Genomic DNA, 71521 nt, shown 5'->3' with positions numbered 1-71521 from the left:
TGGAAGGTCAATTCAAGAACGATTGAGGAAATAAAACGTGTATGTACATTGCCTGAAATGCATAAATCATATTAAGAAATTAGGGTAAATTTCTATACCAAACTTTGGCAACTTTTTGTATTCTGACTGTAATCACTGAACACGCTAAAATTTTAACTTGTTGCAATCAATTCTGAAGTTGTTTTTTTGGGTGGAAAATCAATTATGTAGTTTGACTAGGATCAAATCAATCTTTTTTGAGAAGAGATAATAACACAAACAGTCCCTGAAGTCTGGCTTAATGTGTAATTTGGTCCATCAACTTTTAATTTGTTATATGTAGTCTCTGAACTTTAACCTAATGTTCAATGTGGTCCCTAAACTTTTAATTTATTCAACGTGATCCCTGGACTTTTGGTACATGTTCATTTTAGTCCATGAACTACATGAAAATGTTCAATGTAGCTTTCAATTAATTCAAGTTTAGGGACTACATTGAATATTTTAATATAGTTCATGGACTAAATTGAATATGTACCAAAAGTTCAGGGATCACATTGAGCAAATTAAAAGTTCAGGGATCACATTGAACATTATGTTAAAGTTAGAGACTATATTGAACAAATTAAAAGTTTAGGAACCAAATTGCATATTTGGTCAAAGTTCATGGACTGTTTGTGTCATTTTTCCTTTTCGAGAAATGCTAACACGGCGATCAAGTAATAATGACTTAGCGTCCAGAAAATTTGGCTGCCTATTCGTCATGTCAGCAGTTCGCCGGAAAATTGCCAGGATTCTAGTCAAAGTGCATTTGATTGTGTAAAAACTTCAAACTTTAGCAATATTAAGTGATTGAAATCATAATTTGTCGGCCAAATAGAATAACTCGTAACACTTGAGAGCGACTACGATTGCAATTTAGCCAAAACAACTAGGAATCTAGGGGCAAAGTTAGCATTTTCACCATACCCACGCTAATGAATTTCAAGAAATCCTTTTCCACAATCCAAATTGGTCGAAAAATCAGCTAGCAGCACAGACTTCCTACAATAAGCATTAAACATTAATGGCCAACTACAATACATCGTGGATGTCCCCAGGATTCCAGCGAAGTTCCCCTTGTGAGAAACCCTAGTAAATCATCCGACCTTACTTTAATCCTCCTGTCCCACCGGATCTGCTCTTCCTAATTTGCCTACCACTCTCCTTACAAACTATATAGTAACAAAATCAAATCCAAGATTACCATATTAACACTAATCCCTCTCCTCTCTGTCTCTCTCAAATCACTTGCCCAAAATTGCTCCCTATGGACTGTACAATCGGACATACCCAACTCTCTCACTAAGAGAGAGATGTGAAGGAAACAATGCCAATGCCACAAGCTGCTATCTTTCAAAACCCGAGGTGGGTTCAAAGCAAAAGACAAGCACAGCCAAGTTGAGACGAAAGGGGCAAAGCCACAAGTTCTCTCTCTCTCTCTCTCTCTGGGTAATATCTAAATCTTTCTTCTCCTACCAAACCATGCCTACGCTCACTCCTCCGCACCTCGCCGTCTCTCCGCCCCTCCGCCTCCTCCTCCTCCTCCTCTACATAGCACCGACCACCAATGCCGCTGCTGCCGCGGAGATGGCCGCCCCTCGTCGGTGGTTCAAAGAAGCCCCCAAGTTCTACAACTCCCCCGATTGCCCCTCCATCGCTTCCCTCGACATCTGCTACGCCGGCGCGGTCCACGTCGCCATGACCCTCGACGCCGCCTACCTCCGTGGCTCCATGGCCGCGATCCTCTCCACCCTCCAGCACTCCTCGTGCCCCGAGAACATCTGCTTCCACTTTGCCATCGCCACCTCGGTTGCCACGGCTGACCACAACCGCCTCCGCCGCGCAGTCGCCACGTCCTTCCCATACCTCTGCTTCGGTGTCTACACCTTCGACGACGCGGCCGTTGCCGGCCTAATCTCCACCTCCATCCGCTCTGCCCTCGACCGCCCGCTCAACTACGCCCGCAACTACCTCGCGGACCTCCTCCCACCGTGCGTGCGCAAGGTGGTCTACTTGGACTCCGACCTAGTCCTCGTCGATGACGTGGCGAAGCTCGCCGCCACCCCGCTCGACGGGGACACCGTCCTCGCCGCGCCGGAATACTGCAACGCCAACTTCACCTCCTACTTCACTCCCACCTTCTGGGCAAACCCTAGCCTGTCCCTCACGTTCGAAGGAAGGAGAGCCTGCTACTTCAATACCGGGGTCATGGTGATTGACCTAAAGAAATGGCGCGAAGGCGACTACACGACCAAGATTGTGGAGTGGATGGAGCTCCAGAAGAGGATGAGAATATACGAGCTGGGGTCGTTGCCGCCGTTCTTGCTGGTCTTCGCCGGTCGCATTGCGCCAGTCGATCACCGGTGGAACCAACATGGGCTCGGGGGTGACAACTTTCGAGGGCTGTGCCGGGACTTGCACCCCGGCCCGGTGAGCCTCCTCCATTGGAGCGGGAAGGGCAAGCCGTGGGTCCGCCTCGACGCGAGCCGGCCGTGCCCGTTGGACGCGCTGTGGGCTCCGTACGATCTGCTGGAGGCGCGGTTCGCGATCGAGTCTTAACAAAGGAAGGAACGGTACGTACAGAGGGAGTTCTCTTCTTTTCTTTATTCACTCCAATGGACGTAAATTAGTTTTTCTTCTAATCTCTCCTCTTCTTTGTCCGAATCTTGATTCTTTTTCTCTTTTACTTTGGAGATTTTCCTCGTTTTGGCTCACAATTTCGAGAAGCGAAGATCTGAAAGAGCGAGGGAGATCTTTCGCTTCTCTTAATTTGATGAGGATGAGTTTGTATTGTACATCCTAAAACTTGATGATGACCAATACGACATGCGACATGGCAGTAGGTTAAAACTCATGTAGATCGTCAGTTTTTTTTGTTTTGATAGCTGCCCATGATCTCAATTCCATTAGGTGTGTATCAAGTGCCCGATCCGATATGATATTCCACATATAATACAAGTGCATCTTTCAAGAGATTTATTTCCTCCTTTGGCTATTCCATAAGTTGGTAACCCCGAAATCTTCCCACGTTCGAAGGGTTGGATTTGGATTCGTTCAAGACTTTACTTTATGTTGGTCAAACGCACTGCCGTTTCTAGAATCATAAATTGCCATGTTCGGCAACTTAGCTATCATCTTTACGGTGAGATCTCGCCGTAATTTATGGCTCCCTGTCGAACACGTGTGCAGGTCCGGAGTTTCCTCAATTACGGCGAAAGATTTCCTCATATAGTATCAATTGCTTTTTTTGAAACAAAAGGTGCCCACACCGAATTTTTATTGATTAATGTGCAATAAAAGTTAATTACATGTCAAGGTCATTGAGTATGCATCAAAACTTGGGCAACCATAATATCTAACAATGCTAAAAGCATTTTGGCTAAAAGTAATGGCACTTGTTACACACAGTACAATGATATGACCGACAAGTTTCTTTCAAGATTCTTATTGGAAGTTTCATGATGTAAGCAAAATTACTTATTCGCAGTTTCCATCGAGGGAAAACTTAGCCGCGCTTTGTTATGCCCTTGAAACTTGAAATGCTGAGCTTTGGAAGAGAATGGCAAGACGAAAAAGGATAGACTAGGTCTAGGTCTTATTGATTTGTTAGACCAATTAGAATCTTTTAGTCCCATTTTCAGGTAGCGAAACTTCAGGACGTTTTGTCCTGTCAAATTGGCAGTTAATACACAGAAGTCAAGACGCACGTTACCTACCTAACTAGCAACATTCACTGTCAATAATAAGTGTCTCGTTTAAGGATGTCGGGGCCACAAAGCAGATTACGTTCTAGGGTGATTGATTCTCGGTTGATATTGTCTCGGCACGATTGACCAATTTCCTCCGCTTAATTGACGGGATGTGACTTTAATGTGAAATTTTAAAAGAGCAAGAAAGAAAAAGCCAAAAAGGGAAAAAAAAAAGTGAAAGAAATGTAACCAAAGTCTCGATGGTCTTCATGCATCAAAAATTGGAAAATTAGAAAATGGTCCTCTTGTTGATTTCCTACGGTCAAGGAAAGCGGCATGGCGAGATTAAAGGCTCGACAATATGATTATGAGTTCAAAATAAAGTACTTATTCTACATTTGGCACCCTCTTGCCAAAGCATAAAGAAGAAAAGATCGTATATCGATTTACACGTGGATCAATCATGCGTTTTCACATATGGTTGACAACAATTCACGAACATCGGCGAAATTATGGTAATGAAAACTACATCTGTCAAACTAGTGGGTCGGGTCGAACATAGTCCGACCCAAATAGACTCATTTAACCCGTTTTGATCCATTTTCATGTAATGCAAATCTAATGACCCATATCTGACTCGACATATACCTCACTCATACCCGACTTGACCCCTATTGTTAAAACACTTCCATATTTAACTCAATCTAGGAAAACTCATATTCAAACTGAGATGAAAGTGCGGAGTGAGTGAGTGTGAGATTGACTGAGGGCGAGAGAGATAAGTTGGGTTTAATAAGTTGTAAACCAATTTATAGCTCATTTACGACCCATTTATAGCCCATTTAACATCCATATTATGTTTTTACCCATTTATGACCCATTTATTGAATATAACTAACTCATTTATGACCCGTTTATTAATATATGGGTTAAAAAATGATTTATGACCAATTTTGACAGGTCTAATGAAAACCATTCTCCTTTTAAAGATCGTTGCAATACTTGTACAATGTAAGAAAATAATGAGTCTTTTGATGTTAGATTAACTTGATTAGTCAAATGAGTGTAGCATAGAGCCATTTATAGAGCTCACATACTTAATACACTCAACCACGGGAAAATTGTCCAAAAAGACTTAGACTTATTGCACTTTTACCAATTCAGTTTGAAATATTTTAATTGTGCCAATTAAGTTCTAAACATTTTCACATTTTGCCAATTGAATCGATTCGACTGATTTTGACTGGAAATTGCTGACATGGATGCTAGCCTTCCTATGTGGTATGACCGGTGCTAAGGTGGACAATTTTTAATAATATTTAAATAATTTTTTCTCTTTTTTTCTTTTCGTTTTCTTGCTTACTTTTTTCATCTTTTCGTCTTTTCTTTTTTCCTTTTCTCTTCTCTTCTTTTTTCTTTTTTTCCTCTGCTAGCCATCGATGAGGCCCGGCGATGGCCATTAGAGGGAAAAAAAATAAAAAAAAATAAAATGAAAGAAAAGAAGAGAAAAGGAAAAAAAAAGTAAAGATGGAAAAGAGAAGAAAGAAAAAGAAAAAAAAAAATAAAAAAATTCGAAAATTTTTATTAAAATATTATTAAAAATTATCTGCGTCGGTGAATTTCGGCTAAAATTAGTCAGATAGACTCAATTAGAAAAATGTGAAAAGATTTAGGACTCAATTGGTATAATTAAAAGGTTTAGGGACTGAATTAGCAAAAGCGCATTAAGTTTAAGAATTTTTGAACAATTTTTCCCGCTCAACCGCATACATACTAAGATAGCGAAGGTTGATCCAGGGCTGACGATATGATGATTGGTGCCATGTCATTGTATTTCTTTTAATGAAAACGGGTCGCCCGTGTGTTAAGATGTATAAGTTTGTAGTTAGTCATTTTCTTACGGAGAAGTTGTCACTATGGGTGATAGTGCCATTTCTCGATACGACTTTCTATTTATCAAAAGATCGAGAATTGCAGTTGATTGGATTCTTTTCGTAGGTTTAATTCGCGGATCATCATCGTACCTTCTCACGGAAGTTGTCGGTTTTTCCTTTTTTCTCGTTGGATGCTGCCTTAAGCCGAGATTAGCTGGGTTGATTAGTGCCCATATTCACAACATAAGAAACATTTCTTTGCTTCCCAAGAACTGTCGGATCTGCCTCCATGTAGACGAAACACCGAAAAGAACACTCAAACGACCATCATTAAGTCAAGTTTTTAACTTAATTAACACTAAATTATGAGCTCCTTTTCATATTGTATGTAATTAGGAATAAATCTCACGGGAAGATTCTAGGAAAAATACCAAAAAAGTCATAATATCTATTCAGTAATAAATTTTTTAATTGGGTCAATTTAGTCATAAACCTTTTAATATTGGTACCAATTCAGTTCATCCGGCCACAGACAAGGGTGACCCTCGCCAAGGCAAAGCCATCCCTCGACGGCCATGGCCAATGGCTAGTGGCCGGCGACAAGCAAAAAGTACAGGGAAAGAAAAAAAGAAAGAAAGGAAAAGAATGAAAAAAATCAAAAAAATTATTAAAAATGATAAAAAAAAAATGTCCACGTCAGCGTCGGTTGTGCCATGTAAGACGGGCGTCCACGTCAGTAATTTTCGGCTTGAATTGGTCAGATTGGCTAAATTATTACCAATGTAGAAATGTTTAGAACTAAATTAGTCCAATTAAAATGTTTAAAATTGAATAAGTACCAATGTGATAGGTTTATGGCTCTCTTTTTTAATACTTTTCCCGATTTTTCTCTTTTTCTTATATCTTTCGGCACATCAGGGTCAGAGATCTGCAGGGATCTGAAGCTTCTAGCGCCTTGGAAATGATAATCAATCTCCGTTAAGTTAGAGCTCACGCATCATAAGTCAATCTCGGAGAAATCGAAGGCTTTTAAAGATTTGGGGGGGGGGGTCGCGGCCGCCGCCGGCCGCTGTCGCAGCTGTCGCCGCGGAAAAATTATTTTTTTTTTTCTTTTTCATATTGATCGCGAACACCGGAAAATTATGTTTCGGGAAAACATTTTCTGACTTCCGAAAATATTTTCCACCAAATGAACGGGCTAAGTCAACCTCTCTCTTTCTCTCTCTCTCTCTAATTACTGTCAGCAAGGTATCTCGTGCATCTTCATGTCGTAGCTATATAGATGGCGGGTCAACCATGTTAGGAACATTAGGTGTCCCTTTGGAGATATCATTAGGGTCAACTTATGGAGAAGATTTCACTAGCACCCCTAATCTTAGCAATAACTCCAACACGAATCAATAGTGATAGCCGACACGACTTATGTATATAATTGGTTTGCATACCCTTGCAATAAGATATAAAATCAATCATACTATTATCAATATGTATGTCGTACGATCAATTTTTCTCAAAATAATTCGTTTCGAAATTTTTTGCGTATATTTCGAAACTAAAATCCTCTATCGTAACTAGAGAAAGCGCAACCGTGTATCCAAATCCAAGAGTTAGATTAGGTTAATAATAATAAAAAAACCTACAGGACTTTATGTACTTGCTTTCACGTTAAATCAAATGGTGCCCCGAAAATCAGTTGATAACTTATCACATGGTTTGTATACTTCTATTAATCACGGTGATGTTACCACTATCACTGCATTAAGGCCTCTTGGTATCCTCATATATGTCGACGTTCGAATGCTAAATGAGTCAAGCTATTTGTGAATAGCTCGGGCCCTACTTAATGATTGATTACTCGAGAACAACTCGCCTGATATCTAGCCGAGTCTGACTGTCTTATTAGCTTTATTAAGTCAAGCTTGAGCTCACCATTTGCAGGTTGATAAGCTCGCGTGCCTCATTGAGCTTCTATTATTTTTTCAAAAATGTATATTATTTGAGTCAAGGTCAAGTATCTTGATTTTCTATTGAATTCAATTTTGAGAAGAATTTTGAATATTGATTGAGCTTGAATCGAGTTTCGTGTACCGAGTATGTGAGTTGTGTCGAGCTTGACACTACATAGGGTCAGCTCGACTCGACGCAATCACACCCCTTCCTACCACCATCTTTCTTCTACCTCGCCGTGAATCATTGTCATCGCCTTCATCTCCTTCATTCATGTCGGAAACCAGCGGATTTAGTCTCCTCCTTAGATCTCAACGCTGCCCAAGTGCCCAGTAAAAGCTCGAGCTAGACCATGCAACAGTTTGCGAGAGAGAGAGAGAGCCGTGAATCATTGTCATCGCCTTCATCTCCTTCATTCATGTCGGAAACCAGCGGATTTAGTCTCCTCCTTAGATCTCAACGCTGCCCAAGTGCCCAGTAAAAGCTCGAGCTAGACCATGCAACAGTTTGCGAGAGAGAGAGAGAGAGAGAGAGAGAGAGAGAGAGAGAGAGAGAGTAATCCCTTGTCGTCGATTGTGGTGATGTCGGCAATGGTGATGGTGGCTCTGATGTTGATATAATATTTAAATACTAGACTACGCATTCATTTAATAGCTTCAGCTTTTAGAACATTCGACAGTAATCCCACAAAAGTTCCACATGGTATTAAAGCATCGTAACCATCAATATATACAAAAACAGTGACATCGCCATCGATGGGGAGAGAGAGTGTCTATTTGTGTGTGTCTGTACAGAGAAGAGATAGGATAATGAGGGAGTTGGAGATGTGTGTGGGACTTTCTATCCTGGGGAAATCAAAACGCATTAGACATCTTTATCAATTCATCCCGCGTGGACAGTAGTTTCGAACTTCCTCTTTATCAATTCATTCCAAGTCCAGTCTTGTTGAAGGCCTCCACCGATGGGCTTGCCAGGCTCTGTTAAACCAAAGCTTAACTGAGTCCAAATAGCGAAAGGACAGGACAAAAGATAGAAAAAGTAAAGATAGTTGATCCAAATTACAATAATTGTGATCCGTGTATTTCGAGTAAATTGATTCAATCTGTTCTATGAGATCACAAATCACCACTACAAAAAAACTGGAATTTTGCCATGAAAATTTGCGACGACTTTCAAAAACTAAAATTTGGAATTTGCGCAAAAATTTTTCGTCGCAAATTTCTGACGAAACACTTTTCGTAGCAAATTTCCGACGATTTTTGCGAAGAAAAATTTTTCATCGCAAATTTCCGACGAAATTAGCGACGAAAAACTTTTCGTCGCAAATTTTCGACGTAAAAATTTTTTGTCGCAAATTTCCGACGATTTTTGAGAGGAAAAATTTTTCATCGCTAATTTCCGACGATTTTTGCGAGGAAAAATTTTTCGTCGGTAGTTTCCGAAGATTTTTGCGACGAAAAATTTTTCGTCGCTAATTTTCGACGAATTTTGGCACAAAAATTTATCCGTGGCAAATTTGCGACGAACTTTACGACGAAAAATTATTCGTGGCAAATTTGCGACGGTAAATAATTTTAGTGATATCCATCCCCACCCCTAATTTCTCTCTCTTGACTGATTCCTCATATCCCATCACTGTTCTCTCTCCGTCTCTCTCTTTCATTTCTCTCGATTTATCTATCTGTGCACGCGCAAATCAAACTCGGTAAAGCTTTTCCGCCGGTAAGTGTCGTGGCTAATTTCGTGACTAATTGGCGACGAAAACGGTTCGTCGCAAAATTATTCATCGCTGGATTTGTATTTGTTGGTGTTATTGAAATTTTTTTTTTCCCTTCCTTACTGGTTTAGCCGGTCGTCGGAGACATCGCCAGCCATGGGGTGAGGTCCAGTGGCCTAGCCATGGCCGTCGGTCGATCTCGCCGACGCCCAAGTGGGCTAGCCTCGCATGGGCCTCGCTATGGCTGGCGAGCTCGAGATTTGGGTGAGCTCGAGCTCGCCGGCCATGGCGAGCTTGGCCCTCGCCAGTGCCGGCGAGGGCTAGCCTCGCATGGGCTGACGGCGAGGGCCGAGCTCGCCATGGCCGGCGAACTCGAGCTTGCCGGCCATGGCGAGCTCGGCCCTCGCCGGCACTGGCGACGGCCAAGCTCGCCATGGCCGGCGAGCTCGAGCTCACCCGAACTCACCCGGATGCGGGTGAGCTCGAGCTCACCGCCATGGCGAGCTCTCGCCTCGCGCCAAGTGTTCGGCAAGCTCAAGTCGCAATTCCGGCGAGGCCACGGCGGCGTCGGCCTTGGCCGGCGGCGAGGCTAGCCTCGCCGCACCGGAGAGGGCCGAGCTCGCCATGGTCGGCGAGCTCGAGCTCGCCGGTACAAGTTTTGGGCTAGCTCGAGCTCGCCGGCGGCTTGGCTAACCCTCGCCGGCACTGGCGAGGGCCAAGCTCGCCGGCCACGGCGAGCTCGAGCTCGCCCAGAACTCGCCCAGATCTGGGCGAGCTCGAGCTCGTTGGCCATGGCGAGCTCGGCCCTCGCCAGTGCCGATGAGGGCCAGCCTCGCCGCCGGTGAGCTGGAGCTCGCCCAGAACTTGCCCAGGCGAGCTTGCCGATCGCCAGACCGGCGACCGACCAAGCAGAAATGAAAAAAAAAGGTAAAGAAAGAGAAAAAAAAAGATAATTAAAAAATGAATTTTAAGTAATTTGTTTTTATTTTAGGTACGTGTCCATTCTGAAAGTTTCGCAATCCAAGTGAACGTTGCAATTCTCATCAAATAGACTACTTTCTACTATAAAGGTTTCAGTCAAATACTTAGTAAGTCTTCTAGACATGATAATTTTTTCATTTTTTTCAAGTTGAAAGTACTTGTTTCATAAAAAACAAAATTGTAATTTTTAGAAATTTATGGTTTTAATTAACAATATTAAACAATAGATATGATATTTGTAATATTGTACGAGAATTTTTTTATTTTTATACAGACACAATACAAAGAGACAAGGGTTGGATGTATAATAAGAACTTACCTGGACGTCGAGGATTGACCGATGAGTTTCGAATCGGGTTGGAACTATTTTTGGACTTTGCTAGTAGTAAATATGACTTCATGGATGGAAATAAGTTAAGGTGTCCATGTAGAAAGTGCAGTAATAGAAAATTTCAAGACATTGACAAAGTTAGAGAATATCTTTGTAGATTTGGGTTTACTCCGAACTATTATAATTGGACTTGCCATGGTGAACCATTTATATCTGATGACTAATATCGAAGAAGCGACCAATTTTTAGTTAGAGAAGAATATACCTATTATGACCAAATGAACCCATACCAGAGGATGGTGTTTGATGAAGCCGGTCATAATTTTGTTTCAGAATCGAATCATGCAAGTACTAGTTTTACTCCTACACTTGAACAAGTAGGAACTAGTCATGCATCACAATTGAAAGAGATATGAGTTACAGGTTTTGATGAGAATGTGTGTGATGGAACTTTTCAATCTAATCAGTTTTGTGAAGTGTTGAAAACAGCAGATGAACCTTTATGGGCAGGTTGTGACAACCACACGAAGGTATCAGTGATAGCAAGACTATTAAATATCAAGGCAAAGCATAATGTGTCTGTGGATTGCTTCAACTCTTTTGTTGAAGTAATGCGGGAAACAATTTCTCGTGATAACATCATGCCAAGTGACTTTTACGACATGAAAAAGCTAGTGGATAACTTAGATCTTCCAATTGTAAGGATTGATGTATGTAGTAGGAGTTGTATGTTATATTGGAGAAACGATGAAAATGCATAATCATGCAAATTCTGTAGCCAACCTAGGTACAAGATTAACAGTAGACAAGGTCGTAATCAGAAGCGTAGACCATACAAGCAAATATTTTATTTGCCTTTAATCCCCAGGTTGCAAAGGCTTTATGCGTTTCAAGACACTGCTGAACACATGACTTGGCATGCAAATCATGAAACAGAAGAGGATCTAATGTGTCATCCTTCAGATACAGAGGCATGAAAATATTTTGATAGAACATACCCCGAGTTTGCCATAGAGCCTCGAAACATCAGGTTAGGACTGTGTGCTGATGGATTTGCCCCATTTGAGAAATCAGGAAAAATTTATTTATGTTGGCCAGTTATCTTAACTCCGTACAAGAGGTTGTGGAGTCCGAATCAGTGTTAACTTTTAAAGTGCACGATCTAGTCCATTCTCTTGCAATGATTGTGGCACAAAATGATTCCTCTATTGTTGGCTTAGATACCTTAGAGATTTCGGAAGGAGCTTGGTACATTTCGTTCTCTAGCTCTTCGTTAGAGGGAATTTCAAATTTTGCTGGAGTCCCACCTTTCATGAGAAAGCCAACTTCAAAGAGGCTCCGTGCAATTAGATTTCAATTCGATGTTGATGATGGAGTTATTACTAGGGAGTTTACTAGAACATGCATCTTCAAATGTAACCAGTTGAGGTACCTAGATTTGCGGCATGGTAGTATTGAGGAGCTGCCAAGTTCGATATGCAACTTGAAGCAATTGAGATCGTTACTTCTCTCTAAAAACAAGCAATTGAAGAAGCTTCCAGATACCATTTGTGAGTTGCAGATTTTGCTACACTTATTACTCAATCGTTGCTCAAAGCTAGGTGATTTACCCAAAAATATGAAGGGGCTTGTCAATCTTAGACATATATACGTAACAACAAAGCAGAAAAGTTTGCAAGAATGTGGAATACAATACCTAGAAAATCTAGAATTTTTGGGACTCGTTGGATGCCAAAATCTCCAAGTTTTATTTGAAGGCACTTGCCAACTGACTCACCTTCGGAAGTTGGAAATTAAAGATTGTGGGAGACCAATATCTTTGCCTTTTGTGGAATTAATCGCCTTAGAGCACTTGAGTATTGATAATTGCAAGCTCATGTTGACCGACGAGAACAAGTCCAACTTTCCTTCAAATCTTCGTGTGTTGGCAATATCAAGGTCCGAATAAGTGATGGAGGTGCTCCAATGTCTCGATAAGTCTGCTTGCACTTTGGAGTCCTTTTCTGTCTATGACTACCCAAGCTACACTGTTGTACCCAAATGGCTACCCAATCATAAACGTCTTAGATTAATTTGCTTGATTCGATGTCCCAACTTATCATCTATGCCGCAAGGAATCAAGTCCCTCACCACCCTCAAAGAATTACGCATCGAATATTGTGGTGAACTGAGCAAGAGATGCCGACCAACAACTGGCGAGGATTGGCCCAAAATTGCTCACATTCCTCGAATCCGACATGATCTTATACGTGTACAATGGACAGATGATTAGGTAAGCACCTATCTATTTCTTCTTCGTTCTTAGATGTAATATAGCGATTCACTTAATTCTTCAATCGAATTGAAATTTAATTAAAGTATTGCATTAATAAAGGGAAAAAGGGATATGAAAAAAAATTTACTAAGGTACAATCAATATCAAGTCATTAGATTGCGAATTTGATATTAAATAATTATATTTATGAAGTCGATAATCCAATCTAAATTTAACCAAAAAATTAGAACTTGCATTTAATACTGGAGTTATATTTAAAACTATACGCTCAATTCGTAATACTATCTAAAAATTTTAATTCAGAGAATAAAACAAAAAAAAATTTATATCATGAATGATTGCTACTCCAAATAATGTATTCTTGAAGGCTCTTGGGTAATATTTGTTGGCAAGACACTTGGCTTAATACAAAGTGTTGGAGGGTCGGATGGAGCCAATGCAAAATGCCCGCGATCAACATCTATAAAGACATCAGCCAAAAAAAAAAATCGTTAATGAAGATAAATCATCCAATGAAAAATTATTTATTTTAGCTTTATACGCATGAAAACTTAACGCACAGATAAATCTATTCATTTTCAATTTAACTTTCCCACTTAAATTTTTTTTTCTCAATCTTATTATTAAAATATGGAAATATTCAATTAATTTGTCCAGTCAAAATAGTTTCGCATATCTATGTTCACGATTTTTAAGGTGACGTGGTTCGACTTCTTATAACTATTTTCTAATTATGTTTGTAATATATATTGTTTTATTTCACAAAGCTTTTTCTTATTTTTTTACTTTACACAATCAGATCTAATTCCATAACTCTCACAATACAACACGTAAAAGTGTGACAACAGCGTTCTTTCAAAACACACTGGCATAACAGCACAAACAATGCACATGAACGAAGCGATGGCCATAAAAATGCTTTCCTAACTACAAGCACAATGTAATTTTTCGAGTTAAATCTTTATAAAAGAAAAGGAGATAAACATATAATATTGCAGATAGCTCAATCTGTCGGGTTCATTACCTTATACTTAGAGCAGTTGGACGGCTTTCAATGCACAATGTTTTTTTTTTGGATAGCTGTTTAAATAACAAAAAGCGTAAAGTTCAAATCCCTTAAATGCACGGCCACTTTTAGAACCATTTTATATATCAATTTACCCTCGCTGGTTATTTTTTTCAAGATGTAACATGTAATGGAAAAAAAAGGAAGTTTATGTAGCTAAGAATATTTCTACAAAATAGGATCTCCTTTTCTCGCAAAACTGAGCATTTGTAATTATTTGTTATGAAAAATGGCCCGAGTGAGGCACGGGTTTGCCTGGTAGTGACTTAGGATAGTAATCTATAGGTCCACATCTCAACAATTTTAGGGTCTGTTTGTTTCTGATTAAGCAAAAGCAAAAAGTATATTTTTGCTTACTCTCTAAAATTTAAAATGTTATTCAAATGTCATAAAATTATGAAACAAATATATACGAATATGCTTGCCTTATATGTTGTGAAAGTTTTTAAATGTTTTGCATTAACAAAATGTCAAAGTCGGGGTGGGGGATATTTGGGTCGTTTGTAGGTGGGCCCGTTAGGGCCATCACCTAGCTCCAAAGGAGCTCGTCTATTGTACCAAAAAAAGATGGACAAATTTGCATGACGCCGCCATAAATGCAATAATACTATGTTATAGATACTCTAAGCTCATTTCTCCTTTTTTTTTTTCTTTTGACCGCAGATGAACTCCCACAATCTATTTGCCGAGCCATGTGGATCTCCGCAAAGATTTGGACATACACTCAGCTAATCCTTTGTCAATCTCTTTCATTTTGAGGGTTGAAAAACAATGGTTAGTGATATTACATGCCTTTCTTTCTTTCCTTGAATGAGTGCAGCTCTTTATTATTTGTTTGTGTTTGTATTGCAAAATTTCTCGAAAACGCCTAATTCGTATTGTATGAGACCAATCGTCACACTATTTCTATTTAAATTTTCTTCTATTGAAATTTGTTTTTCATCCACAGGCAATGAATGACGTCACCCCGCATCATCAAATCTCACTTTTGGTGAATGTGTGTCATTTACTCGATCTTTTTGTAAGTATTCCGCTAGACTACATAGAGTGTTTCCCAGGAATAATTCATTTAAAAAATCGTGTCTTTTTCGTTTTGAATTTGTTTTTCTTCACTTCTACATAGGAAGATTAGATTTTTCTTTTCCTTTTGCTCCTAAGACTGAATCTTAGAACATGAATTCGCAGAGGCTAATTGCATGAACAATAAATGTTTTTATTATCTGCTCGAAGCCTTCATCAGATTTAGTCTCCCCCAAGTACTTTTGTTTGGACTCATGATTGTGTATGCTATGGTTCCTCATAAGTTCAGCAACTCCTCGGTTGATTTCATGACTAAACTAGAGTTCACAGATTTGCCCAAATTGGACATCCTGAAGATGAGAATGAGGTTGAGGGGCTCGGTCCGTAGATTTAGCCAAATCGGTATCCTTCAAAGGTGAAACCAGTTTTCACACTGAAAGTGAGAAAACAAAAAGATAACGATTAATCCATATGTCCTAGATGAACCAATGGTTTAGTCACACCATATTAAAATCTTAATGTTCGGTTCATTGCATGTAAAATAGAACGATCCTTTCAGTTGGAATACTTTTTAGTATAGCCAAATGATCTTCTACCAAAGATGAGAGACGATTGGCATTCATCATCGGGAAAATGACACAAATAGTCCCTGAACTTTGATCCAATATGCAATATAGTGCCTGAACTTTTAATTTGTTCAATGCAGTCTCTAAACATTAACCCAATGTACAATGTGGTCCCTGAACTTTTAATTTATTTAATATAGTCCCTAGACTTTTGGTACATGTTCAATTTAGTCCATGAACTATATGAAAATGTTCAATGTAGTCTTTCCATTAATTCAAGTTCAAGGACTACATTAAATATTTTTATATAGTTCAAGGACTAAATTGAACATGTACCAAAAGTTGAGGAACCACATTGAACAACTTAAAAGTTCAGGGACCTAATTAAATATTATGCTAAAATTCAGGGACCAAATTGTATATTGGGTCAAATTTCAAGAACAGTTTGTGTCATTATCCCTTCATCATCTGCAACTCATAAAGCTCTCTTGATATCCCTACTATTTTTCCAATGGCATGAAAATGCACGGTTCGCTATCACAATCACAATCGTCGAGAAATCCAAGTGAGTTCCTCTAGCTCTGAAATCTCTTGGGGGCCAAATCAACAATTCTGGGCATCAATAAGGCACAATAGCAGTGTGTGGGAAACAGTACAAAGAAACAACATCCTTCCTGCACTCGAAACTTAGTTACAACAATTCGCCGCACCAAATGAAACGTTGTTTCACATTTTGTTCCATGTTTCCCAAAGATTACTGACACACAGGCAATCTTTCGAGTATTCTTCGAAGAGCATGTGGACTGATACGTCCATCGAAAACCAATCAGCGGAAGAAGTTGCAGGGACCATGTCGAAAAGAAGCTGAGAAGTTCGGTGAGGCTGTACTGTTCAGAATGACAAAGTTGACTTACGATCAATCGGAAGATGATCTCGAAGATACACTGAATCTACACACAAGATGAAAAGAAAACTAGAGCATGCACAGCTTGAACGGATTTTGATATCAATAATACTGCGACATAAATCCTTTTATGCTTCAAATAGTAAAAACCCAAAAAAAAAAGATAGTATTAATCTGATATTACAAAATAATTAAAGAACCGTAGCAAAATAGAGGTTGATTAATAAAATTAGTAGACAATAAAATAACAAGTAATCAGTAAATGACACCATTAAAATAACCAAAAACAAATACTTATGCGAGCGGGCCCCCGCAAGGGCTCTCGGGGCGGGGCAAAGCCAACCGGGTCTTCATGGGTCGGTGCAAGACCGTCATCTCTTGTCCACTTCCTATATTATCCTATTAAAACGAATATTCAGTAATTCCACGTAAGCTCCGTACTTTGACAATTGATGTATACAATACCGATTCCTCTTTTTGTTTCTCAAAACTCTCTTATCGCCAATAAATAAATAATTAAATAAGAAATAGAATCCAAAATCTTCTTATTCACCTTCAAATTCAATATCAATTTGATGGATTAGCCGAATATAAACTATAAATTTTGATACTTTCAGGCCGGAGAAATGTCAATATCGATCAAATTCTCTTCCTTGCCGCCTTGCAAATCCACCGCGGTCTTGGTTAACCCGTCCCCTCCATCCTCCAAATCCCATTGGAGAACGACGTTCTCCAGCGAAGTGAGAGTCGGGGTTTTGTGAGTTAATGTTATTTTGAGGATTAGTAAATGAGTTGTTTGAAATATAGATAAAATCTGTTGCATGCATGATTTTAATGAGATTAAAAAAAAAGACTTATTAGGGCTTTCCTGGCTGTCGCATGTTGTTCGTAGTTGTCATAGCAAAACAGAAAGCAAAATGGCTTTTGCATGAACATCTGTGATTAAAGTTTCGTTTGCTTTACGAAAAATAAATTATTCAAAAAATATTTTCTTAAAAATAATCGCTTATATTGCTTATAGAAATAAATGAACGAAATATATTTTCATCATTTACAAAAATATTCATACATAAATTATGCTGACAATGAAAACATTATTCATTGGCTAATTATTTCAAGTGATACAAATGATCGGTCTTAAGAAATTGTTTTCCGAATTATTAATGTTCCGCAAAACAAACAGAGCATGAAATATAAAAGTTTTTCCTAAAGAATGTTTATTTTATTTTATTTTATTTTATTTTATGTTTATGTTCATTCAATACTCCAAAAGAGTACAGTAGTCGATACTTATATTTGATTTTGCAATGGCCGGTGATCTAATTCATGAAAATATTCTAGCAAAGGTGCATCGAATTATCACTAAACTGCGAATGCTATTTAGGTGTTAATTTAATTTTAGAATTAGTATCAGTTTATCGCGTTTCTTGGTGAATCTGGGTAGCCCATCCCTTTTCTCCTCAAATTATTTGGGACGACTCTTTCAAGGAAAGACAGAGCGGTAGCTATCTGATCGGAACCGAAAGTCTTCATTCCTGGTTAAGTAAGATAAAGGAATGGTAGGAAGCGCGTTTCTGTTGACTTGCCGGCCGCGCGTAAGGATGGAACCTTCCTTTCATCCAACCGTAAGGAAGTCGTCGTCGCAGCAGCTAACTCACAAAAGGAAGACATAGTGTGCTCGATCTTCTACTCGTCTCAAAACCAAATAGCCTGAATCAATTTCCCCATAACTTAGCATGGCTGAATCACTCCTCTTCGGCATCGCACAGGGTGTGCTGGGGAAGATAGCATCCCCGGCGTTCCAAGAAGCCATCGCAATTTACAGCGTCGAAGATCAGATCCACGAGCTTAAAAATACGTTGGCTGCTATAACGGCCGTGTTGTTAGATGCTGAGGAGCAACGGGCGAAGAACCACCGCCTGCAACTGTGGCTAGCTCGGCTTCGAGACGTGTTGTACGATGCGGAGGATGTGCTCGATGAACTCGAGTGTGAAGCCTTCCGAAAGCGGGTAATCAGTCGATACGGGGGTGTCTTAGAGAAGGTACACCGCTTCTTTTCTCTGTCTAATCCAGTAATACTCCGTGCAAAAATCAGTCATAGGACCAAAGAGATTAGGGAGACATTATCTAAAATTTCCATCGAAAAGGATCAATTCAATCTTAATGTGAGGAGTGTTGACAGTGGAGTGGCGCCTTTGCGATCACGAGAGATGACTCACTCGTTCATAAACAAGTTGGATGTCGTTGGAAGAGATGTTGATAAACAAAAGATAATTGAGATATTGATGCGACCAGATGACAAAAACCTCTCGGTGATTCCCATAGTTGGAATAGGAGGTATGGGTAAGACGACTCTAGCTAAATTAGTTTACAATGACGACAGTGTGAAGGAGCAATTCGAGTTGCGACTATGGGTGTGTGTACCTGAGGACTTTGATTTTAAAAAAACTATCGATGAAATCATCAAAGCAACTGGTCAAAGCTTGAGTAACCTTAATAGTCAACAATCACAAACCTTTCTGCGAGACACCATCAAAGACAAGAAATTTCTACTAGTCTTAGATGATGTATGGAGCAACGACCGCAGTAGGTGGGAAGAATTGAAAGCTTTGCTGACCGAAGGAGCTAGTGAAAGCAAGATAATTGTCACAACGCGCTTCACAGAAGTTGCTTCTATTATGGGTACCCATCCAACGCATAATCTAAAAGGTCTTTATCATGAAGACTCCATGGCCTTGTTCAAAAAATGGGCATTCAATCAAAAGGAAAAGCAATCACGTTCTGATCTCCTTGACATTGGAAATGACATTGTCAAAAAATGTCAAGGAGTTCCTCTCCTTGTGAAAACTTTGGGAAGTCTACTTTACACAAAGGGCGAAGAACGGTATTGGGCTTATATAAGAGATAGCGAGATATGGAAGTTAGTAGAAGAAAAAAATGATATTTTGCCGGTTCTTAAGCTTAGCTATGATCATTTACCGTCCCACTTAAAACGTTGTTTTGCCACATTTTCACTTTTCCCCAGAGGATATGAAATTCTTAGCACTGAGTTTGTTTGGTTATGGATGGCTTTAGGACTCATTAGTTCATCAAGGGAAAAAGTAGCATCGGAAGAGGTTGATGTTGAGTACATCAAAGAGTTGTGGAAGAGATCTTTGATCCAAGAGGTTGAGGAGTCCGAATCAGTGTTAACTTTTAAAGTGCACGATCTAGTCCATTCTCTTGCAATGATTGTGGCACAAAATGATTCCTCTGTTGTTGGCTTAGATACCGTAGAGATTTCGGAAGGAGCTCGGTACATTTCGTTCTCTAGCTCTTCGTTAGAGGGAATTTCAAATTTTGATGGTGTCCCACCTTTTATGAGAAAGCCAACTTCAAAGAGGCTCCGTGCAATTAAATTTCAATTCAATATTGATGATGGAGTTATTACTAGAGAGTTTGCTAGAACATGCATCTCCAAATGTAACCACTTGCGGTATCTAGATTTGCCGTGTGGTAGTTTTGAGGAGCTGCCAAGTTCCATATGCAACTTGAAGCAATTGAGGTCGTTACTTCTCTCTGAAAACAAGCAATTGAAGAAGCTTCCGGATACCATTTGTGAGCTGCAGAGTTTGCTACACTTATTACTCAATCGTTGCTCAAAGCTAGATGATTTACCCAAAAATATGAAGAGGCTTGTCAGTCTTAGACATATATGCGTAACAACAAAGCAGAAAAGTTTGCAAGAATGTGGAATACAATACCTAGAAAATCTACAATATTTGGGACTCGTTGGATGCCAAAATCTCCAAGTTTTATTTGAAGGCACTTGCCAACTAACTCGCCTTCGGGAGTTGGAAATTGAAGATTGTGGGAGACCAATATCTCTGCCTTTTGTGGAATTAATCGCCTTAGAGTACTTGAATATTGGTAATTGCAAGCTCATATTGACCAAAGGGAATAACTCCATCTTTTTTCCGAATCTTCGTACGCTGGCAATATCAATGTTCGAACAAGTGATGGAGTTGCTTCAATGTTTCAATAAGTCTTCTTGCGCTTTGGAGTCCTTTTCTGTCTATGATTGCCCGAGCTTCATTACTGTACCCGAATGGCTATCCAATCATACACGTCTCAGAATAATTCGCTTGATCCAATGTCCCAACTTATCATCTATGCCGCAAGAAATCAAGTCCCTCATTGCCCTCAAAGAATTGCGTGTTGAACATTGTGGTGAACTGAGCGAGAGATGTCAACCAACAACTGGCGAGGATTGGCCCAAAATTGCTCACATTCCTCGAATCCAACTTGATCTTATACCTGTACAATGGACGGAGGATTAGGTAATCATCTATCTATTTCTTCTTTGTTCTTGGATGTAATATAGCAATTCACTTAATTCTTCAGTCGAATTAAAATTTAATTAAAGTATTGCAATTAGAAAAAGAAAAAAAATGATATGAAAAAAAATATTTACTAAGATACAATCAATAGTAGATCATTTGATTGCAAAAGGAATTCAATATTAAATAATTCTATTTAGAAAGTATTTAATCCAATTTAAATTCGACCAAAAAATTAGAAGTTGCATTTAATACTGAGTTATACTTAAAACTACACACTCAATTCGCAATGCTATCTAAAAAATTTAAGTCAGAGAATAAAACCAAAAAAAAAATTTATACCATGAATGATTGCTACTCCAAATAATGTATTTTGAAGGCTCTTGGATAATATTTGTTGGCAAGACACTTGGCTTAATACAAATTGTTGGAGGGTCGGATGGAGCCAATGCAAAATGCGCATGATCAACATCTATGAAAATGAAATCATCAGCCAAAAAAATCGTTAATGAAGATAAATCATCCAATAAAAAAATTATTTATTGTAGCTTTATACGCATGAAAACTTAACGCACAAAGAAATCTGTTCACTTTCAATTTAACTTTCCTACTTCAGGAAAAAATAATTTTCTCAATCTTATTATAAAACTATCAAAATATTCAATTAATTTGTCCAATCAATTTAGTTGCACATATCTATGTTCATGATTTTTATGGTGATGTGGTTCAACTTCTTATAACTAATTTCTAATTATGTTTGTAATATACATTCTTATTTCGCTAAGGTTTTTTACTTTGCACAATCGGATTTAATCCAATAACTCTCACAAAGTGAAAAATTTCCAACAACATTCTTTCAAAATGCGCTAGCATAGGGGCACAAACAATGCATGTGAATGAAGCCATAGCCATAAAAATGCTTTCCTAACTGCAAGCACAACGTAACTTTTCGCGTGAAATTTTGTAAAAGAAAAGGAGATAAGCATATAATATTGTTATATGCTGGGAGAGATGTGTAAGATCAGGGGTCACTTAGAGCAATTGGACTGCTTTCATTCTTTTTTACAGCTGTCTAAATAACAAAAAGCGTAAAGTTAAAATCCCTCAAATGCAGGGCCACTTCTGGAACTTCTTTATGTATCAATTCACCCTAGCATGTTATTTTTTTTAAGATGTAACATGTAATGGAAAAACGAGGAAATTTATGTGGCTAAGAATATTTCTACAAAATAGGATCTCCTTTTGTCACTAAATTGAATATTTGTAATTATTTGTCATGAAAAATGGCTTGAGTGAGCTCCGGGTTTGCCGGCCGGTGACTTAGGATAGTAATATACATGTCCTCAAATGACAAATTCGCACGTCACGACAATAAATGCCATAATGCTGTGTTACAAATACTCCAAGCTCATTTTCTTTTTCTCTTTTGAGCGCAGAACTCCCACGATCCATTTGACATGCCGTGTGGATCTCCGCAAAGATTTGGTCGTACATTCTGCTAATCCTTCATCGAATCTCTTTCATTTTCATGGATGAAAACAATGACTAGTGATAGTATATGTCTTTCTTTATTTCCTTGAATGAGTGCAGTTCTTTATTATTTGTGTTTGTATTGCAAATTTCTCTACGGAGAAAACGCCTGATTCGTATTGTACGAGATCAACCGTTGCATTATTTCTATTTGAATTTTCTTATATTGATATTTATCTTTCATCCACGGATAGTGAATGACATCACGCCATACCATCAAATTTTATTTTTGGTAAATGAGCATCAATTACTTGACCTTTTTTGTAATTATTTCATTAGACTACATAGAGAGTTTCCCAGGATAACTAGGGACTGTCCGCGACCGAGAAATTTGAGACCTTGTCTGATCTGACACGAGAATCAACATCAGCACCTCAACCTCACCGCGGCATACAACCCCAGAACAGGCAAAAATTGGTTCTTCCAAGGGAACGACGTGCCTTCAAGAGAGAGATCGTGGACGAGAGAGGGGCCCCCTCGCCAAATGAACAGGAGCTCCGCGGTCAGGCCGCCATCGCCGGCATCCAGGGGAAAACCCAGCAGAAAAAGGAGGGGGGCTTTCTCGGCCAGATCTGTCCACGGATCTTGGGTCGACTGCCCTCGGAGGCGGCGGCGATCGCCGGATTATGTGTCCGAACGCCCCCACGTCGCCGCCGTTTTCAGCTCAACCTTCAAAGATGGCATCAAAAGAGAAGGCATAATGATGATGCTCGTTCGGCAGGTTTAAAATCAACTAAAAACGAATTACAGTGGATGAGAGGGAGAGAGCAGCTTCTCTGGAGAGAGAGCGGCGATCGAGAGTGGGGCAATGCGCTCGCGTGGAGCGCAAGCGACAATTTGCTTCAGCAGCGGGAGAGGAAGAAGAAGGAAGCGGAAGAACCTAATCGCGATTCAATCCGGGGATTTTCACCCAATTGTAATTTTGGACAAAATTACCCTCACTTGACGAAATCACGTGTCACTCCACGATTCGCCTCTGCCTCTCTCCCCGACGACGACATTTTCTTCTCGTGCCATCAGCCCTCCGCTCCGACCCCGACTCCCCACTCCACCAAGCCTCCGTCGTTCACCAGCGGCGCGTTCGGCGACGATCGTCCGGAGATGATCCTCAGGTTCCGGCATATAGCCCGATCCGGCCCGGCGCGGCCCGCCCATCAATCATTTTCTCTTCCTCGTTGTCTCTCTCCCGCCTCTGCTCGTTCCTCATTTCTGCAAATTTCTCTCTCTGCAAATTCTCTCAATTCTCAAAAGACTCCGCCGGGACTTCCTTCCTTTACTCTCTCTCTCTCGCTCGCTCTTTCTCTCTTCCATCCTCCTTCGTCTCACCTCTTCGACCGCCCTCCGTTCCCCTAAGTAGCATCGAGCTTTCTCCTATCCTTCACTAGCCCTCTCTCTCTCTCTCTCTCAGTTCGCATTTGCCACCGACGCTTCTGTACACTCCCTCGCGGTTCGCTCCAGCGGCTGATTGGCTCCTGCAGTTTCGGCTGCTCCCGGAGCTTTTTGAGGTAATGGAGACCGACGAAGGGTCGCGGCGTGCGCTTCCGTTTCAGCTCCAGTTCGACAAACCGCTGGCTTCTCAGGTTCGGCTCCCCCCGTTCGGGCGTTCTTTTTGCGACCTCCTAATGGGCGGGCCGATTCGATTGTTTTCCGACTCGGTTGGTTATGTGAGGTTTTTGCTGGGTTTTGCAATTGGCAGGTGAAGATGGCGGAGTGGAATCCGGAGAAGGATTTGCTGGCCATGGTCACGGAGGACTCGAAGGTGGTGCTTCATCGCTTCAATTGGCAGAGGCTGTGGACCATCTCTCCTGGTAATTGCTTCGATTCGAGAGAAAGTTCTGTCTTTTCTGTTCAGTTTGCTCGTGTCCTTCGACGATGGCTTGCTGTGCCCTCTGAGTCATTGGCCTTATCTCGTCTTACTTCTTTCGCTTTTCCTAAATGTGCTGCGCTTCCTTCTAGTTCAAATTGCATTCGATGGAGAATTGGACGAACATAGAGGGGTAAAGTGCTTGAATTTCTAAATGAGAAGATCACGTTGAACTTAAGGAATTGGTGTTTTACACAAAAATGAAGAGCGAATGATGGTGATACGAGTGGAAATTTAGAGATGACTTTGTTGCAAGTAAAGAATTCCAAGCTGATATCAGTTAAATGGAAAGACTTTTATTTATTCCTGTCAACTGCTAGACCAAGTGGAAGTGTACCATGCTCCTGCTTTGCCATCTTGTTTCCCTTTCGATACACCAGTTAAAGTGTCCATGAAAATAACGAACTTGAATTGGAGGGGACATCATTTAAGCTAGAGATGCAGAAATGCTAGATGCCGACATGGAGTTGGCAGGTTTAGCCCCTGCAGAATACCATCCCAATGCCATCAGGCATCTATATAGTTTTCCTTAGATTTCTGATGCTGACTCTCACAATGTAATATTACTTCTTGCTCCTCTTCTTTTACTTATTGAGCGTTCCCTACAAGGAGAGATTTAATGGATACTAGAATGTAGAGTATAGGCTGGAAAGTTTCTCACATTTTGTATTGCTTGAAATTAACTTATCTTCTCCTTATTACAGAGGGGCATTTTGTCACAGCATTTTGATTAATTAAGTTCGCTGGTGGGATTTTAACTTACTTGTTAATAGGATATCTCAAGCTATGCTGCATACTTGTTTGACAATCTGGTCGAGAGGGATGGAGGGAGGAATTGGAGAAAGCGAAGAGACTAGGAGTGTAGGGTGAGCTGCATTCAAGTATGTTAAGTTCTCATATGACTTTAAATCTTGGTAATTCAAAATCGTAAGAGCTTCGGATTAGATGCCTAGCCTTGGCAGTTCTTGCTATCTCTTCTCACTGGAAAAATTTAGAGAGGAGGCGTTCTTTCTCCAGAAACATCTGAATGCTTTGTGCATCATATTGTCTTCTAAATTTGGAGAACATGTTGTTGAGTGCACTATAGTACTTGAGCCAATATTTGAATGGTTTCTGTTGAGATCCCAAGTTGTAGATACTAGAACACTTGCGACCTCGCCTGAAGTATGCTTTCGTGGATCCACTCCACCTTGAGGTTCCAAAGCTGAACTGCAAGATTCTTTTTTGGATGGAGATAATGGATTGGAGGTCGCCAAAAAGATATAGATTCCCTCGCTTTAGATGACCTACTAGTCCAAAGAAATCCCATATTAAGTGACCAATATCCCTCAGTTATCTTGTACTGTTATGACGCTTTGCCTCACTTCACAAATTTTGATTAACATTTTCTCAGTTACTGTGTGTTCTCTATCTTCCCTCTTCATCTATTAATTTTTTTGTGAACAAATTATTCTCTCTCTCTCTCTCTCTCTCTCTCTCTCTCTCTCTCTCTCTTTTGATTGTTTCTTTTGATCTCACTTTTCTTTGCACATTCATTGTTTCTTTTGATCTCACTTTTCTTTGCACATTCATTGTGTGTCATCAATACTGGCTTCTCTTTATTGTTCTAATGTTACTCCAGGTAAATGTATAACATCATTATGTTGGCGTCCTGATGGCAAGGTTGTTGTGTTGGGACTTGAAGATGGTACAGTTTCACTGCATGATGTTGAAGTAAGTTTTCTTTGTTATTACTTTAATGTTACGCTCATTACTTCTCAACAAGAAATTCCTCCTGCAAGAATCCTTTATCATCAGAATGTGTTCTTCTCTGATCTCTCACGGGAAACTGAATTGCTCAAAAGTGGCATTATGCAATGCAATCAGCAAGCTTGCTCAACGAACATTTATCTGCTATTATAGATGGCAATCCATGTTTGCTGGTCATGTCTGCCAATGTCAAGTTAATAGCGGACTGGTAGATAGGTCAATCCGAGCAGGATAAGTGTTGAACAAGTCAAACCATGTCCAAATCAGCTTCCAGCCCAAATCAAATTGTCATGTCACCCAAGCAGTTTGCATCTTCCTATTCTCCTGCACAAGACTTGGTTCAGCGAGAAACTTCCAGCTTCTCTGCACACGGACAACCAAGCAACCAACATCTATAACTCATTCAAACTCATTCAAACTCAAACTGATTTTTGTTATGCAGATTCTTTGCAAGTGTATATAAACCTATCATCTCTTTGTTAATCATAAAGGAGAGAAATCAATACAACAACATTATTTAAAAAACATCTGTTTCTGTTCTCTGCATTTTCTCTCTCACTGTTCCAAGTTTCTAGGTTTTCTTTCGTTCTTCTGCTCTTCGGTTTTCTCTAAAGGTCCATATTTTAAGTATAATCTTAACAAAACTTATTAGAACACTCTATTCGAACATGACCCATTTGTTAAATATGTCAACAAATGACAAGAGATGAATAACCTGTTTAACTAGTTAGATTGAATGGGTCATTTCAATCCAAACAGGACCGACACAGCTTGAATAACTAATACAATATGTGCAATGTGAATATCTTCTTCAATGTCAAAGCCTTAAGCATACTAAATCCTAGGTTTACATAAAATCTTGTATTTGTATGGTGTAATTTGTAGCCAATCTGAAAACGAAATTCATATGTAATTTATTGTCATAAAACTTACTGAGCTAAATATAAATAGGTCAAAATAGGTCAGGTTGCTAATCAAGTTGGGACGATAGGTAGATAGATTACGTTAGTCAATTTGTGTTGCGTGGTTTGATCTTTGAACTTGAAATATTCGTTTATCAATTGTGTTAACTGTTGAGTAGGTTGCCATAATCTTGACACGACATGATTACCACCTAGGTTCACCCAAAGTTGTCACATTTAAATATCAGTCACGAATCAAAATATTAAATCTATGGATTGTGAAGTGAGAATTAAATCCAGTGAAATTAGAAAGTTTGATATAGTGTTTAAGATACGTATTTCTTGACATATGTAAATTAACTGTGAAGTTCGATTTCTTCTTATTGTTAAGTAGGCTCATGACTAATGATAAAGATATTGAAATTAAACTGATTTTATGATTTCTAGACGTTAGATATTCTACAAATTATTTTTTTTGTCAAATAAGTACCGCATTTAACTGCAAGGGCACAAAGATTGTGAACATAGTATTGTAATTGGGTTAGTATTGTTCTTGGATTCTAACTTATAGAGTTTAGCGTAAGACAATCAAAACATCCACCATGCCTGATGCAGCCAACAAAATCACGCAAGATGATTTTTGTTCAAATATTGGCGTTTCTATCAAGCTTTTGGTAAAGATGGACTTTGCAACTCAAATAAGAGTTCTACAAGGATCAAGATTCTTCTTGAAATTTTATTGGAAAATTATCAACTAGGATTTACGTATTATATAGATTTTACTAATATACCTTCGTTTACTTTGAGTAGTGAATATTACTTATATTGCAATTATGTGTCTTGTTTAGAGGTTTCCTATTTCAAATCGGAGTAGAACTTTTAGAGAGTGTATAAATGTAATTGTAATTTTTACAATTTAATTGAGTTGATAAATTATGGAATTATGCCAGTGTTTGCTTTGGGATTTTGTGATGCAAGTTTTCTTTAAGGTGTGATGCTTAAGAGTTTTGGGTTTGATGCCTAAAGATTAATTCTTTCTTGTGGGACTTGTCCTCCTACATCAAAGCCATGGAATGTTTTTGACACTGCATTGTTTGATGCCTGAATTATATTTGATTACGAATCAAGGAAATAGATTGACTCATATCTAATCGGTGAAATCAGTTTGAATTGTTGGATTCACATGTCATACAGTAATGATAGATTCAATAGATTTATACACTTTAGGGCTTGAATCTAAATGATGTGCTCAATTGCATTCTCATGTAGGACAGAAAATTGTTACCTTGCTGTTGATGTTGTCATCGATGATTGAAAATGCTTCAAATGTCAACGACAAATTACAGCATAGTGTTTACTGAGGTCAAGCTCATTGTGAGGATCCGTGGTCTAGGCGGATGGTGTCAATAGAAGCAGTCATCTATGACATGCTCATTTTCATTAAATTAATAGTCTCTTTTGATTATAAAAATTTCAAATATGTTCAGTTCAGTCAAATTAGGAAGGTAATAATTTAGGTGACTCCTAAATGATAGGATGTGTATATGCCTTATATATGCTTGTGGGTGGAAAAGCTCGTAGATAACTGGTTATGTCATTAAGCTATAGCTGTTTGGTCATAGTACAATGGCTGCGAATTTGGTTGATGCTGCTGCATTTCTGTTTCTTTGAGACTTCTACCATTTTTTTAACCATCATCCACTTCATGGACTACATTTTGCTCGGAAGAGAGTTTGTTTTTTACGTAATGAATGTTATCTTACTAATCTAGCTTTCTTTACGTAGCTATTGATATGCGGTTTGCTGCTTTATATATGCTAGTACTTGCAGCAGTTATACATGCTGTGGTATAATCATTCCTAACATGGTATAGATATTAAGCAGAATGGAAAACTGTTAAGAAGCTTGAAGTCCCATGCAGCAGCTGTGGTGTGCCTCAACTGGGAGGAAGATACCCAAGTGAACAGAGTATGCATCTTTCCACTTAAAAGTTGATAAACTTCTTGATTTTGATTCTTAACAGACAATATTTTATTGTTCATGCGTTTCATGTTATATCTAATGCTTTGTTTGCTGTAAAGCAGTTATTTTAGTCTGGTTTACTAAAATATTTCTTTTTCAACCTTAGAATCTTATTTACAGTCCAACAGCTTTAATTGGGGTTTATGGACGATGTTTTGAAAACCTTATGTTTGGTGTCGTTTATAACTTGTTAATTTGCTGATTGTCGACTCCTTAGCTCTAATCTCTTGTTGTATTTTTTCTTTTATTTTTCCAATTGGAAAAATAATTATTTACTTTTCTTTCATAGGACACTTCTGGTAACACTTTGGCATTTGAAGATCGCACTACTCGTTTCTTCCCTCCAGCTCCAAGAGTTCCTCGCATGCCTGGACTAGTGCCCGGAGACACTGGTTTAACTGATGATGGTCAAGATTCATTCGTAGAGCTCTCGAATTCTTCAAAGCAATGTTTCAATATCCTTTGCAGTGGAGATAAAGATGGGGTTTTGTGCTTCAGTATATTTGGTGTGTTTCCAATCGGAAATGTTGTAAGTCTCCTGTCTGTTCAGATAAAATATTTAGCATTATGGTCCATCAAATTCAGTCAATGAGTACTTCTTTCCTTGTTCTTGCCTCTCATACAGCAGTCTTTCTTAATAAATGGATTTGATAGCATACTGGCAGTAAATCAGTATTGCCTGGTAAGTAATGGGTGGTTAACTAAAAAACTATACTAGGTGAAGTTATGCCTGTAAAAGTTCTAAATGTTTATGCCATATTCCCTGGCTAGATTTCATTTCTGATGACACCTCCGACTTTGATACAACACACTTATCTGTATCTTTTTGTTGTTTGACCTGAGGTCAGCCTGACTGTAAGACTTTCTGCTTTTGTTGTAGACTCTCGGGTTTCTGCTCTGTTCTAGGGAGATTGAGAGAGCCTATGCAACCATCGGTTGGGGAAAGTGTTCTGAGAGGGCGCATGTACGTAGATAGTTCTCTCTGGGGTGTGCAACCATCAGAAGATTTAGAATTTTAGGTACTTGGAACTTTCCTGCGTGTTTGGGTTTGGTACTGTTTCAACATGAAAGTAAAATAAACATGAAGAATTTCTCAACCGAAGAAATTTGATTAGTCTAGAAAATGCGAGCAGGAGAATTGTTCTAATAAGTACCATTTAGGTTCTGTCAATTGTCTCTTTAGTTACGTGGAGCAAGTCCTTGTAGTTATAATTCCTTGTAGGAACTCTTCCAAATGGATTTCCTAGGGCCCACTGCTCTATTTCCACATCTACAAGTGTGGACTATAGTTTCCTCAGACAAATTTGTTTATTGTCAATATTGATTTGATCAAAATGTCTGACTCGGTGAACTTCCTAAAGTCAATCCCAAAATCTATGTGCTTTCTGTAGAGCACGTAATATGCACTTTAAGATGAGATATTTTAGATGGAAAATTAAACATCATTGATAGGAAGATCTCTTGTTATGAAAATTGATTTAGCTCATTTAGTTCAATATTGAGCCTCTGGGTTGCTTTTTCTTCTTTTTCCTTCGCAAAAAAAATGCCACTAGCAAGAATACAAAGTTTCTTTGGAACCACATTGTGAACTACTAATTTACGGCCTTCCAAGTTCCCATGAAATGTAAATATTTTGTAATCTGGCATTGAGTTAAGGTCATTTAAAAGCCTTAAGAACAGTTGAATCAGTACTGATACTGTACTTGTGCTGTTGCCCATGAAGATGATGTTTTTTGTTAAGTTGTTGCTTCTCTCTTTTTGCTAGTTTTGTCTTTGACATGATCTAAAAATGGATGTTACTTTACTATGGTGCTTGGTTGATTCCAAGTTGACCTTGTAGAGATACCACAGCTTCCACATATACTAGTTATTTCAGGTTTGAAGCGTTTCTAACTTTCTGTTTCCACTTTGTTTGTATAGTTGCTCTTTGTTATATTCACTTGGCTATTTTCAGCTCGATATAATGAGTCACTTATTGCTTCTTTCTGTGTGATTGCCGTAACGCCTGGGAATATGCGCCAGAATATACATGAATGTAATATTCCCACGACAACCAATGACAGAAACACTGTTTGCCGACTTCTAAATGCTTCCATCAGCAAGGTACACTCACTTCCATAGTTGTCTCTAAAGAGCCTCCATGTTCCTTCAACTAATGGGTTAATGATAGTTGCCCATTTTGCTCTGCTGTTGTTAATTTTGTTTTCCTTCCTACTTTGTCTATCAACATATTTCAACTTTATTGTATGGTATATTCTCTTTTGTTTAGTTTTTCCCATGCATTAGGAAAAGAAAAATACAAATAAACCTTAAGAGACTTTTTGAAGGATTGGTGATCAAGATAAACTTAAATTTATATAAAAGAACCTAGACTAAATGAAGCAAAAATTTATGCGACGCTCCTTGATGTTTTTGGCTCATATCTGCATTTAGTTGCCATGCCATATTTAGTTTAGATTGCATGCTCTTATGGACTCCATGCATCGCTGTGACATTTTTACGGGAATGGAAATAAGTGTGTGAGGGCAAAAGGTGTGTGCATTGTTTTTCAAGGATGAGACAACTGAGACTTCTTAAGGAAGTTGGAACATAATAATTCTTTCTACTTATCAAATACGTGGAAGGGAGGCCTAAGGCTCTATTGGAATGCTTTTAAAGGGGATGATTCAATGGTTATTAGGGCTTGTTATCATTTTATTTTACTAAGAATGTTCCCAAATGTAACTGTATAACGTCTTCTCCTTAAAGCTAGAGAACCAGTTAAAACAACATTTAGTCTACACTTGCAAGACTCACATAAATGGTAGTTCCATTACTCGTGTCATATGGATCTTGGACAATAATGTGATGAAATTTGTCTTTCCTAGAAAACTGATATGTGGAAAAATGCTTGTTTATATGTATATGTTTGGCATGCTTATCGTTGTTTTTTAAAAAATATATTACGTGTTACAAATGAGTCTGTGGTTGTCCAAAGATTCTTGCTAGAAATGCTTTGGTGACCAACAAAGAATTTCATTCCCTTTGTGACATTTAAGTTATAGTTGTCAGATACATTGTCTTTTCATGAACACATTATTGGAATTTCATAAAGAAAATATCGAATAAAAGCTCAGTGGTAACTAAACATGTTTCTATAATTGTCAAACAGCCAGATAGAGTAAATGTCAAACAGCTTGGATAATGTTTTGATAGATGTAAATGCTTACTGTTTGCTAGAAATCAAATGTGTACCTTCTGTAAATTAATTCTTGTCATTGGATTATTCCAGATATCATGTTTGATGTTTCACCAGAATAAGCTAACAGGCATGTAATTGTTATCATTAGGTGGCTTTATCCAAGGATCTTTGTCGTTTGACAGTTGCATGTTCAGGAGAACTTGTTGAAGACATTGTTGAATCAAGAGGGGGTCAAAAGGTTGGAGATAGCATGCATGGTTTCCATTGCTTAGTGCTTGATACTTCAATATTCCAAAACAGGTAAACTTGCACTAGGATTTAATGTTGTTCAAGTTTTAGGTGAAACTTCTGTTTTAGTGCTTGATACTTCAATATTCCAAAACAGGTAAACTTGCACTAGGATTTAATGTTGTTCAAGTTTTAGGTGAAACTTCTGTTTTAGTGCTTGATACTTCAATATTCCAAAACAGGTAAACTTGCACTAGGATTTAATTTTGTTCAAGTTTTAGGTGAAACTTCTGTTTTAGTTTATGTAGTTGTGATTTTACTTGATATTACGATTATATTAGGTTGTTTATGTGCATTGATATTTGTGTCAGTGTATCTAACTTTGTTTGGTCATAAGGAAAGTAAAACTCATATAACTCAGGATATTATCTTCATCCTTAAAAAGAAATGGACAGTTAACATAGATCAATTTCGGGGCAATTTTCTTGGAAATTACTCTTAACATGATACTAAGTTGACTTTTGAGAATCACCATAAGCTGAACAACATGATGCTTCATACTTCGAAGCCTGAATAATTTTTTTCATGCTTAAGGATTCTACCCAACCTTCAAGTATCATACTATCTTTAGTAGAAACCTCTAGAAATCTATAAAGTCAGATGTTGAAAGTGGTCAGACAAATTTGCAGGAGTTACTATTGCAAAATTTTATACATTGCCACATAATTCACACATCAATTTTGTTCTCAACCATTAAGGCCTGCTTAGTTTTAGCAAACACTTTAAGTTTCCATTTCATAGAAACTGTTTTCAATGTTTTTTGACAAAATATATGTTAAGTGAAAACATATATGTCGTTGGGGATGAAAATTGTGAGAATATGCTTGGGTTATGTCGCATTCAAAAAACAGGCTTAGTTATTCCAAATCTCCATGTTTGCATGTGGAATGCAAATACTAAAAAGTCATCTTCATTTTGTAATTTTGATTTAGAGAATAGTTTTCCTTATATTCATCAACTGCTTTCAGAGTGTTACCAAACACATTTTCTGAACTCTTTTATTTCTCAAATTGAAATCAGAACAGACTTTTGAGAATATTAATCAGCCGAATGCCTCCTTAGATTATCAATCTCTTCCTGTCTGCAGAAAAAATGAACTTCATCAAGTTGCTCAACAGGCTTCGAACATCGAAGATTTACTTCATGTCATCCGGACATCTTTATCAGTTATGCATAAGCAGTGGGCTGATGCCATGAACATATTTCATGAGAAGTTTGATTTGCTATCCAACCTTATTAGTGACCATGGTAAGTGGTACTGTTAATACAGAGTGGTAGATGGCTTTTCATTTTTCTTCATTTAACTGTTTCTGTTTGTTTATCTAGGTCTTGACTCTTCTCCTCAGGAGGAACTTTTGAGTCTTCTTGGTGGTGCTAGGACCAGTCCTGCAGTCCATCAGTTTCTTGTTAATTCTCTGGGTGAAGTGGTACAGCTGGTTTTTTAAGCTCTGGTGTTGCTATAGGACTTTGATTTTTTGTTGGTTGGTTTTTATAATCTTAGTCTGCTAGTTTGTTCAATGATAGGTTATGAAGCGTGTATCAAAAGTTGTTTGTGGTGCTGGAAAAGAACTTCAGCTGGTTGTCCTCAATCATCTGCAGGTGCACGTTATTATCTTTGCATTGGCCTTTCTCCCTGATAAATTATTATGTTCGAAGCATCTCGGAGAACATTCTTGGAGGTGATTAGATAAAGATAGGAATTTGCTATAGTAAGTTATGCTTCACTTGTCTTGAAACACACCATATCTGTCAGAACATCCTGATGTTGATTTTTCATACGAACATATCGCATGCATTGATATGGATTACTAAAATTAAGTGGCTGGAAAGGGTGAAGTAAAATCTGATTCAACAAGTTGGTAATCTCTGTTAGAAGCGTATAATGGAAATTGTAGGTCATTGATCATTGGTTTGAACTTGAACTTGATCTAAGTTTGAGCTTTAAGAGTGCTGTACATGAGATGTGGATATAGAATGTTTATGATTTCACATTATAATTTGCAGGTGTAGAGATATGTTCTCAGTTTAAAAGGAAAAAGTTTATTGTCGCTTCAATCTCAGCATATATCTCCTCATAATTGCAAGAGTCAATTTTGTATCAAAGAATCATGTTCAACTCTTTTAACATACCAATATTACTATTAGAGCCTAGGAGAAGTTAGACTTATTTATGCTACCTTCCGGTGTAATGTTTACTGTCAACAAGCTAAGGATGAGAATGAACTCCGTTGTCTGAAGAAAATGAGCAGATAACTAACTGTTGGGTCCTCGGATGACTATGAATCGAGGCTACATGGATCAACTCTGTGATGCTTAATCATGGTTATGAGAGCCTCTGTTTAAAGTACTTAGATTTGAGAATTGATTATTTTATATTATTATTATCAACTATTATTTTGTATCTTTAGATCACGATTTTTGTCATACCACCTCTTTTTTGGCAGGATAATGCTAAGGATGTTAAGTCCTAGTATTGAAATTGGTTTGCTAGTATTATATTTGGATTTTGCCTCTTCTAACCAGTTTTGTATAATAGTCTTGGTTCCTCAGAAAAGTTTGATTTTCTTTTTATAGATTATATAGTTCACCTGTAGAGCACCAAGACAAAAGGAGCCCAAAAATCTAGAGCCATATACAAAACAACTCCCAAAACCAAAAGAGAGCTCAATTACCAGATAAATCATCAGCTATATCAACCAAGGCATTTACAGCCATATGCAAGTTTGCACTATACCAAAAGTGTATGACTTTAAGCCAAATCTCAATAAAAACAGAAAGGAAGATTTCTCTCGATCAAAAGCTCTCTTGTTCTGGTCCGTCTAAATCAGCCAAAAAACGGAGAGGGGAATTGAGTTAATCCTTGATTTTTTGTTGCGCTGAAATTAAATGCCTTGCCAAGCCCAAAGCTCTAGCTCAATAAACTTCTGATAACCCAAGATAACCCGGTGCAATCATAGGAAACTGTCCAAACCATTCTTGTCCAAAAAAGATGAAGGTGGAGATGCTGCACGGAATCTGCCTCCTTTTGCCGAGGAAACACATGGTAACCAGTATTTTGCCTCATATCTAAAGTGAGGATTTGTTCCAAGGTTGCTTCCCAAGCAAAAGACGAATGCTAATTGGAATCCTCACTTTCCAAATCACTTTCCAAGGAAAATCCGTTCTTCCACCAACAACTTCCTTATCAAGCTGCTTGTCGTAAGACTTTACAGAAATAATTTCATCTCTTCCATTGGTCCACACAAGACAATCCTCAAAACTAACAGAAATCTTCAAATTATGCAAGACATAGAAGAGGCGGGCAAAAGCGTCGAACTCCTAATCTTGGGCTTGTCTCACAAACTCAATATCCCAAATGATCATTTCGTTGTTTAATCGATAACAATCTGCTACCAAAGCTTCATTGTTCCTCAACATTTCACCCAAATGCTTACACATACAACACCAATCTGTGAGAATCAAATTCCGTTTCCTGAGAGTGTAAATTTTTTAGTAAATGTGCATCAAATTGGAATGACATTCTTACAATCAAGAATCTCAGGAACTGAATTTGATTCTCACATATTGGTGTTATGCATGTAAGCATTGGGGTGAAAATGTTGACTATCTCTTTCATCATTCTGACTTCGTTCCCAAGCTTTTGCATCAAATCTTTACCTTGTATAATGTGGTTTGGTTCTTGCCAAAACTTGCCATCCAGCTTTTTAGTTGTTGAAATGCCTCATTAGGAGGATCATTTTCTGAGAAGTATTGGAGCACCGCACCTTTGTCTCATGTGGTGCCTTTGGAAAGAAAGCAACCAAATAGTAGGGTGCGGAATCTTTGGTTGCTTCTGCGTTGTACCTTTTAACTGGCTTTGAGCATCATGTTTTGATTCTGTGTACTCTTCTGATGCTTTATTTTTGTTTGTTTGTTTGTTTTTTCATTTTAATATACTGATGTACTAGAACTTTTTCTTTCAACAAAATCCTTTATTATCTTGAGAAAAGATATTACCAGTTTATTCTCCTGCCAGATCTCTCTCCATGCATGTGGGCATTTTTGTGTGTTGTGAACATGTGCATTGGCATGTACATGCATGCGATCGTGTGCTTGCACAGGTGTGCACACATGTACATGGGTTGTTGTTAATTAAATTGGAGGCTTAGCTTCTCCTGGGTACAGTGACTTTCATGTACATGCTGCACATTCTTGTGGATTACTACTATAGTGAGAAATGATGTTTCTAGTTATATTCTTTAAGGTTATAGACTCTCCTGTTTTCTTTTTTGATAAGTAAGTCTATTAAAGAGCACCAAGGGGATGCCTCTTATTTACAAATTACCACCTATAAGCTAGTATTTACCTTAAAAATTAAAAAAACGACTTGGTGTCCAAAGAATTGCCATCACAGAGCTTTACAGCACCATTAGAAGTTTCCTCATTTTTAAAAGCCCGCCTATTCATTTTTTAGCAAAGCTTGTGAATTCTCTTTAACTCCATGGTATTGCCGATCAATGCTTTTGGGTTCCATTCTCCCTTTGTCTATTCAAAATGTGCATTCACGATGGTGTAGAATTTTGTGGAACAATTGCCAAGTGATCTAAAAGATTAAGCTATGAAATAAAGATGTGGTTTACTGTATAAATGTTACAATACTCTGCCTCTCTTGTAGGCTAGGACTTCACCTTAAATTGAAGCATAAAAATGTGATAGATGGGGAGGTAAATAGGTAGCATGGAGAGTATTGAGTCGAGTACCTCCTACTCTAGTTCCACGTATAATTTTGTGGGACTAGTGCTAAGTGATAAAAAAGCATTAGCTATTGGTAAGAGGTGCAGTTCGATATTTGAAGGTTGTAAAGAAGTTGCCCTTCCCCAAGCTAACAGCAGAAGGCTAGGGCTTTGTCTCCTTGAAAACACTAGCAATTCCTGTCAATATTGTGCTTATAGCCCACAACTATCACATAAATAGCCTCTCTCTCTCTCTCTCTCTCTCTCTCAGTGAATTTGGGACAGGACTTGATAATTTCACATGAACATTCCAAACTTCCATCCTGCTTGCATGAATTGGATAGCAGACCAAACTCCATTTTTTTATGAATTTTCCAGGATAACTTTTATTTGTTAGAGACTCTAGAATATGTTGTTTAGTCCAAACACAGTTTGCAGTTGAAAGACGAAGATGGCTTGTAATGACCATTTGCTGTGTAAAATATTTTCTCTCATGAACTTTTAACTTCGATGGTTCCTATTACTGTTTAGCATGTTACTTACGTGTTCAATGCTATTTTTATCCCTCATGAGTGTGTGTCAGTTTCCTTAATAAGAGATGATATTTGACTTATGGGGTTAAGTAATTGAAGTATTGTTATTTACTTAGCAGCCTGCTGTAGAAATTATTGGCTTTAGAATGGGTGAGCTCAGGGGTCTTTCGAGATGGCGTTCTCGTTATCTAGGTATTGGTTTGGATGAGACACTGGTGAATAATGCAGTAGAAAAGGCTGGAATGCTGCTTGTACAGGTTGAGCGATTCATAACGGTGCTCTCATCTGTTGTGCAGCAGGTATGGCTGTTCCAATCTTTCTTATGATTTCTCTACCTTTCTTGATATTTTCTGTTTGCAACTATTGTCTAAAATCTTGCCCGTCTCTCATCATGTATGGTATCATGTCTTTGGTGACTAAATTCCTAAATTTTAGACATGAAGTCGAACTATTTGTGGATAACAGACAATATTGTGTGCTCAGAATGACAAATAAATGTAAGCAAATAGCATTTAATACTGACAATGCTGACATATAATATTGTGTAAAGGACAATATTATGAAATACTGACAATAACACATTGTTGTGTTGTTGATATCGTCATGCTACTGAAGGAGCAAAGAGAAATTGCATGACTTTTTCTTATCTTTGCTTCCCACACCTCACACAACTTGTGGTTTATTGATACCTTTTCAATTCTCGCATGCTACCCTGAAGAAATGCAATCTTACTTGTTTCAAAATGAAAGGATTTATAGTGCAACCACTAAAATCTAGGACAAGATCAGAATATTGGTAGGATCCTGTAGAATTCTCAAGCCTGTGGCATGCTTGTGGTATTTGCCTTAGGGGTCGAAAGCATTTTGTATTGGTAATAATGTGCATGTTGCTGAAGCTTTTGCTTTCGTCTCTCTTTCAGTTTGCAAATTTCTTTAGCTGGCTTCTGAAATGTATAAAGCAACTGATGTCAGAGCCAAGTGATCAACTTTTAACATACAACAGGTTTGTCTAATTTTTGTCAATCAGGATCCTTCCTTATGGTGAATTCCTATTTACTCTTGTGAATTTCAACAGTGAACTTGTTGTCGTGTTCTTGAAGTTTCTATATGATCAAGATCCAGTTATGCAGCTTCTGGATCTATCTAAGGCTGATGAAGGAATTGATATTGATCTGTGAGTGACTTTCTCTTAACTTGTTCTAGTTCCTAATTATATGTCCTTTACAATATGGCACCTGGAACCCCAGAATCTATAGTTGTTATTTGTTCATACCTGATGGAGGCACCAAGTGGAATGTTTGGCATCACCATGGACAGAAAGCTTCCAGTAGATATTCCTTGTGTACTTATATCTTGAAGTCAAACTTTTTCCTGTCATTTCAGTTCACATATACTTTTACTTGGGCTGAGTTGTGACATGTCATTATTGTTGGTAGAATGGCTAACCATTGAATTATAAATTTCTTCTCTTGTGAATTATCTGTGAGTTTTGCTCCTTGGTTTTCTGAATGAATTTTATTCTGCTCATAAGAAAATGTTATTGCCTGGCCCTAGTTATAAAATCACATGTATCATCTGGAGACATGACTGGATTCATAATTGGACATAGATGACCTTATAATTTCAAGGGTGGCGAGTCATCTCTTCATCTTTGTACCTGAAATTTGGTGAGGCAATGGCTTGGATACTGCGAAGTGTGGTCAGCTTAGTATTGCCTTCATGTACTCTAGCAACTAATTTTGGTTGGCCTTCACTAGGTTGTGCTATTCATTTATGTGCCAGAGAATTAAAATATCAGGGTGTAATGGAAATTGGTCATGCTTCAAATGTCAGAATGCCTAGTATTGTTTTCATATTCTTTAGCGGCTGACTCATGCTTTAATGGAATGTGACCAAATTAGTTGCCAAAACTGAGGATATGAAATTTTAAATGACTCCTGGTTTGTGGGTTAGTTCTTCATTTCAGGTCATCTTGCTAACATATCCATCTATATTCTTTTTTGAGTTAACGGAGACCCAGCAAAGGATCTTCCCCACAATAATACCTACAGCTCTCCCATTTCCGTTCCATGACTGGAACAGGAAATCCTTAAGAGCACTTCAACTAAATGAGGTTGACTTGAGCTAGGGTGATTTGCTGGGCTTCAACCGTGGTTATTGTTGTTCCAGCACTATTTTAAGTAACCACATGGAAACAAGCGTTGAAATTGATGGATTGATTGCTGTTTCTCATTGGATTGGAAGGTCTCACTTTTCAAAAGATCAAATGTAATTCCTTGCCCTTTTCTGCCTTGATATATCATGTCAGGTTAGTAAGATGTCTTACCCTCATTATTGTCTCAGAGAAACAATGCAGAGAGTCAGAGAATTACTGCAATTTGGAGGATTTGGGGACACCGAATATTTGCGAAGGACACTTGCAAAGGAATTTCAACAAATGGAACACAGGTATTAACAAAAGAATTAGAAATCTGAAATGTCATAGAATCTTGTTCGTGTATAGAAGTTCTTACTTGAATGTATTGTTTATTGCTTTTTCATTGTAAATTCTTCATATTAATGCTATATCTACTTTTTCATTCATAAATGTTCTTACACGTTTCCTCAGTGGGAAAAATATGAACGATGGAATAAATAATTGCTGTTATCTATTGTTAGGAGTAATTGCTTCTCACCCCACCCAACCCTTCCCCCCACCCTCATCCCTCTTCAAGTCTGGTCCTCATTGCTGGTATGTGTACCAAATGTGAAATTCTAGATCTCTTTGTATGCATAACAGGAGTTTGAGGATAATTACCTGGGTTCAAAATTGGTTGTTTTACCCAACTCATCCATTATTTAAGCTGAAATATTCATTTCTTATTTGGCTGATTCAGGACTTGTGTTGATGGGGTTTGTCTGTAGATATTTCTATACGCATGCCTATTACCATAAAGTTTTACCTATATTTGTCATTTCCTTGCCTGAGTGGCCAGAATCTTGAGACCATAACGAGTGGAGAGAAAGAGAAAGAAAAGGAAACCTTTGGGGGTTAGGGGTTGTATTCTGGAGATTGTCCTCAACAATAGTTTTTCACTTACCCTCTGTCTAATAATCTGGTCTTTCGCATTTGATCTCAGGTTGATTACTTGACAATGTACATGGAAACTTTAGTTGGGTGATCTTATCGGATTGGGCTTTCTGTTTAGCTTATGATCCTTGTGTATGGAAATACCGTATCTCATGTTTCCTGATTAGGAACTAATTTGATCATTACAGTTTCAAGGAAGCTGCCCAGATGCCTTTTTCTACTATTTCAAAAAAGATACTTTGTATGAATTTGTTGCCGCTATTCCCACTTACATCAGTTTCAACATCCACCAGATACATTCCCATTTCACTGTCCTTCTATGAGGTATATACCTTTAATCTTAAACTACAAATTTTATCCAGAGATCCACATGTGCAGGGTAATACTGCTTTTTCATGCTAATCATTTCTCTGTATGACTCTGCAGGATGACTCTGAATTTGCTTCATCTAATCAAACCCATGAAATTGGGTTTACAGATTATATTTCCTTCCAAATACCTGATGAGTCTTTTGTAGATGTAACGAACTGTTTAGCAGTAGTGAGGGGACTTTCGAATGATTCAACCAATGTGAAGCAGGGAAGACCTTTGGAAGCAATCTTGTTGTGCATCCCTCCTGGTTACTGTTGTGTGGATTTGGCTCTATATAAGGTAAAAGCTTGGTATCTTATATTTTAAAGCCCAAATTTGTAAATTTGGCTAATATATTCTGTTGGAAACAGGAACATCAAATTGTTATGTTGCTAAATAAGATGAATGATACTCGTGAAAACTTGGGAGATGCCTGGATGACGATCTTGCAGGCCTGTGACCTTCCTTTTGTACATATTGCCGGTATCACTTGTGCAAATAACTGGGAGTTGTACCAATTGAAGGTAACTCATGGATCTGGAGCTTGCATATTAATTTCTTAGTCATGATATCCTGAGTTCTATTTTTCCGGATCATGTCAATTCACTACCTAAGACATTGATGGCAAAAGGAAAATTACTAGGATATTCTTCTTTTATGTCGACTCCTGGTCTTTTCAGAGTTTTAAGAAGTGACTCTGGTTGGACCGGGGGCCACACCTGTCCAGTCTGGTTCCCCAGCAGAAATAGTATTGGTCGAGAGGTGGTGCATTGACCCTATTCAACCGATAACCAGGTGTGCCTGTCAACTGGTACCCAGCGAACCTGTCAACTAGTTTGGACCAGTTCTGGGCCTCCAAAAAATTTAAAGGAATAATGTTGGAGTTGGGTTGGGGTGTGGAACTCCAACCTCTTGTTACTAACAAAAGTGCCAACCATTTACTCCGGTGTCTGCTTGCTTCAATTTGTGGTGGATAATTTATTTATTGACCGTATTGGCCTAATTTACTAGAAAATTGAACGATGTTGTTAAGAACCTAAATCCTGTCTTTTGTGCTCAAGCGGTTCTGCTGACTCACTGGGATTCTTTTGTTCACTTGCCGACTCACTGGGCTTCTTTTGTTCTGAACGTGTGTAATCTAATATATGCAGAGTATTCTATCAGGTGACATCACATGTAATCGGTTCAATCAGTTGAACTGGTAGATCACGGCTCTACCAGTTTGACCGGTTGAACCACTGGTACGGTTTTTAAAAATGTTTGTTTTTTTTATTGTTCTTATTTATGATTTATCTGCTCTCCTCATCAGCACAAGTAGCAGCAGCTTAGTTTTTCCTCCTGTCTAGAAAGCATATACATGCCATTTCATGCTTGCAAATTCAAAGGATGTTTTACTTTCTGCCTTACTGTAACTGCAAGAGTTCCAACATACATTGACAGTTGGAGCCTTATACTTGTATCTATGTTAAGTAAAGTGCATTTGATGGCCCTAATGGGTTAGTAGTGCTATTTTTGCTTCTATTTTGTGACAACGTTTTTACTGCTTTTATTATTCTCACTTCTGAAACACTAACCCAGTGAAACTACGCATCTAGGACTCTATCTTACACCTAGACATGGAGAATGAGAAGATTCGCAGCATTCCCCATGCTGTAGTTCCTCCCTTGTCAGTTAGTGGTAAGAATTTTTTGACACTGTCATACTATCGAGCTAAAAATCAATTCATTGCGGATGCCATCAATAGTATAGTTCTGAAGATTTTTTCTTTTGAGTTTCTTACCATGTCCATTAGCAGTTTTGGATGTTTGGAAACTTATTGTTGCCCATACTCTTTTCTTTGTGTATCAATGTTTGATAAACTTGCCAGTGTCAGTTACAAATTTATCTTGTTGGTTGCGTGGTGGAACTGAATTAGTCCTGCCCATGCTTTTTACCAAATTTCCACTTAGAACCTACTCTTAAGTTTAAATGTGACTGGCATAGGTACATTGTGCCTTTTTAATGGACCACTTATGCAAAAGTATGCTCCAAAGAATAATATGTTTTCAGTTGAAGAAGTAATATACTAAAGTATTAGGTTTCCTCCTAATTTTAAATCAATTGAGAGGACAAAGTGCGAAAAGGAATGAATATATAGTGGCCGGACAAATACTACAAGAATAATCTTCTTACGATACATTGCAGTCTGGGTTACTGACTGAGAACTGTTATGTGCATGTTCATGATGACTAATACTATCATGTTATCTAGTATAGCAAGATAATGTAGAGCATTTATAGTTTACATGCATACCATAGCCTCTTTAGGCACGGAAGGTTTGCTTCCCGCCTGTGTTTCAGCATAATCCAAGTGTTGTACTTTTACTTTTACCCAACAAAGGTCTAAACATCACGTTAGTTATGGCCATATATTCAAGGAACACCGGACTGAAATCAAGTTGATGTCTTTTTGGCAACAGCAAGTAGAGGTGTGGCTTGTGTTTTGGCTGCAAGAAAACGGGCCCTGGTCTACATACTGGACGAGGATGAAGATGAAATCACTGATTCAGAATGACCATCCGTTCAAGAATTTGTGGTGGTTATGCTCGTGTTGCTCCTGTGGGTGGACCTCTACTCCTTGAAGCTGCAGACATCGGTGTGAGAAGCAATGCATGTGGGCTTTTGTGACTGAAGCTTTTTGGCTCCGCCCTTCTCGGAAAGCCTTAACTTACACCTGCCATGTGCCTTTTCTGCTAGGTGGCCATTTGTCGAAGAGAAAATTGGAGTAAAAGGTAACTATTTATCTATTGAGTTAGACCCGTAGCTTCTATCTGGTGGTAATTGTCTTCATGGTATTGCTGCAAGCTTTGAGACCCATTCGATAGTGCCAAGTTTATGCTTCGTCTGTATATGTTTATAACTTTCATATATAAGAGAACCAAATGCTTGGTTTGGATTATTTATACTTTGGGTTGAATGGTTCACTTGGTCTAATTGACCAACGAACTTTGCGTTTGAATGTTTGAATTCTCTCACTTAATATTTGACTTGCTTCTCCACGTCGCCGTTAAGTGATGCATCCAATCCGATGCACAAAATACCTTCTTGTGTGGAAGGGCTTCCCTCGGGGATCGATATAATCAACATGACTAGCCGTTGGATATATAGTTTCAAGGTGGCTTTATAGAACAGTGACCATATTCCGGTCTCAGAAATTCGGAATCCACAAATGAACGGTAGGTTCAGGATTTTGAGATTATGTCTACAATATCTTCATTGGACTTGCGTCTTCTTAACAAAGAGTATCACGTAGCCAGTAAATTTAATGATGTATAAACATACAGGAATGTTGAATTGTTTAAATAGTTCAGGAAGGAAAGGAAATGCGGAATGACACGCTAAAGATAAAAGATCTAGATACTCAATCCTATATTAGAAGGATAAATTCCAGTGCAAACCCAATCTTAAATCGAACTAACCCGGGGCTGTTTTGCATAAAGCTCGTTATGTAGAAATTTAAGTAAAACATTTCAGGGACCGAGAAAACAAGAAGAGAAGGCCACGAAAACGAGTATGGGGGAACTTAGCATCGTAGCTTAACTGCGTATACGTTCCGGAAAATAGTTGCATTGCCACTGGATAGCAGCAGTAGGCAAGACTTATTACATGGGACTCCATGGATGTTGTGGTCGCAATTCTAATGCATAATAAGCGTAGAATCCAAGTACCCTCTTTGAATGATTCCTTACATGTGATGTATCAGAGAACTTTTCTGAAGAAAGATGTCAAAAGAACTAAAGTAGAGAGACGCTTTTCAAAAAAAAAAAATTAGTCACTTAAGAAGGCGTTCGACAAAGCCTGTTCTATGTACAGATGAATAACATCATCAATGAAATATCACCATCATCTAAGAAAAAGTTACCATCACTTGTACGAGGAATAAACTGAGAATCATCGACATAAGAACTATTAGCAAGCCGGACTTCGGTCGGTGGTTCGTCTAACTGCATAATTCTGACACCTCTCTTCCTGATGAAGTACCCCCACTGCAACACTGCCTTTATCTTGAGCCAGCCAATAACACCTCTGCTGGTACGCCTAACAATACCATGATCGAATGTGTCATTATATGGTAGGCTATCAGCGAGCCATCCAACCACATCATCTGGATCAATTGATTGTAAATCTTCCATCACGTGATTGCCTTCATGATCGAATGTGTCATTATATGTTTGGCTATCAGTGAGCCATCCATCCACATCATCTGGATCAATTGATTCGAAATCTTCCATCACGTGATTGCCTTCAGGAAGAGGAAGTGTCCTACTAGATTGGAAGCTTGAAATTGGGCCATAGGACGGTTCAGAGGAAAGACCATTATCATATCCTGCATAGTCCATTCGGCTTGAAGAATTGATCGTTTGGCGACACATGGCATTCTGTAAATTGATACCAAGGCATTGTGTTGGCAATCCGGCAGTAGTACTACCATGATATCCCGGAGGGATCAAAACATTCGAGCGGTCTGCAGACATGGGCCGACATGCAGCAAAACGAAAAATTTCGTCGACTGTAATCTCCGTGGAATTTCCAGAATTCGTATTTTGTGACTGAACTGGCAATGCCAAAGCCGTTGCACCATTGAGTCCTGGAGAAAAAACTAAAACATTAATGTGGTTTGTAAACAATAGCCGACGTAAGCACGGGTCTACGAGCTATAAAAATTCTTGCAATGATTGGTTATGAGCTTTTACTATTCTGATATCACGGAAAGCGCTAGTTTTTTTATCTCCTTACCCTGCGCACATCTCTTTAGTTTTTCTTGCCCCTGATCTTGTAATCTTAACACTCTTCAATTGACAAGGCCCTTTCTGAAACGATTCCAGTCACCATTTGATAAAAATGCACATATAAGCACGTTGCCGTGTGCTCATTACATCTATTCATGTCTACCTAGTGATAGCAATATCTTGTCAATATCCAATTAGCATCGCCTAAGTGGCGGTGTTCATGAGTATCTGCCGTCCCCCATCCCCAATCCCCCTCTCAAAAAAGGCACATGTTCCCAACTAGTTTTTTTGTTGCTTTTCAACTGCATGGACACGACCCATACATGCATACATACATATATACGTATATTGGCCAAATGGATAGAGTGTATTGAATGAGGGTCATTTTGCAACAATCACAGCTGGACAAACAAACGACTTCATATTATGTGGAACCCAAAATCATAAGGATCTGGAACGCAATGCCTTTATTTATTAAAGCTACACAATAAAGTGGAAGTCCAATTTTCATTGTAATTTCACAGGCCACATCTTTTTATGAGCTTGAAGGGAGATACGTTTTTGTGTTTTAGAGCACGTACCTACAGCAGTGGAGCCCACATTTGCCAGAGGAGCTTCCGGACCAACTGGAGCAGCAAAGATTGGGTTGAAATTTTCAGTTTGTCCACCAAAGACTTGAGATGAAAATGAGCTTGAGCTATTCTTCTGCATTGAATCAGAAAACGTCTCACCACTGAACTCTTTCACATCATTCCAGTTAGCCAAAGCCTTTTTCCCGATTGTATCTCCATGTTCCTGAAAGAAAAACACTTGGTAATTTGCTCAGGCTGGACTAATGGAAGTATTTATCTCCATTATTGACGGGGAAACATTCTGGTTTCAAGCAACAACATTTTTCGGCAAGTAATGTTGCATTATGTTCGCTCGTTTTACGACGAGGAATATCCTTCACCGAAACTTCGATTTTCGGTTTTTATTAAAGTAGGTTCTGTGGCTTGATTACTAGGAGAGTTGTGGTGAAAAATAAAGTGTAACACAAGATTGTATGGAATGGATAGAAATCAGATGGATTGAAAATGGATCTGGGATCAACAGAGTTCCAAGCTACGTTACGATACTCCTACGAAAGCTGTAAAGGACTTGAAAGTTAACTAAAGCTACAGGAATCTGTAAATACAGGAAGTAAAGATGCATAGGAAACTAAAGTACAGATAAGCCCGAGTGTTTTTGCATTGTTGTTCGTCCCCTTTCCTCTTTGCTTCCTCTGAGTATTTGTATCTCCTCCTATCCTGTAACTGCTTCGTCGGTTACTTCCATGTTTTCAAATTTTGAATTTTGGCGCTTCCAATAACTGCCTTTTCTACCCACGTTTTTTCAGTTTTATTATCCGCCAAAACTTGATCTCAATTGCTGAGATGACTTCAAATCTGGGCAAGTAACTTCCCACAATATGCTCGTGTTCACTATCCCCGCTTTTGCTCACAACTTCTTGCTATCGTGATTTACGTGGCTGAGCTGTGATTTTTCAGTATATTCCCGAAGTGTAAACCTACCAAGTTTCGGGAAAGGGTCGTTGTCCTGAGGCATAAATATTCCAACGTCCCGAACTATAATTTTCCATGTTTCGGTAAATATACATATTTTCATCAATTACCGAATTCGGGACATGATGCAATTCACTCTTGCTTCTCAGCATGTTTCCGAATTCGGTCCAAACGTGTTTCGGAAGATGGCTAATTTCCATTATACACCAAATTCGGCATTAAAGCCGACGCAGCGTTTATGCCGATTCTTATTTTGGTGTCAACATATGCCCCCTTTTAAAAGGATTAAAAGAACTTTTAATTCTTTTAAATGCCAAAAGAAAGGACACTTACGTTTTATTCTTGATGTCACTTCGTCACCTCACTTCGCGCGCTTTTGCCCTTTCGTCTTCAAAACACTTCTTCTAAAAATCGTTCCTTTCTTCGTGCCTTTGCATTCTCACCTTCTCGATTCTTTGCAACTTTTCGATTCTCTACACCCTCTCTCAATAGTCATATGAACCCAATGGCTTCCAAAGTTTCCAAGGATCAAACTTTTTCCTTTTTCGCATCAGACGCTCTTGATCGCTACCATATATTTCGAGATTCCGAAGATTTCAACGAAGAATTTCATCTGTTCTCCGTGGAGAATGATTTCGAGGATTCTTACATCCTTGGTCCAGCAGTTCACAATCAATTCTCTGTTTCAAAGTGCCTGTCAAGCCATTTCCCACGTCATCAATTTAAAGTGCTTCCAGTCCACAAGTCATCTATCTTGGCATATCAGTGGCACTCTCGTCCTCCTCGCCTTAGGGCTTTTTCCATCTTTGAGCCAGATTTCTACCAATGGTATCTTCGACTCCTCCCTTTTAAGGGTCCCCTTTGGGATACCCTTTCGATTCATAATGCTCTGCGTCTTAGCTGTTTTGATTACCATTTGAATCACGAACTAATCGGAGCATTATCTTGCTTTTGGTCGACTTCCACTAACTGCTTCTTTTTCCCTTTCTCTCCTATGTCGGTAACTTTGCTTGATGTATACTGCCTCACTGGGCTCTCTCCTTTGGGTACAAACCCATCTACCCTGTCTCCTGATTCTCATTCAATGTTTAGTAAATTATCTGATTCTGAAATGGCCTATGGGACATTCATAAAAAAGTACTTCAAGAAGGAGAGTATAGTTACCGACGAGGAGCATACTGCATCTCTTTTATACAGGCTCTGTAAATTCCTTTTCTGCCACCCCATAGTTAGGATTTCGAATGATTTTGTTGTTGTTGCCTCCGCTCTAGCATCAGGGACCTCACTGGCTCTAGGCAAAACCATGTTAGCCTTGCTATATCGGGGTTTAGCCCATGCTCCTCCATTGCTTCAGAAGAAGTTAGTGGAGTTTTTGGTGGTCCTCTTTGGCTTCTTCAAGCATGGGCGGCTTTCTATTTCCCTGCCTGGTTTTTTAAGGATCAAGTTATCCAACTCCTTTCGATTTCCATTCCTGACCAACCAGTTTGCCAGGCCTTGAGTAGAAAATTAATCCCTGTTTCCGAAGAGCCATCTCTTATCTTCACTATTTTATTTCTCAAATCTATTCTATAGAAGAGAATCCATATTCCTTTTCTCCTTTCTTTGTTTCCCGATTCAAGTCCTACCTTCTTGCTTTCCAGAAAAATAGGAGTGACTTCTGGTAGACTGTTCTGACTTCTGTTGATCTTCCTGTAAGATTTTCAACAAAAGGCAGATTCGCTGCTGGTTTTGAAATTTACTCTCCCCAATACTGTGCCAGACAGCTTGGGTTGATTCAAGGGGTTCCTGTTCCAGCCCTTTATACCTTCTCTTATGCTTCATTTGATAAAATATCCTGCAAGCTAAAAGATAATCAACCTTTTGTTGAGCTGACCACACTGATTCGGGATATTCATCGATTATCTCGTGTTGTCGAATTCACTGGATATCCCAACCGTTCTTCAACCGATTTTGACCTCTGGTGGGATGGTTATCGAAAGACCGTGTTTTCAGATCCTCTAGATCAAATTCTCTTGAAGATAAGGGATGCTATTCCTCTTACAGTGTCTAAAACAATCGAAGCTGCCAATGTACCTTCAACTAAACCAATAGAGTCTTCTAAAGGTAACTTGATTTTGCTTTTCCATATTCATGTATTTTGTTTGATACTCAACTTCCAATCTGACTTTTTATTCTTATAGTGAGTAAGAAAAGGAAAGCTTCAGACTCACCTGCTCCTGCTCCAAAGAAAGTACTAGCAAAACGTAATGTGAGGGGAGTGATTATTCGATCCTCAGAGTCACCTCCAGAGAGCTCTCTAACAGTAAATCAATCTCCAGAACCCACACTACGAGCTATGATAAAGCCACGCACTCCAAAAGGTAATTCTCATGCTTTACTTTTGGAGGTTATTACAGCCCTAACTTGTTTATCCTCTGATTAATCCAGGAACTTTTAAGACCTATCAGCCCAGTACTGCTTCTCCTGTTTCTCTTCCTAGCAAGGCTCCTACTCCACCAGCTTCCAATCCTTTACCAATGATTCCTGCTCCTTTGACAGAGGCTGAATTGATTCAAGAACAACCCTTTGTTCCAACTTCGAAAGAGAGTATACCACCAAAGGATACTCTTGCCCCTATTGTAGAATCTGAAAAAGATCTTTCTTCATTTTTTATCGGTAAATATTACTATCTTTTATTTAATTCAAGATTTTATGCTGTTGTCTAATATACATAGGCCAACATTTGCAGTTACTGGTGAGCCCATTCCTGTGCTTCAAGAAACTTCCATTTCTGAAGGAGCATCAAGTGTACCACCACTTGCAGTCACTGATGAGCCTCAAGAGACTTCAATTTTCGAAAGAGCATCAAGTATACCATTACTACCTGCTACTTATACAGTTACTGTTTTGCCTCCCTCCACATCTCGTGCTGTGCCTAGTCCACTTGCCGAGATAGAAATTTTTTCTCAAGCTGAACAGGCAGAAATGGAAAGGATATTAGCAGGTACTCATCCTAGCTCTTCCACAGCTCCTGATTCTCCAGAGTCCTCAACTTTATCAATGTCTGCCGAAATCCCCAAAGAAATAGCCAAAGCTAAATGGGAAAAGCTCCTTAACTTATTGGAACCTGGCTATGGAAAATTGATCAATGACTCTGATAAGGAACGCCAGGCAAGGATTCTCTTCCAGGAAGTATGCTCTGGTAATCCATCCTTTGTTTTATCTGAGCCTTTCCAGGACAAGATTGATCTCTTTGCTGTTGGCTTTGTGGATGCTGTGAGCACAATAAGAGTCAACCTTGATCAACTCCCTCGCCTTCTCTTTGGGGAAAATCGAGGACTGGCAATCCAAGATGAACTGGCCCGTAAGCGTGAAGATGCTCGTCTTTTCTACAACAATTTCAAAGTTGAAGAGAGCAAACTTCAACGCTTGGAAGCCAGGAAAGAAGAGCTTGAGGCAGAGCTGAGGATGGTGAATGCTCAATTAGAAGAACAAAAGCTCACAGTTTCGACTTTCTGTCCTACACTCAGGCGCAAAATGAAGCAGTGTCGGGAGTTGGAGAAAGAATTTGATGCTACTATTGGAATGGTCAGAGTCCATGAAAAGAAGAGAGCTGAGATTATGGATGAAAACCATAGGATTGAGACTGAATTGAGAGATTTTGTAATCGAGGCCAAAGCTCTATTGGCCAAATGGAAATAAATTAAAAATCTTGCTTGCTGGATTTTGATCTCCTTTACATTTACTTAATATCCCGATGATACAAACTCCCGACGCTGTACTTTGTTCACATCAATAATTTAACCTTCTTAACCAAAGGTTAAACTTAATCTCCATTTGGCTCCTTTGACATTTAAACCAACTCAAAGAAAATTGCTCCATTGCAACTTTCGTAATTCAAAGGTCGAATAATAACCTTCCTTTTCACTTATCCTCTCTGAAATTACTGATTACCGAATTAATAACTGTTTGTCCATACGCATACACCACGTTCTGCCTCTATCTCAGTTCCCCAAGAACTCCGGCGCATTACTACCCACGATCTGCTCCATATCCTTTACCTTTATAACTGCCCAAACTTACCAAATCTTTCCTGGGAACTTACAGCTCTGTTGATGATGTCTTCACATGGTTCTTCATCTCAGTTGCTTCTTTGGTCACGATCACAAAGATGTCGCACTTCCCATGAAGGTAAATTTTCCATTGAACATTACCAAATTTGGGCTTTGACAACTATTTAACATAGACAACTTATTTATTCGACCATCTTTAGGTGATCGATCCTTATGGAGGCGACTGCACGAATTGCTGTCCTTAGGGGTGAGCAACTTGGACCGCCCAAACCGGGACCGGACCGGACTGACGAGTTTGGTCCGGTTCTCGGGACTATCGGTCCGGTTTCCAGTTCTTAAAAGCGGAACCGGTTTCCGGGCGATCCGGTTCCCGGTTCCAAGGGGGAACCGGACCGGACCGGATCGACCGGACCGGACCGACTATTTAATATATATTTTTGTTATTTTTTTAAAAAAAAATTAATAAAATATGAACTAAACTCTAAGTGAACTTCATTATCATAAATTCATTGATAAAAAATAGTAAAATGTGAATTAAACCCTAAGTGAACTTCATTAACATAAATTTATTGACAAAAATTAGTAAAATGTGAACCAAACCTTAAGTGTTTGACAAAAAAAAACCCTAAACTCTAAGTAACCGGTTCCATTGGACCAGACCGGAACCGGACCGGACCGACAGTCCTGTCCGGTTCCCGGTCCTAGAACCAACCGGTCCGGTCTGCGGTTCCCAAAATTGGGAACCGGTTCTCTCGGTCCGGTTCCCGGTTCCACCTTGGAACCGGACCGGACCGGGAACCGCTCACCCCTAGCTGTACCAAGGACATCATGCTTTATTATTGACTCACAAGCATAAGGTAGAAGTTACCGATTTGGCTAATTTCTTCAAATCCAAAGTGTTTCTGTCTGCAGATTCTGGCTTCTTGGATCTGGTTTGGGAGTTATGCTCTTTATTCCCTGCTAGTTTTGATGAATTCGAACATAATGCGAGGGAAATTTGGAATTTGGAGCCTATTATTGTGGAAGCTGACGCCCTTCATCTTCAAATTGAGGAAGAATCTTCCCGATTACAAAATTCCAAAGAGAAATATGCTCAAGCTCAAGACTCCTGTACTCAAGCTAGAGATGACGTTGAGATGACACGTCAACTTCTCAATTTCCTTTCCAATCATCATCGCGTGGAGCGGAGGATACTCAGAGATGAAATTTCCCGTGTTAAGTCTATGGTTGAAGTTTCTTCAAACAAGTACAGGCAATTGCTTCAAGAGGCTTGGGAGAAGTTTGAAATCGTCCGCTTTCATTCTCGTCACCTGGAATATCTCGAGGGACAACAATCTAAACTCCATCAGGATCTTGTCTTGCATTCTCATTATGTAGTCCAAAATCTCAAACTTGTTAATGACTTGCGGATCTTTGTCACCAAGATTAGAATGTACTTTCATTTCGAATGAATAGATTAATTTCCTTGTGTTTCCCAGATTGATGGATGATATTTCTTCAAAAATTTCCCATTTATAGAACGTGATAATTCTTTTCCATTGACATCCATCAATCGGTATGCATTCGCACTAAGCACTTCGGTAACTAAATATAGGCCTTCCCAATTTGATGACCATTTACCGAATTCCCTGTTTTGGAGGTTAAATGGCAAAATTGCTCTCCACACTAAATCTCCCACAATAAACTGTTTGGCTTTAACTCTTTTATTAAAAGCTCTGGCCACTCTTCTCTTTTGTGCAATCAACTGATCCAAAGAAGCCGCACGAACCTCATCTAGCTCATCCAAATTTATGTGCATCCAATCTCTATAATCTTCGGACAACATTTTACTCTGCAATTGGACTCTTAAAGATTGTATTGTTATCTCCATCGGTAAAACTTCTTCTTGTCCATATGTAAGCATATAAGGACTGACACCTGTGCTCGATCTTCGTGATGTTCGGTATGCCCACAACACCATTGACAATAAAACATCCAATTCTCTTGGATTTTCTTCTAGATGCTTCTTGATCAGTCCAATAACAACCTTATTAGTTGCTTCAGCTTGTCCATTTGCCTGGGGATAATATGGTGTGGAATAGACCATTTTGATTCCTCTTGATCGTGCAAATTCTATTACTTTACTTCCAGTGAATACTGTTCCTTGGTCCGCAGTAATCGACCGATGAATTATATTTTCTTCAATAAACTTAACCACAGTCTTCTGTGTAATACTCTTATATGAAATGGCTTCCACCCACTTTGTAAAGTAATTCGTAGCCAATAAAATGTAACTATGCTTATGAGAATAGGGTGGATAGATCTTACCTATTATGTCCATTGCCCATCCCCTAAATGGCCATGGCTTTATGATAGAATGGAGCTCCATAGCAGGTACATGCTGCAACGGTCCATGCTTTTGACACGAAAGGCATGCTTTGGCATAGTTGATACAATCCTGCATCATTACTGGCCAAAAATATCCATATCTTTTTAACAGCCATCTCATCTTGATTCCTGCTTGATGGGCTCCATATATACCTTCATGTGCCTCTACCATAACCAATTTCGCATTATCTTCATCAAGACAGCGTAAAAGCAATCCATCTGAGGAATTTCGGTATAATTCTTCTCCTAATATAACATATTTCTGGGCCTGCATCCTCAGCTTTCGATCTCTTGAATTTGGATTCTTCAAATATTCGATGATGGTTTGACTCCAATCCTCTCGAACTACTTTGCTAACTGCTATCGGTATCTTTCTTTGCTCAATAGAAGGTACCGACAGCGTTATAGTAGTTGTGATGTCTGCCAATTCGTTTGATATTCGGTACCCAGAAGCTACTTGAGCCAACTTGTTAGCCTTGAAATTTGTATCTCTTTTCACATGAATTATGTCATACTCTCTGAATTGCTCTAATTGCTTCTTGGCCAGATAGTAATAACCAATCAGATTTTCATTCGAGCATTGATATTCTCCCTTTAACTGTTTCACCACTAATTGTGAATCATCAAATACTTTAATAAACTGTACTTTCAGCTCAATCAATATTCCCAACCCGATAATTAGCGCTTCATATTCAGCCTGATTATTTGAACATTCAAAATCTAGCTTACAAACGCACCTTGTAAATTCCCCATCGGGAGAGATTATTATCAATCCAGCTCCAGCCATATTCTTAGCACACGATCCATCAAAATACATAGTCCATGGTAGCACTTGACTGAGGTTTTGCTCATTTTCTTCCATTTGTAAACATGGGTATTCGGTAAGAAAATCAACAATGGCTTGACCTTTTACTGCTTTGATCGGCACATATATCAAATCAAACTCAGACAAGATAAATGCCCATTTGGCTATACGCCCTTTTACAACAGGTCGGGATAGCATGTATTTTATTATATCAGTCTTACCGATCACATGCACTGTAGTTGGCAACAAATAATATCTTAACTTCATACAAGCAAAGTATAAAGATAGACATAATTTTTCAATTGCGGTATATCTTTTTTCAACATCAGTTAATACCTCGCTCAAATAATATACCGCTTGTTCTTTTCCATTCTCATTCTCTTGTGCCAACATACTCCCGATAGTTATATCGGTTGCCGATAAGTACAATTTCAGTGGTTTGCCTGCTTTCGGCGGCATTAATACAGGAGGATTCATTAGGTAAGCTTTGATCAGATCAAATGCCTTTTGTTATTTCTCTCCCCGTATAAATTCATCTTGATTTTTAAGATGTAGAAGCTGTGTCATCGGCTCCATTTTATCAGACAGATTGGCAATGAATCTTCTAAGAAAGTTTATTTTTCCAATCACCATCTGCAATTGTTTCTTTGACGTAGGAAGAGAAAGCTCCATGATAGCCCTTGCTTTGTTCTTGTCAATTTCAATTCCCCTCTGATTGACTAAGAACTCCAAGAAATTTCCTGCTCGTACTCCAAAGGCGCACTTAGTTGGGTTCATCTTCAATTTATACTTCCTCATCCTAATAAATGCCTGCTCGAGATAATCTAGATGATCTTCTTGGGCTGATTTCACCACCAAATCATCAAAATAGACTTCTAAGAATTTACCGATCATGTCATGAAAAATAAAATTCATTGCCCGTTGGTATGTGGCTCCTGCATTATTCAATCCGAAAGGCATAACTACCCACTGAAAAGTCCCGATCGCACCAGGACATCTAAATGCTGTCTTCAGGACGTCTTCCTTAGCAATAAAAATCTGGTTATAACCCGAATGACCATCTATCAAGGATAACATCTCATTTCCCGACGTTGAGTCTACTAACATATCTGCCATAGGCATTTGGTATTCATCCTTTGGAGTGGCATTATTTAGATCCCGAAAATCAATACAAACTCTCAGCTTTCCATTCTTCTTTTTTACAGGGACAATATTTGAAAGCCATTCTACGTACCTGGCTATTTCACTAAATTTTGCCTTCAGCAGCCTTTCTATTTCCTCTTTGACTTTACCAACTACATCAGGAGCAAATCTTCTTGCTAACTGCTTATGCGGATGAAATCCCATCTTGATTGGAAGGCGATGTTCTACAATATCTCTTGACAAACCAGGCATTTCATGATAGTCCCATGCAAAGCAATCTTTGTACTTTTTGATCAGGTTAACCAACTTGTCTTTCATGCCCCCTTGCAAAAACGTACTTACATACACTGGACGGAAACAACCAGGCTCTTCTATATCAACCTCTAATAATGGATCTTGAGCCTCCATTGTTCTGTCTTCTTTGACTAACAACTCTTCCCAATCATCTATACAATCTTAAGCTTCAACATTTTGTTTTGCCATTTCCGCCAAATATGTGAAGTACCTTTCACAAACTTCTTGCAATACAAACTCGTTTTCCATAAAGAATGTGTAATTCTTCTAATGCCAAGCTTGACTTGGAGATCCATTCAGCTTTCATATCCCCGAAGCGGCAATAAGTAAGGGACTATGGATCTATCTTTGGTAATTCAACAGCATAACCCTCATGTGAACAATCTTGATGTTCTTGATAAATGTCAGTCCATCCGATTGAAGCATATCCCGAATCTGCCTCAACATATTCCACTTTCTCGCCATTCCAAAATGCCAATATTTGATGCAAAGTTGATGGTACACACTGATTAGAGTGTATCCAGTCTCTTCCAAGCAACAGATTATATGAACCATCAGATTCTATTACAAAGAAAGTCGTTTTAGACGACTTGGATCCTATAGTTAAATCAAGCACTATTGCCCCCTTGACTTCGGTAACTTCCCCAAGAAAATTAGATAACTGAACATTGGATGGGATAATGTCATTGTCATCTTTCCCTAATTTCTTGAAGTATTTGTAAGATATGAGGTTCAAAGTAGCTCCAGCATCTACGAAGATTTTACCGACAGACCTACCATTGACCCTGCCTGACACAATCAAGGACCTTAAATGTTTTGCTTTTTCAGAAGGTACCTTATCAAACTTGATGGCTTCCTTGGGGAACTGAAATTCTGCCATGGCTGTCTCTTTTTCCGAAATGTATTCGATGTCTTCTTCCACTGTCAAATTAGTTTCATACTTCACTGGAAGTTTAGCATGGACCATATTTATCCGTATTGGAAAACCATGTTTCTTCGATATCTTGGAATAGCCAGTTCGGTAACTTCTGCCATCTTCTTGTGACAATTTAGGATCCAAGTCCTTTTGTTCCACCTTTCTTTGTTGTTTTGGGTTGAGAGCTACAGTAATCTGCCCAAAATTAATTGTCTGTGGAACCTGAGCAACTCCCTTCTCCCTTTTCATTTCAAGGTGAGAACTACTTCCCGAATCACCTGGTTCTGGTTTAACCCAATCTTTTTCATTGGGATTTCTTTTCCATACCCAATTACCTTTCCTACTGACAGATGTGAAAGGTAAATTTTGCCTTACTATACCTTTAGCTTAGACACCCTCAAAATTCCTTTGTCTGTTTCTCATTCGCTAGAAACGCCTCTTGATGGTTCTATAAGATGCCTGTCCCGGCGACTTAATTGTTGACCATTTTCCTTCGGGAGGGTCATACGGCACTTTAACTGTTTTTCTTCTGTGAATTTCCTGAGACATTAATGGCGGCGGATCATCAAACTCGTCTCTCCCAGCCAGTTGGCTCAACTGGTAATGATGGAGGTGGATAATCATCCGTATTTCCATAATAGACCACATAGTCAAACTTCCTACTAGGTTCTCCAAGCAATCCGACTTTAGGGTCACCTTCCTTATATCGCTGCCATAAACTCTTTTTCTTTGCAGGCTTCGGTAATGTTTCGTTTTCTTCATGAACTTGCGTAACCGACTCCTGAATTGGGGGGCTAGTTAAGATGAATCATGGTGGTATTCCTTCCTCTCATACCTATGACCAACATCTTTTCTTTCAAGCACCTGTGCTGTCTGTCTTGGGTAAATTTCCTCCTCCCTTACTTGTACTGAAGAGTTTTCGGTGGCTACAATCTCAGATTTTACCTGTGGTCTGCTTATCCTGCGGACGAATGATCCCGATCTGTATCTCCCTCTCGTTCCCCTCATGTATTGGAACCTGGGAAACTCCCGATCTTGCCGAGTCAGCTCCTGGTGACAACGAGTACAAAGTTGTTTGTTGTCATCATCTGTCGTCTCTCGTATATTAACCATGCTGATCATTTTCGGGAAAGGATCTGTATCTACTTCCATTAGGGCCTTGCCTTTATCTTCGGCAAATTTAATCTTGTCTTGGCGAATTGCCTCTTGGATTGTCTTTCTAAATACAATGCAATTTACCATATCATGAGTTGTAGAGTGATGCCATTTGCAATATTTCTTATATGCTATTTCCTCATTTGACGGGATTACTTGTCCTTCAGATAATTTGATCATTCCATCTTTCAGCAGCATGTCAAATATTTCATCTAACTTGTAGATATCAAAGGAATAGTTATTTGTCTCCTTAGCCTTGAACTTGGATATATCCCTCACCCTGGCCGGTTTAAGTGCTGGGCACACATACGGTTTATCAAGTACCATAGTTGCTACGGCTATCTCATTCTCCTCTTCAGCTATCCCACCATGTTCGGTACTTTCAGCAAATGCAACTGCCTGTCGATTGTCCTTATTCGGCTTCTTATCTTTCTCCTTCAACAAGTGTTCATACTTAGAAATCCCGGCGTTTAACTGAAAGAGATCGTCAAAGGCCTGTCCTTCAAATCTTTCCTTAAGGTTAAACCTCAAGCCGGTAAAAGCCAAACATAACGAGCGTAAGGAATACGCAATTGCTTTGGCAGAAAGTAGTGGAAAAGCGACTCCGCGTTAGGCAAAAGGATTCACTTCCACTCGACAAGAATGCGTAACGAACCCTATCATGGAAGAAGCCTTTTTCTGACCCATTTCTCAAAAGCTTCGATACTTTAATTCTGTGGTAGTCGGATCGATGAAGGGTTTTGCTGCGGTGTCATAGACCAGATCCTTCAACGATTTGATTGGACGTCAACCCTTTTCGCTGCCATTCATGAATGGAGAAAGCTTTCTTTGTCGCCACATATGATTGTGTTGGAATAAAATCCTCGTATTGTGAGGATATCAATTGGAAAAAAAGTTATTCGGGATGTTAAAGTGATAATATTAGTCGATCATCGACGACTTTTGTTATGTATGGAAAGAGTACGGCTTGACATTAATCATCAATGGCTGTTTAGCGAAAAATTGTGACTTGCGAATCATCATCTTTTCACACGACGATTACGTTGATTACATCTGAACAAATCATATATTGTAAGGACGCAAAACTTGACCGATAAGAATAATAGAATCCCTATCTTAGAATATGCATATTAGTTATCGAACTTTTCACGCATTGTTCGCAAGAAACCTTAAGAAAATTATCCATACATGCCTCATAGCCTATTTCCGTTTCCACTTGCACGCCATTTTCTCGAACAATTCGAAGGTATTATACTATGCAAGAGGATTGAAGATCGACTTTGGGAGATTTTCTACGTGCTTGACTCAAAATCGCCGCCGCCTCCAAGTTCAACACGGAAACGATTGTGAAATGGTGGAAGTATCAAGGAAGAAACGCCAAGATGATGAGGTTGTGTGTCGTGGATTGTACCGACAAGGCTACATGTAATTTTGGGGTATACGAACTTTCATGGGTACCCCAATAAGAATGGTACGAAGTACTGGCAAGCCATTGGGAGAGTTCTTGATTACTTGAAAGACTTTCCCCCATGTCAGCAAAATAATAACCAGTGCAAGTGATGGTGAATCTGTAGCAAGTTGGGTTTTTTTGTTGTTGAAGAAGCGCAATAAGTTATCCTTCAAGAAACAAATTCGTAAAGTACATTCGATATGCATTTACGGTGGCGATTGCCAAGAGCAAGGAAAAGAACGTTTTCGGAAAACTCCCTGTGATGTTTTGAGGATGACAAAACATTCCAGCTGGACTAACATGTGCATCCGAGCGTGCGAATGAAATAATCTATCAAAAGCAGACGATGTTAACAACAGGACATCTGTGTCATCGAAGAACCTCTACGCTCTACAGAAGGAGAACAGCCTAATGGACGTGGAATCTGTTGATGTCCGGACAGACCTTGCAAATGATGAATATCTGGAACGACCTGATGAAAAACAAACTAGAGGGGTCTGGCATGTTCCACATGGGGGACTTCACTGAAGATAGATTATTGAGCGGGCTTGGCCATACTAAGTCAGATTATCTGAAGGGGTGAACTCATCTTACATTATTTTTTTACAGAACCGAAAATGTAGGAGTAAAACTAGGTAAAATCACCAAAGTACGAGAGGCTTGGACAATTATACAATAATTTAAGATTGAGACTGGAGTGTACATGCAATAATTTAAGACCCGTGGAGGATGGAAGTTTCCGGGAAGTTTCTCGCAAGGTCAACTTGATGGCTACTTGGGACAATATAATTCCAATCTACCACTCAACTACATTTTGAGGTTAAGAATATTCCGAGGAAGCGTTATGTCCGCTTTTGGGTTTTTTGTTTTATTTACTATGGATCGCCGTCGAGTCAATTAGAAAATTCTAATCGATCCAATCTTCGCTATATTTTACAAAAAAAAATCACGATAATTCAACAGCAACACGGAAGAATGACAATTTTTTTCTCCATTTTTGGTTTCCCCCAACTAGCCATCTATATGGTTGGTCAAACATGGCATCACGACATGCAAACTTAACTTAAAAAAATGTGAGTGATGTCTGTTTATAATCGACCAATCAAAATGCTGGTTGGAGAACTAAAGAAGGAGGAAAATGTGGCTCAAAAGAGTTGGAAAACACCATTAAGCGATGGGGATTATGAACCTCGTGTGACCTGTAAGATGAAGAGGAAAACGCCAATGGAATAGAAAGATAAAGAAGTAAGATTGATAATGCACTTACACCGAAACCTTATATATAAAAAGGAACATGAATAAATTGAACCTATCTCAAATATCATGATAAAGAAATGACAAAAAGAAAAAGTTAAACTAGCATTTATTTAAGGTGTTTGTCAGGTATATATATATATAGCATTTGCAGTTTTTGAGATCCAGAACTTCATTATTAACTTGTCTTCAAGTTGTCATTTTTAAATTCAACCGGCACTCACATATCGAAGTTCAATTAAGCTGGAATATGACAGTATTTTGTGGGCTTTAGGACAGCTAGCTTAAGTGAAGTTGACCCGTGAAACTGTTGAGACTATGCCTCAAGTTTGAGATCATGAGAAACCCAATCCAAGTTGGTTTTTTATTTGGAGTTGAGTTTCAAGATCGAGTGGATTTCCTATTTTGGATTCAATTCTTGTTTATATATAAGAAATAGGTCTTCTCCGTGAATTGTATCCAAGAGGTAGGTTTTTCGTGAATTACACTCTAAAGCAATCAAAGAGGAGCTTTTGCCGGTGATAATCATTTGTGCCGCGTGCTCATGACTATAATCCAAATTTTGAAGCCAATCAATTATGCAAAGATTTTGTATAATTCCTTTGTGAAATTGAAAAAATGTTTCACGAGTAATTATGAGGGATAAATAATGTGTGAGTTGTTAGATGTAATTACGGACTGGGAAACACTAAGAATGTTTCAGCAACTCGAGTGTGGTTGTAATCTCTATTGTATCATATAACCGATAGTACAATCATATGATGCTCTCCTTATGGAGTAGGTCCCACCGACCGAAGTACGTAAATTTAAGGCTCGCATAATAACCATTATGTTTCTCTATTTTTATGTTTTTCTGTTTTGGGGAACATGTTTGAACAAAAATCCGTTTGGTAACGCAATTTTATTTTTCTATTTCTGAAACAAATTTTGATTTCAGAAATAGGTTTGGAATAGAAATGAAAAGTAAAAATTTTCTACTTTTCTATTTCGAGACAGAAATGAGAAATAAAAACTTATTTTGTCGCTTGCGCTCGCTACTAGCCGATCGCCTGCCCGCTGCTCGTCATTGCTGCCCACCGCTCGCCATTGCTGCCCATCGCTCGCCACCACCTCCCACCTCCCACTGCCGGCTACCTTCCGCCACCATCCTCCGCCATCCAGCTACCTCTTGTCGTTCACCGCTGCCCGATGTCTACCTCCCGCCGCTGTCCTCCACCACCTGACGCCGACCGCCTGGGAGGGAGGAATTTTGTGTTATTATTAAACGCGTATTTTTGTTCAGAAACTCGTTTAGGGAAAAGAATTAGAAAAATCTATTTCTGGTCAAAAATTGATTTCTAGAACAGAATGCTTATCATCCACGCCTTAGTTTCCCATTTGTTTCCTTATTTTGTTTATTTTATTACTCGATTGCTTGTTTTTTGCAACAATTGGTATCAGAGCCACGCTTGGATGACTTGAAGCAAATCAATAATGACAGAAGAAGGAAAAGTGTAAATAGACATATATGATAAAATGGATTTTGTTTTTTGGAAGATGCATATTGAATATTATCATACTAGAGGATTTTGCACTTACTGCTATCTAGGAAGAAACCAGAATCAGTGAACAATATTTATTGGGATTCGCTAGATAGACAAGCGTTGAGTGTTATTCGGTTGATGTTGGCTCATAACATCACGTTCAACGTCATAAAAGAGAAGACCACTGCGGGACTAATAAATGCCTTGCCAAATATGTGCAAGAAGCCCTTTGTGATCAAGAGGTCTACTTAATGCAACGCCTATTTTACTTAAAGATGGGTGAAGAAGCATATGTTGCTGATCATGTCACTGAATTCAATGTTGTTTTTAGTCAATTGAGTTTAGTTAAAATTGATTTGATGATGACGTAAGTACTTTGATTATATTATCCTCATTCCCTGACGGTAGAAGTACTACTATTGCTGCTGTTAGTAATTCCTTTGGTCAACAAGCTTGACGTTTTATGAGGTTGGCAATTTGATCTTGAGTAAAGACATTCGTAGGAAAGAATCTAATCAACCCGTGCCTACTGGTTTAGTAGGTGAATGTAGATAAAGAATTAGTACCACCGTTAGCAAAAGTAATGTGAACTCGAATAGACGTAGTTAGTCTAAGATTTGTGGTGTTGTCTAGTTAGAGTTATGGCAAGAAGGGGCATTCAAAGGAATTTTCTTAAGTCAAAAAACAAAAAGGGTAAGGAAATTAGAGTTAAGTTTACTGATCATATTGCTTCATTTGTTGATCATGTGTCGGATGGTGATGATTATATCTTGTCTGACACTGATGATTCGTCGTTTGACGAAAAGGTTATGCATTATGGTTGTTTGTTTCACACTACACCAAAGAGGAACTGGTTTACTACTTATTAGTGCGCTAATAGTAGTAAAGTACAGTTGGGGGAAAATGCTGAGTGTAATGTTGTAAGTGTTGGCAATGTTAAAATCAAAATGCATGACGATATTGTGAGGACATTAACTAGAGTGAGACATGTTTTACAATTGAAGAAGAACTTGATTATCATGAGCACCTTGAATTCAGCCGGGTGTCAGTATATTTCAGAAGATGGATTTATACAGGTTGTTCTAGGTGTCTTAGTGATAATGAGAAGAATCAAACACATGACTTATATGAGCTTCAAAGGGAGACAGTGACAGATTTCACTATATAGACATTGGATGCTTCTTTTCAATAGTCTGAATTGTGCCATATGCATTTATAGTACTTGGGCTAGAGAAATTTGAAGGTTTTGAGTTAAAGGAATTTGCTATGTGGTTATGTGGTTGAGAAGCTGAATGTATGTAGGTGCTAGACTTTGGAAAACGGCCGAAAGTGCAATTCAATACGATTATTAGAGATATCGGAGAGATATCGAAATTGATTCATTTGGATGTTGGTAAACCTCAACAATAGATAAGTAAAATCTAGGTGAGATGGCTTTATAGGCATCTAGATTTGTGCTTCGTGGCGAGCCTCCGGGCCTTCAATTGCTGACAAGTTCACGGAAATCAAGACGACTATGGCCACAAGCTCAGACGCTGATGTCGAACTCGTGGTCGATTGCGGAGCTTGATGCCTCATCGAGCTTCCCCAAGCCATCTAGAGGCCGACACCTCTAGATCTTCAGGCTTGACCTCCATATCCATTTTGGTGTTAGCCCTTTAGATTTGGAGGTAGCAGCTCCTCCATGACCCCGAGACTCGACGAGATCGTGACGGCCATGGAGGAGCCGTTGAGAATGGCTGTTGAAGCAAGAGGAAAAAGAGATAAGATAAACAGATAAGACGTAGGGGATGTCGGGGAGAATATAAAGCAGAGACGACGATGGTTGGCAGGTTGGCTTGACAAGGGTGATGTCGGGCTCGAACACGCCGGCAGCGAGTTCGCCGGTGGCAATATCAACGATTGTTATTCATGGATTTAGCTAACTGTAGGCTTTGCAAATTTAAAGGGCGACGATTGTATGTGATTCATGGATTTAAGTCTAGACAAGAATTTCTCTAAAGAATGAGACGACAAAAGGAGATAGATCCATATCTTTCCCAAAAGAAAAATAGTGCATGAACAATTGGTTTAACGAAAATTTCACACAAGCGATTTTATCCACTATTGATTTGAGGGTCATAATTACCCACATTATTAAATCGTGATGTATACGGTGGCTTCTTGAAACCTTTTATAATACGGAAGGTGTATGCTTTAGTATTTCCAACTTTTTGTACGATGTAATGCCCGGAGAATAATCAACCTAAAAATTAAAAAAAGAAGAAGAGTGTACCAGCCTACCAGGTGACCTGCTTCTATTAAAGAATTTTGAGGACATTTTCCTTTTTGCACGGGACCCCCTTACGAAGTTGCCATGCAATTTCCTCGTCGACCAAAAATCAATTTTTTTTATGCGAAACCCACTCTTTATCTTCCCCTCTCTCTGCAACTTCACAGCAACTCCATACCTTGCCTGCTTTGTGCCAAACCTTTTCCACACTCACCATCATCCCAAAGCAACCTCTCTCTCTCTCTCTCTCTCTCTCTCTCTCTCAACTGCACGACTCTTCTTTCTTCAAGGATAAAGAAAAGTCTCCCGGTGGTCCAGTTCGGTCATGGCTAACGACGGATCGGCACCGTCGCCAAAACCCTTCAAGTGGCTCAACAAGGGCCTCAGGCTAACCTTCCCACGACGGAGTTCTCACTCCAAGTCATCGTCCTCCAACTTGAGCACTCCTTCTTCTCCAACCTCCACTCTCCCCGCTCCAAACCTCAAACGTGCCACCTCCACCAACAGAGACCACGAGCTCCAAGAAGTCTTCCGCCGCTTTGACACCGACGGGGATGGAAAAATCTCCGCCCTCGAGCTCCGGGCATACTTTGCGTCCGTCGGCGAGTACATGTCCCACGAGGAGGCCCAGACCATCATCGGCGAACTCGACACCGACGGCGACTGCTTGATCGACTTCGGCGACTTCTTGAAGCTGATGAAGATGGACGGCGACGACGACCTGAGGCGGGCCTTCGAGATGTTCGAGGACGAGAAGGGGTCCGGGAGCATCACCCCCAAAGGGTTGCAGATGATGCTCCGTCGCTTAGGGGACGCGAAGTCGTACGAGGAGTGCGAGGACATGATAAGGGTTTACGACATTGATGGGAATGGAGTACTTGATTTTCAGGAGTTCCACCAGATGATGGCTTAGCTTTGGAGGGAAGTAACATGATGAAGCGTGGTCTTGTCTTTGAAATGAAACAAAAGCAAAAAAGAAAAGGAAAGAGAGAGAAAAAGAGAGAGAAGGGAATGCATGGAAAAAAGGGTTGGACAGATCCACGTCCAAGTAAGAGTACGAGGAGTCAAATTTAGGTCGAATGCATTGCGCGAATCGGTCATGTGGGTGTTAATCTTTTAAATGGGGTCGCTTTAGTTCTTTATATTAAAGTCTTTATATATTATATATGCTTGCAAATACTATGTAGCATGGGAGTTTACAAGGTAATACCTCTACATCCATGTTTGTGTTTTTTTGCATTTGTCGCTTTCAAGAAGTTAATTTTTGGTTGAACTATCTGTACTATGAGGTCAACCGCTCAACCAATATTCCCCATATAATCATTGGTTCCTACTTATGTTCGTTCTAATATTCGCCAATAAAACCAAAAGAAATATCAGCACCGAGAGTAAATAATGTATCTCGACGCTAGCTACACATACATACAACCTGTATTTGTAATAAAAAAGTCTATATAAATTATATACTACCCGTATCAACCTGCGTATGGAAGGAGCGGTATCAGCTTCACTGTTCCTAAACTTTCCAGAGTATGTTTGTAAAAAAGATTTATGATGTTAAAAGTTTTGTTTATGCACGCCCATGATCTGCTAATTGAACCTACTATTTCATAGACTTTGATCCAATTACATTTTTCGAATAGCAAATTATGTATAATATATCTATAAAAGCTCGAGTTACAAAATGGAATAATTACATAAAGAGAAATATTTATGTAATTGTCCTTAATCAATTGTGAGATTAACGGTCTGTTGGACCTTAAAAAACAAATAACAAATAATTAAAAATTATTGTGGGGTCCATTCTTTCAAGAATTTGTGACTCACAACATGTCATTATTCTCACAGTGGCCTAAAGACCGTTATGCTAGCAAAGCTCTTACACAAATTTTCCCTAATGTGCAATGTTGTCCATAAACTTTTAATTTGTTCAATGTGGATCCCTAAAATTTTGATACATGTTCAACCTAGTCCTGGGACTATATGAAAATATTCAATGTTGAACTTGAATTAATGGAAGGACAACATCGAACATTTTCATGTAGTTCATAAATTAAATTGAACATGTACCAAAAGTTTAGGAAACACATTGAACAAATTAAAAGTTCAAGGATTACATTGCACATTAAGCTAAAGTTTAAGGACCAAATTGAACAAATTAAAGGTTAAGGTAAGACATTGCACATTAGGCCAAAGTTTAGGGATCATTTGTGTCATTTTCTCTAACAAAAGAGGTCCACATTACAACCAATTTAATAGTTTAGATGCTTAAATTGAAAAAAAAAATGAATATTTAGGTTTTTAATCCACAGGCTCTCGTTTTTGTTTAATTATGCTCTCCAACTCATATCAGATTTGAATTTTGACCGGATCGTTTAAGTAATCTTAATATGGGCAAATAGATCATACACCGCCAATGTAGATAAAATTTTACATAAATGACCGGCCAATCTTGATTTAATGATTATAATTACCCACTCTGTCAAATCAATGGTGTATACAAGGCCGTTTGTATAAAAGTTCTTTATTACATTGCCAGAGTATGCTATAATTATTCTTTTAATCTTTCGATCATCTGTTTCTATTTCATTTGGGTCACGATTGTGGTGCATAACCCTAAATTTACAAAATATTTCCGTGTCACCTTTGGAATGTTTTTATATGGATCGAGTTCCAATTGACCTCGGTCATGTGCAAGAATTATGACCCACGCTCGACCCAAACAAGAATCAAAGACCAAAATCAAGTACATGCCGAAGTTGTAGCCTAAGTACTCAATTTGACGATCGGTTAGAAATTGAATAATAGTTCAGTTTTCCTATTGACCAAAAAGTCCTAACTCCACCATTAAACGGAGAAAGGACAAAAAGATACAAAAAGAAAAAGAAAAAAAGGACGAGCGCAAAAAGATAAGACGAAAATAAATCGGAGCCATCTAACGACATATGTGACGAGTTGTCAACGCTTAAGGCGGACAAATTTAAAATGTAAATTTTCCTTTTAACTTTAAAGTTATAATAATCCGATAAACGATGGAGATCCTCTAAAGTTATAAACTACATTTATATCTTAAATTTATTTTCTTGAGAAATTAACACCTCGTCATAAAATGCCATTGGCCGGCTCCGGTCCGCCTCTCATTTTACTTCTTTTTCTTTCGCTTCTTCCCCGTTTCATTTTAGCCCTTCTCCTTTCTTTCTCTATTCTCTCCCTCGTCTCCCCTCTCACGAACAGGCCCCCCGACGAAAGTCTCTCCCCCCCTCTCTCTCTCTCTCTCTCTCCGCCATTCAGGCATTACCACGAAGCACCTCTTCCATCATCGTTTGGCACATGGCGAAACGGGATAAATCCCAAGATCTTCCTCTCTCCTGGCACACCAACTTTAGCGCTTCTTTAATAATGTCTACCATTTGGCAAAACATTTTCCGGGAACTTCTCGCCCGAGTAAGCAGGCACCAAAGAGTTCTCGAGTCACTCCATCCCCCAATCTGAAGGCAGGAGAGAGTCATTAGTCAACCACATGTCAAGTCAAGGTCAAAGTCAATCTTGGAGCTGTTTTCTCTCTCGTGCCATCTATACCCGCAAGGTCTTCTCTGGCAAAACCATGACCTTGAGATCGTGATTTCACCCACAGATGTTGGGATTTTCTCTTATGAGCTCTTACTCGGAAGCTTCTCTCCCTCTTCTTGCCAAATAGATAAAGGAAAAAATCGGACACTCGGTCCTTTCATCAGAGAAAGTGAAGACATACCACCGGAGGTATCGAACGGATGGCACGCAGTACGCTGAAAAGAAGCCGACCGAAATTGACTGCCATTATCGTGGGGGCACTTTGAGGCCATGGCCTAATCTTTGTGGGTATTCTAGATGTCTCCCACTAAACTCTCTTCTTTGTATACTTACTCGGTATGTGCGTATATCTATTAGCTTTTGTAAATGGATTACACTAACAAGCGTGCGAAGAGCTTTAGTGAAGCAACCAATTAAGAAAGGTTTATAAGCTTTCGATATTATGATTGTCCTTGTGTTTTGCACGATCAGCGCCCTTGACTAATTCCTAGTAAAGTATGCTTAACAAGTATCTCGGGGCACTCGTTAACATAACCATGTACTATTTATGTTATTAAAGTTTTGGTTAGACAAAAAAAGTGACTCTTTTGCGCACGTAAACAAGATGCACGTAGCAGCAAACATGTAATGCATGACATATAGTTCTTTACTAATACACGTCTATGGACAAAAGCGCATCTAATTCTCTCTCACATGCACTCGAACATTTGCACACGTATTGTAAATTGTACTCCTCAATAAATAAGAAGTTTAGTGTGATGTACGAAATCTCATTAATGTTGTGTATTTAATATGTCTACGTAAAGGGAAGGCATTCTGGATGGACTCCATCGCGATCCAACAATGCAGCAGTCATTTGTTCGTGAAGCTTTACATTCGTACTAGGAGTGTGTCTTAATTCAGGATGCGCTACATGAGTTTCATCGGAATTGACCATGTCAGTACTATTTACCGTTATCGTATAGTGATGATTTGCGATCGTTGATTGGTTGATGAATGCAAAAATAGAATAGTACGCGCATAATTTCGGCCGGTCTGACATACGTCCATAGAGAGATCGGTGAAGTCCATTCGAATGTATGAAATTTACCCGCAACCACTCATACATAATCCCTCGACTACACCGCGTACGCGTAAAGTTTTTCATCAAGATCGTCATTTTTGTTCAAATGTCAATAGTCTGAATCTGACCACATAGCCTATCTACCTTAAATTTTGACAAGTCCTGATACAACAAGACAAATAAGCCCAGGTAAGAAGGGCTCGTAGCCGTAATTTGCCAAATAAGAGAATTGAATTCTGGGAGTAACATACAATCACACGGCAAAGACCAAAGACCGTAGAGAATTCTAAGAGGAGGACAATATTTTCCTCCGTACTTTATTGAAAAAATCATTTTCGAGCAAGTCTCAGACTGGTGGGTTGCAGAGACTGGTGGGTCGCAAGTTATGAACATCACCCGCATACCAATTTAACTTAAATTAATTTTGGTGATGACCGTATTTAAAATCAACCAATCATATGCATGATTGAAGGGAACTTTCTCCCACCTATAATTGAGGAAAACAGGACCCTTTACAAGAAAACGTGGTAGACCATGTACAGAAAAAGGGAATGGCAATCCACTCGGGTTGGCGCAGCTGGTTAACGTGAATTTCAGCTCTATAACTCGGAAGTTGCCTACTGCATACCAAAGTGCTCTAGGTCAGAGCCATCTACGCATGCTTGGACTCAATGGTTACGAGGCTCAGTCTGAACCGTAGCCTTGAGATGATCGGATCTCTGCGCTCATGCCCTTGAATTATTAAGGAAGAAAAGTAGATGGAGACAGAATGTGAGGCGGTCAAGAGAGGAATACAAGAGCATGGAAAGATTCACTAACTCTGGATTTACTTGGGCCTCTGTTACTGTCCTTGGACTTGTTTGAAGCTCAGAGCTCCATAAGGCCTAGCCCAAAACCTTGCTTCAAAGAGTGTCTTGAAGATAGCTCGGCCATTTCATTTGGGTTTAGAGCTTTGATCCCCAAAACGATCACTCGGTACTATCACACATTTTTCAAGATTGGGTCACTCAACTTTACTTTCGATTTCTTTCCACCGGTTCTCTCCGTCTGACATTGATCAAAGTTGATACAGATTTTAAGTGGAAGTTGAAGTGAAGTTTCTCTTTGACCTTCAGTGGAAGGTCTGACATGACAGTTAAGGTGATCGTGAGGCAACTGTTTTGACAGAATTCAAGTGGGCCATTGAGCGAAGTGACTTAAATGAAAGTGAAAGTGGAAGTGAAAGTTAAAGTGAGCGTTTCGACCGGAAATGGTTTTGAGAATTCGGTGATGGAAAAGTTTATTGACCTCAAAAGTGGAGAGGATATGCATTGGCAAGAGAGATAGTTAAAGAGGGCTATATAGTTTTTTACAGGATAATTTGATTCATTATTCGCTTGTTGGTTCTTGATTTGTTTTGTATTAAAAGTTTGATTTCAAAGGAAAAAAGAAGCAAGAAGAAGCAAGAAAGTTACTCAAAGGAGTTTGAGATCGAGAAGCATCTGTACGGACTTGCCGATCGGCCTCGTCAATATTGATGTTTCTTCGTCACATAGCCACTTTTCCATAACATATCTATCTTTATGTTTTCTTATTTCTTTTTTTTTTTTTGGCGAGGCAGTTTAACATCATTCACATACAACTTTAACTAGTAACACACATAAAGAGAGTAGATTTAGATTGGGTTTCTTTTTTCTATATCACTGTTGTTAATTGAAGTTCCGTATGTAAAAGATGTTAAAGTGACTCACCCACCTAAAAAGAGACTAATCCAGAGGCAATCACTGCTAATAACTAAAAAAATGTAACAAAAAGAAAAGCAAAGATTGAAGCGGGAGAGTTAAAGTTGAAAAGAGGATTTCTCACTTCTTTCTCTCATTCAAAACCGTTTTCACACGGCTCATAACTAATAAAAGAAATAATAACTAAGGTTGATCGGTTCTCGATCTAGTCCAATCCTCGAGAGCGGACCGGATCAAAAGGACCGGTTCCCAGTTTTTGGAACCGGGGACTGGCCCGGACCGGTCCGATCTGATTCTTGGGCAGTCCAATTAAATCAGTTAATTCACAATAATTGACGAGGAGCATGCCAAAACAGGGTAAAAATAAAGAACAAAAGGAATGTGGGTAGATTTAGTCTCGTAACAAAGAAATATAACTGAAATCAAACTCGGCAATTAAAGGAATCTCTCTATCATACAACCCATATTTGTATATACTCATAATAGTGCAAAACCGGAGACACATATGTATGAATTTGGTTCAGGACTTTTGTCGAACACATAGCGTGCAGTGGGTTGAGGAGAGAATGTTAACTAGAACTCACATCCAGACTCGAAAGAAATCATTAAGGAATGTTGGCAATCAACAACATCGGTTCATTTAAACTCAATATGCGCATGAAAGGTAGGTGAGGGGGTGAACCAGCAGTGTTCAATGGCTGATTCTGAAGATG

At 39.0% G+C, this 71521-nt stretch overlaps 5 protein-coding genes and 1 pseudogene across 8 annotated transcripts; 5 read left to right on the top strand and 1 right to left on the bottom strand.

Annotated features, from left to right (window-relative positions):
• The first annotated feature begins 1353 nt into the window (after positions 1-1353).
• LOC115682488 (probable galacturonosyltransferase-like 1) lies at positions 1354-2994 on the top strand. Its single transcript, XM_030606715.2, has one exon. It carries the CDS (start codon positions 1504-1506, stop codon positions 2578-2580), a length of 1077 nt encoding a protein of 358 aa, XP_030462575.2. The 5' UTR covers positions 1354-1503; the 3' UTR covers positions 2581-2994.
• A 7073-nt stretch (positions 2995-10067) lies between these two features.
• On the top strand, positions 10068-14732 carry LOC115665655 (putative disease resistance protein RGA4; annotated as a pseudogene).
• A 3360-nt stretch (positions 14733-18092) lies between these two features.
• On the top strand, positions 18093-22410 carry LOC115665654 (putative disease resistance protein RGA4). 3 transcript variants are annotated; one of them, XM_056309139.1, is made up of 2 exons: positions 18093-18433; positions 22147-22410. In XM_056309139.1, the coding sequence occupies exons 1-2, from the start codon at positions 18128-18130 to the stop codon at positions 22210-22212; spliced, it is 372 nt and encodes a 123-aa protein (XP_056165114.1). In that variant the 5' UTR covers positions 18093-18127; the 3' UTR covers positions 22213-22410. The 3 variants fall into 3 exon arrangements, with proteins under 3 accessions (XP_056165114.1, XP_056165104.1, XP_056165101.1); XM_056309129.1 differs by lacking the exon at positions 18093-18433 and adding an exon at positions 18469-20710; XM_056309126.1 differs by lacking the exon at positions 18093-18433 and adding an exon at positions 18469-20722 and having other exon boundaries at positions 22156-22410.
• Positions 22411-23476: 1066 nt separating this feature from the next.
• Positions 23477-43908, top strand: LOC130138868 (anaphase-promoting complex subunit 4-like). 2 transcript variants are annotated; one of them, XM_056314278.1, is made up of 19 exons: positions 23478-23820; positions 23937-24048; positions 25726-25817; positions 28640-28723; positions 29067-29306; positions 30800-30880; positions 32107-32258; positions 33334-33494; positions 33573-33673; positions 33771-33845; positions 37611-37790; positions 38411-38493; positions 38566-38664; positions 39834-39938; positions 40749-40884; positions 40987-41211; positions 41283-41435; positions 42507-42588; positions 43370-43908. In XM_056314278.1, the coding sequence occupies exons 1-19, from the start codon at positions 23749-23751 to the stop codon at positions 43462-43464; spliced, it is 2328 nt and encodes a 775-aa protein (XP_056170253.1). In that variant the 5' UTR covers positions 23478-23748; the 3' UTR covers positions 43465-43908. The 2 variants fall into 2 exon arrangements, with proteins under 2 accessions (XP_056170256.1, XP_056170253.1); XM_056314281.1 differs by lacking the exon at positions 33771-33845 and having other exon boundaries at positions 23477-23820.
• A 711-nt stretch (positions 43909-44619) lies between these two features.
• LOC115664090 (uncharacterized) lies at positions 44620-48281 on the bottom strand. Its single transcript, XM_056308945.1, has 3 exons — positions 48278-48281; positions 46261-46488; positions 44620-45537 (listed from the first exon to the last, which is right to left on the bottom strand). Exons 1-3 carry the CDS (start codon positions 48279-48281, stop codon positions 44753-44755), a joined length of 1017 nt encoding a protein of 338 aa, XP_056164920.1. The 3' UTR covers positions 44620-44752.
• Positions 48282-64620: 16339 nt separating this feature from the next.
• Positions 64621-65435, top strand: LOC115682571 (probable calcium-binding protein CML41). The gene has a single exon (XM_030606828.2). The coding sequence runs from the start codon at positions 64780-64782 to the stop codon at positions 65365-65367; it is 588 nt and encodes a 195-aa protein (XP_030462688.1). The 5' UTR covers positions 64621-64779; the 3' UTR covers positions 65368-65435.
• The last annotated feature ends 6086 nt before the right edge of the window (positions 65436-71521 follow it).

Source organism: Syzygium oleosum, unplaced genomic scaffold (assembly GCF_021117445.2).
Source record: "Syzygium oleosum isolate NSW1041296 unplaced genomic scaffold, Sole_v2.1 Sole_v2.01, whole genome shotgun sequence".
NCBI lineage: Eukaryota > Viridiplantae > Streptophyta > Magnoliopsida > Myrtales > Myrtaceae > Syzygium > Syzygium oleosum.
Note: the sequence above shows the minus strand (reverse complement) of the source record. Positions and strands in the feature narration are given on the sequence as shown.

Excerpts from the sequence above, each read along its gene's own strand:
- LOC115682488 (XM_030606715.2), top strand. The coding sequence starts at position 1,504 with ATGCCTACGCTCACTCCTCCGCACCTCGCCGTCTCTCCGCCCCTCCGC.
- LOC115665654 (XM_056309129.1), top strand. The coding sequence starts at position 18,602 with ATGACTCACTCGTTCATAAACAAGTTGGATGTCGTTGGAAGAGATGTT.
- LOC130138868 (XM_056314278.1), top strand. The coding sequence starts at position 23,749 with ATGGAGACCGACGAAGGGTCGCGGCGTGCGCTTCCGTTTCAGCTCCAG. Across the intron at positions 33,674-33,770 it reads TTAATTCTCTGGGTGAAGTG|GTTATGAAGCGTGTATCAAA; the intron begins GTACAGCTGGTT and ends GTTCAATGATAG. Across the intron at positions 38,665-39,833 it reads GAAGGAATTGATATTGATCT|AGAAACAATGCAGAGAGTCA; the intron begins GTGAGTGACTTT and ends TTATTGTCTCAG.
- LOC115664090 (XM_056308945.1), bottom strand. Across the intron at positions 45,538-46,260 it reads TGTGGGCTCCACTGCTGTAG|GACTCAATGGTGCAACGGCT; the intron begins GTACGTGCTCTA and ends TTTTTTCTCCAG.
- LOC115682571 (XM_030606828.2), top strand. The coding sequence starts at position 64,780 with ATGGCTAACGACGGATCGGCACCGTCGCCAAAACCCTTCAAGTGGCTC.